At 37.6% G+C, this 63,310-nt stretch overlaps 6 protein-coding genes across 6 annotated transcripts; 2 read left to right on the forward strand and 4 right to left on the reverse strand.

The window, feature by feature from the left end:
* Positions 1-1,595: 1,595 nt before the first annotated feature.
* Positions 1,596-13,037, forward strand: acanb (aggrecan b). Its single transcript, XM_060885949.1, has 16 exons — positions 1,596-1,725; positions 4,207-4,286; positions 4,551-4,934; positions 5,050-5,224; positions 5,609-5,736; positions 5,828-6,121; positions 6,272-6,637; positions 6,816-6,996; positions 7,213-7,337; positions 8,314-8,607; positions 8,815-10,020; positions 10,187-10,345; positions 10,450-10,523; positions 10,644-10,788; positions 10,993-11,175; positions 11,651-13,037. Exons 2-16 carry the CDS (start codon positions 4,214-4,216, stop codon positions 11,707-11,709), a joined length of 3,846 nt encoding a protein of 1,281 aa, XP_060741932.1. The 5' UTR covers positions 1,596-1,725; positions 4,207-4,213; the 3' UTR covers positions 11,710-13,037.
* A 1,579-nt stretch (positions 13,038-14,616) lies between these two features.
* hapln3 (hyaluronan and proteoglycan link protein 3) lies at positions 14,617-19,952 on the reverse strand. The gene is made up of 5 exons (XM_060885929.1): positions 19,830-19,952; positions 19,145-19,304; positions 18,639-19,010; positions 17,421-17,726; positions 14,617-15,581 (listed from the first exon to the last, which is right to left on the reverse strand). The coding sequence occupies exons 1-5, from the start codon at positions 19,857-19,859 to the stop codon at positions 15,295-15,297; spliced, it is 1,155 nt and encodes a 384-aa protein (XP_060741912.1). The 5' UTR covers positions 19,860-19,952; the 3' UTR covers positions 14,617-15,294.
* A 4,403-nt stretch (positions 19,953-24,355) lies between these two features.
* On the reverse strand, positions 24,356-43,000 carry mfge8b (milk fat globule EGF and factor V/VIII domain containing b). The gene is made up of 10 exons (XM_060884568.1): positions 42,824-43,000; positions 36,012-36,137; positions 35,770-35,889; positions 30,810-30,923; positions 30,325-30,506; positions 28,927-29,082; positions 28,683-28,827; positions 27,137-27,321; positions 26,339-26,494; positions 24,356-26,055 (listed from the first exon to the last, which is right to left on the reverse strand). The coding sequence occupies exons 1-10, from the start codon at positions 42,894-42,896 to the stop codon at positions 25,912-25,914; spliced, it is 1,401 nt and encodes a 466-aa protein (XP_060740551.1). The 5' UTR covers positions 42,897-43,000; the 3' UTR covers positions 24,356-25,911.
* Positions 43,001-45,011: 2,011 nt separating this feature from the next.
* abhd2b (abhydrolase domain containing 2, acylglycerol lipase b) lies at positions 45,012-52,097 on the forward strand. The gene is made up of 11 exons (XM_060885205.1): positions 45,012-45,099; positions 45,595-45,661; positions 45,745-45,972; positions 46,225-46,400; positions 47,630-47,797; positions 48,124-48,307; positions 48,422-48,514; positions 49,179-49,280; positions 49,620-49,689; positions 49,802-49,886; positions 51,053-52,097. Exons 3-11 carry the CDS (start codon positions 45,761-45,763, stop codon positions 51,253-51,255), a joined length of 1,293 nt encoding a protein of 430 aa, XP_060741188.1. The 5' UTR covers positions 45,012-45,099; positions 45,595-45,661; positions 45,745-45,760; the 3' UTR covers positions 51,256-52,097.
* Positions 52,098-52,285: 188 nt separating this feature from the next.
* rlbp1b (retinaldehyde binding protein 1b) lies at positions 52,286-56,098 on the reverse strand. Its single transcript, XM_060885204.1, has 8 exons — positions 56,056-56,098; positions 55,604-55,695; positions 54,727-54,855; positions 54,388-54,592; positions 54,078-54,256; positions 53,788-53,946; positions 52,769-52,879; positions 52,286-52,671 (listed from the first exon to the last, which is right to left on the reverse strand). Exons 2-8 carry the CDS (start codon positions 55,613-55,615, stop codon positions 52,543-52,545), a joined length of 924 nt encoding a protein of 307 aa, XP_060741187.1. The 5' UTR covers positions 55,616-55,695; positions 56,056-56,098; the 3' UTR covers positions 52,286-52,542.
* Positions 56,099-58,048: 1,950 nt separating this feature from the next.
* Positions 58,049-61,028, reverse strand: isg20 (interferon stimulated exonuclease gene). Its single transcript, XM_060884985.1, has 4 exons — positions 60,923-61,028; positions 59,837-60,438; positions 59,459-59,656; positions 58,049-58,740 (listed from the first exon to the last, which is right to left on the reverse strand). Exons 1-4 carry the CDS (start codon positions 60,975-60,977, stop codon positions 58,552-58,554), a joined length of 1,044 nt encoding a protein of 347 aa, XP_060740968.1. The 5' UTR covers positions 60,978-61,028; the 3' UTR covers positions 58,049-58,551.
* Positions 61,029-63,310: the final 2,282 nt, after the last annotated feature.

Here is a 63,310-nt window from a genome sequence, read left to right on the forward strand (position 1 = left end):
TTTAGAATATCAATTGTATTTAAAGTGTTTCACAATACTAATCCCAGTGTTTCTGCTGCTTCCTCAGGCCTGATTGAAGTTGTTGGCTAATTAACAAAGCCTTCTTCAGACACATTTAGTGTTAGAACAGGGAAAAACTGACATAAATTTCCATGACTGGAGTTCCCAGAGTTCCCAAAATGCATAATAGGAAAGACTTTTTGGGCTTTGCAAGTTGGGAGGGTGACAAGGGATGATTGTAGTCTTAGTGTGAAAAATTCCTGTCCCATAAGAAGTAGACTGATGTTTAGTTGAGAAGTCTTCTCAGGTGTGTTTTATGTGCCTATCCAGCACTTTCTTATATTTCATCTATACACCATGTGCAGTTTAGAAAGTTCTAATGTTCTAACTTTGGTGTTTAATGAGTTATAAATGAATTGGAAGGTCAATTTTATGCTATGATGCATGTCCATTACACTGCAGTAGTAATACATTACAGTAATGTCATGTGGTATTACACTAAATGCAAAGACAAGCACCTTAACATTATATGATATTTTACAGACATGTTGATGATTTCCTGTTACAGGAAATCTATACAACATCTTGTAAGTGTGAGTAAAGTACTTGTACATGTGCTCCTGTGTGGGTGTATGTGACACAGCAAACCTAGAAAGGTAGTGTCAGTATGACCTTTCACACTAGTGGTATCCTTCAGTTTTACTGTCAGTCTGGAGCTTAAAAAGTGTGAAACTAATACAAGATATAAAGTAAACTGTACATACTGTACATACTGTATATAATACAGCTTCAGTAACTAAAACTTGTATAGATTATATAAAAAGTAGAGAATATATATGTTTATGCTGTCACTGAACATGATATTTCATGATATTTTGTTATGCCTTTTGAAAGATATCATCTTCAAATTAGGAAATCTAACTAAGAAATAAAAATGTCACATTTGTCTTTAGTGGAAGACATTTATATGTTATTAGAAAAGGCTTAGATCTTTGATTGATCTATGGAAGCACCTATAAAAACATACATTAGTCTTTCAGTTGATCTTTAATCAATACACTTAACTGGTTTATCCAGCAAATCCACCTGCCTTCAATAAAACAGTCACATGATTAGATAAAGTGCCAGTTATAAAATCCTTAAATACTTTAAAAACATTTGCTTAGTATTTCTTCTTATTTTATTGCCATTCTGTTCTCTTGTTTTTGTCTGTGGCACTAACATGTAACATACAATTGTAAAGTATAAACTGTAAGAAACTCCATACAGTATGTACATGTATGGTTTAGATCATTTATTTTTTTATCCCAATTGGTTGTATTTAAATCTAAACTGTGCTAACAGTAAACCAGTCTTCATTTTGAATCTCATCGTTCTGAAGCCTTGAAAAGTGAAAAAAGTTACAGTTAATGGTAACCGTTCAGGGACAGTTAACAGTACCCCCTCTTTTTTATTCTCTCTCTCTCTCTCTCTCTCTCTCTCTCTCTCTCTCTCTCTCTCTCTCTCTCTCCACCCTCTCTCTCCCTGTCTTTCTCTCTGCCTGGCACTTTGCTAAACTTGTGCCCAATTTGAATAAGACCTCTTTTCTGCTCTCAGCACACACAGGGAAGGCGAGCAGTCCAAAAGACCAGCAAACTAACAACTGCTTCTACGCCTGGGTCACTGTTCGAAGCAAAGCCACTGCAATAAGAGAATCTGTTAGGAGAGAAGGACAGAAGTAATTTGGTGAGTTTCTGTGATATGATCTGCACATTAATTAAAATTAGATTTTTATTATTTCCCATTTGCCTATTAATCACTATGAAGATTGATTTATATAAAGATTGATTGTTTAGATGTAAAATATAAGTATATAAAATATTATTTCCTTTTGTAATTTAATTAACCTATCTATCTATCTATCTATCTATCTATCTATCTATCTATCTATCTATCTATCTATCTGTCTGTCTGTCTAGTATCAGAACCATATATTTATTTATAGATCAAAACCTTATTTATATTTATATTTATATTTAGTTACCTGCAGTAATAAAGTTTCATGTACATTTTATTATTGTATGGATGAATTGATGTCATTTGATGACATCAATTCAACCATACAATAATAAAATGTTTAATTTTAATTGTTTAATTAATAAAATTCAATTTCCACCAGATTTGGCAAATTAAGTATACAAAAATTTATATATATATATATATATATATATATATATATATATATATATATATATATATATATATATATATATATACAGATGTATACAGTATACAGATATGTATACTGTATATGTATACAGTATATGTATACAGATTACAGACATGTTAAAAACTATATTAAAAATAACAAACATGTTAAAAACTATATTAAATATTAAAAAATATTTTATTCACATTCTTTATTCAAGTAACTTTTGGATAGAGGGAAATCACTTTTACAAGAGTACAAAACTACAAATATTTATACAGTATGTGTGAATTTTTAAATGTAATATGAACAGACATAGCAATTGCTGATTTTTTAATTTGCATAGATCTATATTTATTAATGTATCTTGCCACTGTAAGTGGTCCTGAAGCTGGCTGGTCTATTCTAGTGTGTGTGTGTGTGTGTGTGTGTGTGTGTGTGTGTGTGTGTGTGTGTGTATACACATGAATGTTGACAGTGTTCTGAGCATGTGGGTCTCTTGGGCATTTTTTTGGGTGAAGGCCTCCTCTGGAACACAGCGAGGTGTTTACTTTGGCCATCACACAATCCTCAGCCCATGGTCGAACAGACCTCTGCTTATTGGCCTTTACCTGATGTGAAAGGAACACACCACACCATGTGAATGAAGACACTGTAGAGTAGCTCAACCCCTTGCTCCTCCCAAAAACCGATGAGCTCCGTATACAAGCCTAGACATGAAGTAGCATTTTTTGAACTGAGTGGGACTGTTCATTAGAAGTGGTGTGATTTGACAAAGTCAGCATGTATCAAATAGGTGGCCATAGTATTTGCTGACTAGACGTTAATAAGGGCTTGTAGCCTGAAACCAAGTCCAGCAGTCCAGTCAAAGTCCAATCTAATTAAGTAAAAAAGATGCATGTCATCACAAGGATGCACAGTCTAACAACGAATTTCATAGGAATAAAAAGGAAAAATTGTTTTTATGCAGCTGTTGTTTTCATTCTCTGATAAATTCCCTTCTAAAAACTTATCCATCTGTTGCTTGGCCCCAGTTTTGACTGAAATAAGTAGCCTAATGGATGCTGTTGTCTTTTTAAAGGACACATATTAATTTCTATTGATGACAGTAAAATAGCAACTTCTCACATCTTCAAGTTGAACCTGTTAGCCAGTCAGGACGGAAGCTGACTGGCCTACTGAAGTTTATCACGAATGATCTCTGACGGTGGTGGAAAAGTGAGCTTTAATGTCCCAAAGGATGTGGAACTCAGAGAATGTGTTTCCTCTAAAAGCCAGGTATTAGGCGTTGACCTGGATTTCTATATTAGTTTGAACATTTAGCAAGAGCTCATGAAAATAAATTAGCTGTAAATTCCCTTTTGGCTCCAGTTAACCTGTCAAAAATCCAGAATAACCTGCGTTAAATTAGTCTCTAAATAATGTTCTTTTATTTGAACATCTGAATAATGAGCTGGAATGTGTTAAGTGTAGCGTTACATTTATTTTTAAGCAGAATGTAGTTTGTGGTTAGAGTAAACTGAATGGCTTTTTAAAGACATTAAACATCCATTAAAGAAAAAGTGATAAAACTAAGAAAATTTCGATAGAGCTCTGGCATCAGAGTGTGATAGTTGATTTAGATTCTGTTGATCCTTTGCCAGGAAACACCAGCCTCTTCCGGTACCATTAGGAGTCTTAGACAGAAAGCTCCGTGAGGATCCTGCCAAAGGAAAGCTGCTCACTGCATTTAAAAGAGTTTTATTCAGGCAAACTGAGCTATAGCCAGGCGGTCAGTTTTGAACAGAGAAGCCATTATCACTAAACAGATTATGTTTTCTAACGTACATGGGAAGCAATAATGAAAAGCATGATTAAAAATCAATCTTTCATACTGACATCCTTTCTTCTCTGAGATGGTCATGTGCTTTTCATTTCATTTCAAATTTACTTACATTGATATATTTAACATGCATAATTGTGCATGATAATTAAGTCTTCTTTTCTAACTTTTCTATGTATTTTTTTTTTACCATCAGGTAAATCATGACTTTCTTTCTTCTACTATGTGCCTGCCTCAGTGTCTCCTCTGCAACAGTAATGTTTGAACCAATAAACGGTGAGTTGTGTGTTTTTTATTAACTTTGATTATGCTATGCTATTGATCTTGGTTATTTTTTGCGCATACAGCTCTGTTATTGTATGCTCTTGTGGACATTTATACATCTAAAGTAACTGTGACAACAAATTTCACATTCATCTGATTTATTGTACCACGTAGAAAAGAGTTATTGGGTTCAGAGTTATTACAAGGATCTGTGAATTATGTTGTGCTTCACTGTAGTTGCATGTGTAACAGTGGTCAGTCAACCTGTCTTGCCAGATGAGGACAGTACCCTTAGTGTTAGCATCCCTGTGGAGCAGCCGCTGCGCCCCCTGCTCGGTGGAAAGGCGGTTATCCCCTGTTATTTCCGGGACAACACCGTCCATGACCCTGGAGCCCCTACTATTGCTCCTCGTTCACAACGCATCAAGTGGAGCTACATTTACAAAGGCAAAATAAGCCTCATCCTGGTGGCAATTGAGGGATTAATACACACTGATCCAAATTATTTGGACCGGGTGACCATGGTGAACTATCCATCAGTTCCCACAGATGCCACCATAGAGATCTCAGAGCTACGCTCCAGCGATTCAGGGACATACCTATGTGAGGTCATACAAGGCATTGATGGCAAGTATGGCTCAGTAGAGATGCATGTTCAAGGTAATACTCCAGACATCTTACAGAAGTTTAAATGTTTAATAAATGGCTATTTTGTCTTGTTTCATATGGAATATGGAGTCTGTGGAATATTAAGTTAAGTCATTCATTTCCACAGGCATCGTGTTCCACTACAGGGCCATAACCAGCCGCTACACCCTGACATTCGACATGGCAAAAGCAGCCTGCATCATGAACGATGCCGTTATTGCGACTCCTGAACAGCTGCAAGCTGCTTATGATGACGGATTTCACCAGTGTGATGCAGGCTGGCTCTCAGATCAGACTGTCAGGTAGTAAATGTCTGCAGTTTTACCGTAAAGGGGACAAATTTAAATAATATAGTACTATTACAATAATAAACATTTATACAAATAAATAAATAAATAAATAAACAAATTAACATTATATCATTAAGCATGTGTCATAAAATAACCATTTTTTTGGTTCCTAAACCTAATTTTGGTTTATTTATTAATTTATTATTTTGACTATTTCTGTCGTCCCCAAGAGAACAAGAAAAATCACCTGAATATGTTAGCATTATACAGACAGATCTTTGTTTTTCAGTTAATTTGATGAAATACTGTGAACCAAATGGTTCTTTGCCCTCTCTTGAAAGGAGCGTTTTTTAGACACTTCTATTCTTAAGAGTACACTGTTCATATGTTCCTCAGGTATCCCATTCATGAGCCCAGGGAGCCTTGCTTTGGAGACAAGGAAGGTTATCCAGGTGTACGAACATATGGAATCAGAGATAATAATGAGACCTACGATGTATACTGCTTTTCAGAGAAGATGTCTGGTAATAATAGATATATATTAGATATTCCTTTAAAGCGCTTCATTCATTACTCCTGTTTTCACTTCATCAACTTCAACCATGTGATCCCTAGGCAGAGTATTCTACTCCATGTCCATGAAAAAGTTTACATTTTCGGAGGCATCTGAACAGTGTGGGAAACTTGGAGCCCAACTAGCCACCACAGGGCAATTGTACTTGGCCTGGAAAGCTGGAATGGATGTGTGCAATGCTGGGTGGTTAGCAGATGGGAGTGTGAGATATCCTATTAACATTGCCCGCCCTCAGTGTGGTGGGGGTCTCCTGGGTGTACGGACTGTGTACCGTTTTCCGAACCAGACAGGATACCCCGACCCAGACTCCTACTATGATGCCATCTGCTATGAGGGTATGTACACTGGACACATCAAACAAATCATTTTGTAATAACATGTTTATAAATATACACATATATTTGTGTGTACATATGATAACTACACATACTATGGTGCCTAAAAAGGTACGCCACTGTAAATAATGCATGTCTCTCACTGCTCAGAAGAGGAAAAAGTACCCACTCCTTACCCTCCAGGACCTGCTGTACATGTGACCACAGACTCCTACACCCCAGTACCTATGATTCACATAACCACAGACATCCATACCCCAGGGCCTGAGATTCACATGACCACAGACACTGACTTTAGTGTGGGCACCTTCAGCTCCAGTCCAGTCGCCTATCCTGAGAGTGACACCACTGAGGGGGAAGCTCGAGGGGAGTTTGTCAGCGAGCCCTGGGTTACCACTATGGTGCCACCCCCTTCCTTCTTTACTACTGAAATAGAGAATGTCACGGAGGATGTGCTCGTTGTAGCTGTAGCTCCGCCTGTTGTACACGAGGTACCTCGAGAAGATGCCAAAATTGGTAAGTGACTGCAAGTTTGTGGAATGTAAAAGTACTTAAACGCAAGAATCTAGACCTGTTCCATAAATTATTATTCTAATCTGATGAGCTATGTACAAATTATAATATTATAATATATTAAATTTATTTTTAAATTTGACACTAAAATAACACTATCTTTTTTCCTTCTAATTTTCAGAATTTAAAGGAGTGGTTTTCTACTACCAATCAGGTTCCGCACACAATTTCACTTTTAGTGAGGCTCAGTTGATCTGTCGTGGACAAGGAGCGGAAATAGCCACACCAGAACAGTTGCAGGCAGCCTATGAGGCTGGGCTGCATCAGTGCAGATCTGGCTGGCTTAAGGACCAGTCTGTCAGGTCCTTATTTTTTGTACACCATAATACAGAAGCACCAAACCTTGAGTAAACAACATGCAGGTTGATTATACGTTTAGCAATAAAACCAATATGTGAAAAAAATTAAATATGTAAATGATTTTATCTTATTTTATGTATTGTGTACATTGTACAGTATAATGATCATAATGTTCTATGGTAAGTTACTCCTGTTTTTCCCCCTTGTGTTCTTGGCAGGTACCCTAACGCCGATCCTGAGGAGTGCTCAAGAGATCAAAACAATGCTTCTGGGGTGATCTCTTTTGGAATTAGGCCTGCAGATGAACGCTATGATGTCTATTGCTACATCGACCCAATAGAAGGTGTGAGAATCATGCCTAACATCTTCACTATGTATACAAAATACATTTTCAATACCAAGTAATGTAATGGTAAATTGGGGATGCTTGTATGCCAAGTGGCTTTTTTAAAGGTCTCCCAAGTGGCACAACAGCAAAGCACTTGCACTCTTCTCAGAATATTTAGACATTGCAACATTCTCTCCTCTGTCAATCAGAGCAACACAAACCACTCATGGACATTTGTTACCCTGCCCTGAGACATGCAATGAGCAACAGTTATGTCACATTGAAAAATGGGAAAAATAGGTAAACATTTAATTACTTTATGTAGGATTGGATTGATTGTGCCAAATGCATAAATGTTGGGTATTTTTGACTGGAAATATTTTACAATACAGTTACATAGTTTAAAGGTAACTATGGAGAACTAAACAGGTACAGGGGAATTGTTCTTCATTAACAGTTATCCTACTTACTAAAAACTAGCAGTTAGTTACTCAGTAAGAAGACTTCACTCTTAAACTTTATAGTAATTATGTCTTAAGCAGTAATTAAGATGTACATACGATTTCTCCTGTCATGCTACTAGCTATCTATAACCCTTTTATAACAACTACTAATATAATTTCTACGTTTCACATTGGCATTAATTCCCAACAGCAAAGCTTTAAACTCTTTGAAATGCAGTAAACTCTTCCAATACCTTCAGTGTCTAAAATGTAAATGTCTTTATGAGTTTGTATGGTCCACATACAGTAAATAAGCCTCCTCAGAGGAGCACATGGTTGGGGTGTTGCTTTATTTGGCAAGTAAAAGCCTAAATAAAGAAACAGATAGCAATGATCTACAAATGTACAATGTAGTTATGTACCAATGAGTAGTAAAAATGCTTAACCTAAACAGATAAACAAACAGCTTACAAATGTACAGGTTTGTAAAGTGCCACCTATAAATGTATAAATGATAAATATGTGTTGCATTTGTCCCTGTTTCTTAGTGGATGCCTTCCATATCAGTTCCCTGGGAAACCTTACCTTCCAAGAGGCAGAGGATTACTGCCATAGCCAGAATGCCACCCTGGCCTCCACAGGGGAGCTGTATGCAGCCTGGAGTCAGGGCCTCCATAACTGCAACCCAGGCTGGTTGTCCGATGGCAGTGTCCGCTACCCAGTTCAAACTCCAAATCTCAGCTGTGGTGTAAATAAAACAGGAATTTACACCATTTATTCTAACCCTGACCAAACTGGATTCCCAGATCCTTTCTCCAGATATGATGCTTATTGTATTAGAGGTATTAAATTCAGGTCACATCAGTACAAAAATGTAAGACAAGAAAATAAATCAACACTGAACACTCTTTAATGTCTATTTAATCCTAGCACAGTAAAACTGATGTATTATCAGGTTACTAAATTTGAATGTTATGTTTTTCATCTCCTCTTGTCCTTCTCTTGTATTGTCAGCTCTTGTCCTCTTGTCTCTCCAAAATCTATTTCAGAAAGTGGTTATGAATTTGCTAGTGGGTTACCGAGTGGAAGTGTACCTGAGAGTGGCCTTCCCAGTGCTGAAGGTTCCAGCACTGACTTCCCCAGTCGAGTTGCATCTGGAAGTGGCTTTCCCAGTGCTGAAGGGTCCAGCAGTGGTTTCCCCAGTGGATATCCATCTGGAAGTGGCTTTCCCAGTGCTGAAGGTTCCAGCAGTGGCTTCCACAGTGGATATCCATCTGGAAGTGGCTTTCCCAGTGCTGAAGATTTCAGCAGTGGCTTCCCCAGTGGAGATTCATCTGGAAGTGGCTTTCCCAGTGCTGAAGATTTCAGCAGTGGCTTCCCCAGTGGAGATTCATCTGGAAGTGGCTTTCCCAGTGCTGAAGGATCCAGCAGTGGCTTCCAAACTGGATATGCATCTGGCAGTGGCCTTGGTTCTGGTAGCGGAACCAGTGGTGATGTGTTGGGCAGTACAACAGGGGGGGTGTCTGGGTCTGGTTATGCCTCAGACATCTCTGTCATCTTCAAGGAGAGAGTTCATTTTCAAGGAGAGAGCTCTACTGTTGGAGGCTTTCATGAGGCAGCAAAAGGGAGTGTAGAGTTTTATGCCTCAGGAATGGAATCTGGAGACATCAGTGGGGATGACTCAGGATCAGATTATGTGTCTGAATCTGGACAGGATAGTAACGGGTCTGGTGGTCTAGCATCTGGATCTGGCAGTGGAGATATAATCATCTTGGTTGATGGAGCAATAACCAATATGCCCTTTCCACAGCCTAAGTCAGAGCTAGAAGCTGTTGGAGGACAGCCAGAGGTTAGCGGATTTAGTGGCATCCATAGTGGTGACATCATAAGCGGTTCTGCATTCAGTGGAATGCCAATTGGTGATGTCATAAATAGCTCTGGATTCAGTAGTATTCTCAGAGGTGATAGCATAAGTGGCTCTGTAGTGAGTGGCATGCCAATTGATGACATAATTAGTGGCTCAGGAGTTAGAGGATTGCCCAGTGGCAATGCCATAAGTGGCTATGAGGTCAGTGGAGTGTCCAGTGGTGATGCCATGAGAGTTCCACCTTCATCAGATTTGGTTATTGAAGATGTTAATGAAACCAATGTGCCACCTATCAACAGCACCAATACCACCACATTATCTTTTACAACCAGTCCCTTGACATTGCACTTGACACCAGCTACCATGGAGCAGCCCACTGTTACTGAGGGTAAAACTAGTCACTTTTTAATTAATATTAAAACTCATAGGACATGCTAACTATAACCATACCATTAGCCATGATACAAGATTTAATTTTGCTTGTATGCTTATTTCCATAATCAATGAATATACATTAATTTGATACACTTTGCCCAAATCTGGTCATATTTTAGCAATACATGGATGTGCAGAAGACTGGGTGGAATTTGAGAGCAGCTGCTATATCTTTTTTAATGTCAGAAAGAATTGGACGAGTGCAGAGCAGCACTGCCGAGAAATAAACTCTAATCTGCTGAGCATCACTTCTAAGAAAGAGCAAATATTTGTCAACAGTAAGTATGGAATTGGATTAGTTGAGAAAATTGTTTGTTTTATTCGGATTTGCTAATTGGATTGTTGCAGTTTTCACTATTAATGCAATTTAAAACCAACCTAGATCACATTTGGGACTACCAGTGGATTGGACTAACTGAGCGAGATCATCTACGATGGACAGACGGAAGCCCTTTGGTGATGTCTAAATCTTTAATTCAGTTATAACTTATGCATGACTTTACTGATGCAGAGCAAAATGTAAATGCTCTACACAAGTCCAGGGCTTAGCCTAACTGATTTTCATCTTTTCTACAGGAAGATAAAAACTGGATACTGAACCGTCCGCATAGGGATTTTAATCCTGAAGAAGACTGTATAGCAATGGTTTGGAATGAGTCTAGCCAATGGACTAATATGCCTTGTAACTCTCAGCTGCCCTACACATGCAAAAGTAGATCTGGTAAGTACTTAATGAAGACTTATTAATTTGACACCACCTTTCAGTCTTACTGTATGTATACAAACATATTAAAATCATGAGGAGAACTTGCTACCTATGCCTGTTATCCATATCAAGACTGATTGTAAAGTGCAACGTGTACTGTAATGTGCAGAGGCAGTCAAGCAGCATTTGAGCTTTAATCCTTCTATTTTCCCCATCCAGTCAAATGCTCTACACCACCTGAGGTCGAAAATGCCAGAATGTTAGGAAACAGGATGGAGTACTATTCAGTCAACTCCATCATCCGCTACCAGTGCGACCTTGGATTCACACAGCGGCATCATTCGGTGATACGCTGCATGCCAGATGGCCAGTGGGAAAAGCCTAAAGTGGAATGTGTAGAAAGTAAGTTTCCAGACACAATCACTGAATTTAAGTACTACATTTTAAACTGTCAGGAAATAAGCTGTACATCCCTGTTTCTATGATATGTTTGTATGTAAGAAAGGTTAATACAATTTTACTGCTTGATGTACTAGCAGCGCAAAATCCCACCAAATAGTTCTAATGTGTCACAGTCCCAGCTTTTGGTTTTCTTTTTCTAGTTCTCGGTGACAACTAGTCTGCTTAGTCTACTTGTACTTTTGGCAACAAAAAACTAATAGCCTGTTTAACCAGGTTCTTGTCCCAGGTGCCAAGGCTACTGCTTTTTCGGCCCTTTTCTCACAAATATAATTAAGTACAAGTATACTATATATACAAATTGACTTTATTATTACAAATGATATTGCATTTGTTTGAGCTGGGAACGAAGACAGATTAAATATAACATTTGACCATATCATTTTTTACTTTCTATACCATTTTTCTGCATTAATAGGCACTTCAAGAAAACGTTTCCTAATGAGGTTAAACGAAGGAACCTACAGTCAAACATGAAGAAAAGTCCTCTAAACAGGACACAAGGCACACACTTCAAATCATCTAGAGGACTGTTGTTAGTAAAAAGCATCTCTGCACAAGTCTTATTTGCCCAGAAGAAATCCAGTAGCCTAGGTAACAGGGTCCACTTATTACAATGATGCACATTAGTTTCTGTTCTGTAGTTCGCCTGGCTGATTTATTTTTGAGTGTTACTCGGTGCCTTGGTGTTGGGGAAAAATAAGAAGGAACAAGTTTTCTGAGTGAAAGTTCAAGGACAGAACATCTTCCCACCAATTTATTTCTTGTTTCGTATACAACCCAATTTTTAACCCAAGGTTAACCCCCTAAAGTCGAAGCTTTTTTTTTTTTTAGTTATTCAAGATTGACTATATTATTCAGTGACTACTTGGATTTATTCCGTAACTAAAGAGAAACTAATTTGAAAGCAATTACAAGAGTGAAGAAAGTGAGTAGACCAAACAGTGGGTAGGAGAATAAAAACTAAATTTGATTATTTAAACCTAAAAGACCTTATAAAGTATAAAAACTAAATCATCATTTTAGATTTTTAATCAGTAATAGGCTGAAAATTTTGTGGACATGGTGAAAAAAAATGAAGCCCTGGAAAAAAACTTGCGACACTCTTGGTCACTTTATTCTTCCTGCTTTGCATCATTTTCTCTGCTTTTTCATGCGAATGAGTTAAAAAAAAAAAAGAAAGAAAGAGTGAGTGAGTGATTGTAGGGTTGGCAATATAGAGTAACACATATAAAAAGACAAAAGGCTTCAGTGACTACAGCTGGATATAATGAACTCAAAAGTATTTCAAATTAATTCTGAAGACACTTTATTTGTTTTGTTTGTTTTTGCTGTTTGTCCTTTGTTTGTATGCCTAGCTTCATGACAGAAAGCAAGTGAGACTGTGAAAGATAAAAACATCCATTGCATTTCTGTTTCTATTCACTGGAAAGTTTTAAATTCATGATATGTTTTAACAACTGAAATGAAAACATTATTTATTAAGGACTAGAGGCTTGAAGCATATTTAAAGTTCTTTTAACTTAGGAACGCTAGTTCCCAAATGAAGCAATGTTTATATTACAGAGATTGCTAGAGCCACCGAGAAAATGTTCACAAGCCAAATTTTAGCTGAGTAACCCAGAGCCATCTCTGTAAGTTAAGCAGTGATCATTGCACTGGTTTGTTATTTAGTCATGCAGAATAATAGCCAACACTTTTATATGCCGTTGTCTTGCTGTCAACTGTTACACTGAGCTCATAGCTATCCGAGTGCCATACCTGTGTCCACTGAATAAACCAAGACTAAATATGTGTGTTTCCAAGCCTCAGTTGTTGTTGTTTGTCTGTTTTGAATTTTAGTTTTGATTTTTTATAATCATATAATTCTTTTATTTAACTGCACTTAATTGATATAATAATGCAACTTTATAAACAAGTGTAAAATCAGTTTTAAATAACTATCGTTAACTATTAAGAAATACCATACAACTCACTTGCACGCAGTCATCTCTGTACAGTTTCTGCATAAACAGCCTATTTAGTTAAACAGATCTATCTCCAGGAATCTTGGAGAGGAAAAAAACAGACAGTCCCATGAATATGTCTTTCATAGACAACAGTATTTACTTTCATGCAGAGCATAGGAGAGAGAAAAATGAGTAGCTTAGCAACACTGCTGTCTTTTCATTCTAATATCGCCATGTTTGTGAAAGCAGGTGTAAAATAGAATTGTTTATTCGTTATATTTGCCTAAATGCATTACAGTAGCCCACAGGTTTCTTGAAGCCCACACGCATTACAGTAGCCCAGCAGCTTTTTCCAGCTCAGACAAGGTGGCATATGGATTGTGTACAAGTCCAGCAGAGGCTCTCTGTGTGTCCCCAGCTATATCTCCCTCAAGATTTTTCACACACTTGGTGTGAATACACACAGTAGTGTGCCCTCTACTGATCACTCTGTAAAGTAGACTACATGTGCTGAAAATTACAGATTAATACAACAAACCTATGATTAAACTTTGCTGAAGGTTCATTATCATCATCATCATCATCATCATCATTACAATGATTGTGGTGTACTGTTTGTGGCAGCAGACCAAAGCAGAACACCAAAAACACACATTCACACTTAAGAGCAATTTAAAGTCCATTTACCATCTACATCCAATGTTTTTGGAAGGTGGAGGAAAACTGAAGGCCTCACACATTGAAACACACATACAGTAGAATGTTGACCCTGTCTTGTCCATACTGCAGACATAGTAATTTTTGAATAAATTAAATAAATAAATCCTTGATTCTTAATGATGTTTTGGCCTTGAGATGACTGCTGATTTATTTTCAATAATAAAATTGTCCATAATTGCTTCCATATGTTAACAGATAAGTAGTTAAACATAGACTGAAGAGCAAATTAAGGTTAAAGTCATTTAATAGCTCTGTGTCGACTGCATATAGATAAAAAAATGCCAAAGTCATTAATGAATCAGAGTGGAAGCATATATCTTGTACGATAAAAAGCATAGAAGCAAGAAAGGGAGACGCAGCAGTGCTTGAAATTGAATATCTAGTGTAGCATATTTAAATAAAATCTATCACATTGCCATAGATGCCAAGAGACCTAAGAAGAAATTTATGATCAGCTGTATAAAAAGCATCACTAAACCAGTATAGGTGAACTATAACTTGTTTCTATTAATTCTTTGAGCAGTGACATGTTTGCTCTGTTTGCTTAAGAAAATGAATTGAGATATTACATTTAGGCTAATTGGCCAGGATCTTATGTATTTTGTCCAGAACAGGCGGAATAGAAATATCAGCTGATAGCAAGTCTTTTTTTTTTTTTTATTTCATCATACGTACAGTAAACACACACACACAGGAATCCTGGAGCTGTTTGGGAGAAACACTACACTCCACACCACCATGCCATACCATATTTGACAAGTAAATGCATAAAATATGATTAGTTCAATCAGCACTATACAAGTGGTTTAAAAAAAACACATTTATTATCTAAAATGATAGTTAACAAGACATCTGAAAATAGACTGTAAAAATGCATGGACTACAGCCTACTGTAAGTATAATTAGTAAAATTTAACAAGTGACTATATGTAGGATACTACATATGCTAAGCTTTTTGTCATTTAAGGCAAAAATATGTTTGCTGCATTTATATGTATGTGACATTTAATACATGTGACATATAGTACAAAGCTGTAGTACATGTGATGGAAGAACAAATTGTATGTATTTTACAGTGAAGGTCCATTGGTTTAGTTGATATGAGAGAATTTACCAAGGGCAGTTTTGCAGACCTATTCCCTGAGTGACACTTGGTTTAATGCTCAATTTTACACATATAAAAATCAGAAAATGGAATAGTTTTAGACAAATCAGTCCATTTAAATCACAACTATACGACTTGCAGATTCACAGAAAAAAACACCCTCTGACACCCTTTCGTTATATTAAAAGAATTAGAAGGTGACTCATCAAAGCATAACCTATATCATCTGCCAAAATTCACATTTGTTTTGAATGATTTTAAACTGATGACCTACGCTGTGTCAAAATCTTACCATCTGACTTTGTGACAGTAAACTCCATATTTTAAATGCTGGGGCAGGAAGCCGAAGCTCCGCACACCAGGTTCAGGTGGACCGCAGTTGGCTCTGGGTTTGGTGATGGGGTACCGCACGCTGCCATCAGCCACCCACCCAGCATCACACTGATCCAACCCTGCAAACCTCCATGCTGCGTACAACTGACCCACTTTAACAATCTTAGCTCCATCCTGCAAACACTCTTCTACTGCCTCAGAGAAGTTCAGCTTCATCTTGTGCTGCAGGAAGTAAACTTCACCTGGAGGAAACAGGAACAGAACAATCAAACCCGTATTTCTCAGATGAAATTAGGTATATAAAAGTTAGGTATGTATTTAGATAAGAAGCATTAAGCGTTTGTTAACTTAATCTGTTAATTAATACAAGAACTATCAGTTACATTATGAAGAGTGAGTAGGTTTATCAAATTATAGTTTTATAGCCTATAGTAAATATTCATCTGTGTTATGAAACAAAAATGTAATTATACATATATAATTTTATATATATATATATATATATATATATATATATATATATATATATATATATACTATAATTATAATTTTATAATTATATATACACACACACACACACACACACACACGTAGTGTATAATTCATGTAGCGTTCTTACATCAAATTCACACAATTTCATTGCGGACATATGCCAAGTATAGTAAAGCATAGTGTATATATGTTTATTGTGTACTTGAATGACTTTAATGAGCCTCTAGTGAGATTGTAAGCGCATCCATTTTATAACACCATACTAATCATTCGGTTTAAAAGGGATCAGGCCACCTTTAGTGGTGCTGCCATGAAATTAGGAATTTCCTCGATTAAATGATTTTTTTAATTATACTGCATGTCAAAGTACCCATTGATTATAGCCATTATTATGGGTACTCATATACCGTATGTTTTAGTTGTGCCTGTGCATCATTATTTCCATTGTATAGCTTAGAGCATGTATTATTTCAGCATTTTGACAGCATTAGTTAAGTATAAAGATACGCTTATTTGTGTACCTTACATGACAAAAATGTGCAGCTGAAGACTATCAAAGGCTCATCATTTGTAATAAAGTGCAAATAAATTCTATTCTTAACTATGTCCAAAACACACAACTCCTGAGACTTAAAAACAGATTACTTGTCAAAGTTCTAATGATGTGTTAAAGTTAAACTAATTAGTTCAGGAAAAGATGTAAGCCAGAGAACGGATTCCTTAGAGGTGACTATCTCAGAAGGCCATCTGAAAATGGTTTGCTCTTTGAAGACTAGGACACATGAGAATTTAATAGATGAAAGCCAAGGCCAGTATTATTTTTCATTATTGAAGTCCAGGGTGATCTGCACGATCTGCTGGCTTCATCAGAGGTGCAAATGGTTCTGCAGCTCAGCCCGTATAGCAGGGTGGAGACATGTAATTTTGCTGCAAGCTGAAATGAGTCCCTTGGAATTCTGGAACACCTGTTGGTGTTTTTACAATGTAGAAATCCTCCTAATATTTTCTTTTCAAGCGTTATTAGAATCCTCTTCCAGAATTAAACTCAGTTCAAGCTAAATAGTATGCGTTTGGGGGAAAAACAGCATTTCCCCTATCAAACAATGATCCAAGTAGAAACTAACTTTAATTATTGAAAGAATCCTTAAGAAACCTTTGATGCATTTCCCCACACAATAATCTCAGGTGGTCAGATTACTTTGAGGTGACAGGAGGGATACTTATTTATATATGCTCTTTACTACTATGATGAGCAGAAAACACACATAATTTTGAACCTTGCAGTGAATTTGCTACAATAGCAGAAGTTCACATTTTTTTACTCAAGTCAGTCAAGAACGGGAAGCTGAGGCTACAACTCATCAGATACACCTCATCTCATACAGGCTCATCAGAACTGAGCAGGCTTTCGTGAACATGTGCACAGTGTAGGGTCCGATTCTTGTTCTTGGCTCACAGGAGTGGATCCCATATTAAAACCATAATGGCTAAACGAATAATTGCATGGGTAGGTGTTTCTAATAAAGTGAATGATGTGTAATATAATGCCATTTGCAAAGTTGTAAAAGTGAGAAAAACAAAGTGATCACCTCTGATTGAAGAAGTGAAACAGAATGCATCAAAACGGTCCATGGTTTTGTGGCGAACACCGTAGCTCCTGACGCCCGGTGCCATGTCTGTTCCACCGCAGGCATCCCGACTCACGGCTACAGGGTACTGTGCCGTACCATCAGCCAGCCAACCAGCATTGCACCAGTCAAGCTTTTCTTCATCCCAGGCTGTAAACAACTGTTCAAAGGTGGCTAGGCAAGCACCCTGCTGCTCACATGCGTCTTTAGCTTCCTTGAAGTTAAACTGGTAGCGACCCATGGGAGAGTAATATGGGAACACTATGCCTGTGGGAGGCAACCAAACTGTAAATTCAAGTCATGTCAAAACATTACAGTTACACCCAATGCTAAACTTGTTGATACAAAATGGCAGCTACATTTACATCACAGTTATTCATTTAGCAGAACCTTTATCCAAAGTAACTTACAAAGGAGCTCAGAATTTTCCAATATTGTAGCTGCAGTAAATGCAAGCCAACTGTCCTAAACAGTCTTTCGCACAAATCTACAGCCAGCATTATCTGTGAAATCTAAAATATAAGCACTTGAATTTGTGACAAAATGGTATTACTATAAACTCTCAGTGGACACACCATTAAATACACCACATTACCTTGGAGCAAACCTGTGGCCATTTTTTTTTTTGGATAAACATACCATTAGGTTCCACTGTAGGTATAGAATTATCGATTGTAGTCCATGTCTTCCTATACACACTCTGTCATCCTCCCTCTTCTTCGTACATCAACGGAAAAGGACCACCATTTCTATCATCGACCACCACAGATATTATTTCACTGGTGGATCATTCTCAACAGAGCAGTGATACTGGTATGAAGGTGACCTGCTAATGTGTGTGATGCTGCTATGAGCATATCAGCTATGCTGAGGTTTTACAAACACTGGACAATTACTGAACACCATGTAGGTTTATCTTGTTGGTGGACAATTACACCATAGCTTTTCCATGCACTAATGTGTGAGTTGCCCTCAAGCTAGTATATATACCTCCACTGTGTTTCACTGTGTTTAAGCAGAACACAAATGGTTTAGTGAGTTACTGTCTAGTGAGCTAAATGGTTGGTGAACAGACGTAATAAAGCGGTCAGTAAGTGCAGATGCAGGAGGTGTACTAGTTCCTAGAAAAATGGCCACTTAGTTTATGTTTCAAATGTGTTTTACAGAGTAAAACGTCACCCCGAAACTGAAGCTCCACAGTGACGCTCTCGTCCTCCAGGCCATCTATAATCTCACAACGGTATCGCCCCGTGTCATCACTCTGCAGCGGGTTGATGACTAGAGACACGTCTCCTGGAGTGCTCCGGCGGAGACGAACGCGACCCTGAAAGTCGCCATAACTCCTGTGGCGGGACCCCAAAGCCACCATGACGTGCAGCTCTTTGGTTTCGCCTGTGTTCGGCTGCCAGAGCCACTTCACCCTTGTCCTGCGAGGTGAACTGACCTCCGGCTCGTAGCGGTACACACACGGAAGAGTCACGTTGCCTCCTTGTACAGCAGACACCAAAGTTTGTGGAGATTCCACGTGCAGACGCACACCACTGAAGTATACTAGAAAAGATTGAAGAGTGTTAATTACTGTACTGTAAGTCCAAAAAGCAAATATATAAGGCAGAGTAGGAATTTTGGGTTGAAATATTAACAGATGCAACTTTCATAATGTGAAATAACACGAGCAGTCCTACTCTCTCCGTTTCCGTTGCCATCAGATGATAAGTCCTGATAATAATAATTGTTGGAGTATCCAAACGCCTGAGTCTCGAGCACAAGCTGCAGAAGCAACAGCACCAGCAGAGGGCGCTTCATCATCACGTTCACCAAATCTCTTCTTTCCAAAACAATATCCTACAAAAGAGCACGTAGAATAAGTCTTATTGGGAATATTTTACAGTTTGGTCAGTGCTGTCAGACCTTGCACCAGCAATGCGCTCGTGTCCTTACAAATGTCATCTTTACATTCTGATATTTTGCACAGATTTCCTTTTTAACATACATCTGCTGCCATTTCTGACTATACAATTTGCACCGTGTCCTTCTTTTAGAATGCAATAATAACAATAGCATGTACTTGACCTGAACTTATACTAAGACAGAGACTATACATCATCCCCTAGTCAGACATAATACTTTAACCATCATGGCATATAAAGTGTTTTTCTTTGCTTTATTGCAAGCTGTCATTATTCATTGCAATCATTCTTGCATTCGTCTCCTACTGTGAAGGCATAATATAAAATATTAAAGTAGTCCAAAATATAAAACAAACAAACAAAAAAACAAACAAAACCTTCAGTTTTATTTCTAAACGAATCCAGGATTAAATGCATATCATATAAATTGTCACAACCTGCAACAAACCTGCTTACTTACCGACTGAAGGCGATGCTGTGCTCGTTGCATTCTCTAAACACTACTCGTGTTCACGCGCTCACATTCTGCCCGGGTTTAATACACTCGCTCCCCCTCTGCGCGTGGCTGTATAGTACGATGACGTCACGGAGCGCAAAATGGCTTTGAGCTTTCACTGTAAGATCAGCACGCGCGCATTCGCATTACTAATCTCACAAACAAACAAAAAAAACAAGAAGTTATCCACAATACCTTACATTTTATTCATGCACAAGTCAGTAGAACACAGCCCTAAAATGTCTATGGTTATGGTCATGCTGGATCCGACATCTAGCCTAAGAACACTGATGCGTAATGCAGGAATACAATGTGGATGGAACACCAGAAGACTGCAAGACTTTATTTTTTGGAGATGGTAAAACCCAGAGAACTTTGAGGAAACACATATGGATGGATAAAGAACATGCACTAAACAGACAGACTTTAACCCAAGCTCAGATTTAAATCAGGGACCCTGGAGCTGGAGGCAGCTATGCATCAGCTGCACCACTGTGCCACACTTTTTTGTCATTTATATTTTGCTTTTCACATGTAAAAATCCTGTTCATTGTTAGAAATCTGCTGCATTACTATAAGGGTATTTAAAGAATTTAAAGCAATTTTAAAGAAGCTTCTATAGAGAGCAATATATATAGTGTTTCCTTATCAGAATTCCTCTTAAAAAAAACATTTTTATTCTAAGAATATATCATTAATCTTTTCTTTAAATGCAAATAGGAATTATATAAGTAAACTCCGTTTAATTTGGTGTCTTGCATACTTTAAATAAACAAAGGACCCTTTACCAAAAAGAAAAATAAAGAAATTTGATCTGAAGCTAGAGGCCTGTCCCCAATCACCCTGAACTCTGACAAAAGTACAGCGGGTTATGGAAAAAGCTGAAACCAGAATTCCACTTTTCCCCAAAGGCCGGTAAAGCTGTTTCGTTTTCCAGAGTCAATAGAGGATGGCATAGGTATCCTCAAAGAGATGGGATTTTTTCCACACTCTCTCACATGCTCAGTCTCTGAAGATTTGAGGGAACGTCCTTTCATGCCACTCCATCACTTGGATTCAGTAACCTTCGCCATCTCTTCTTCCGAAATGTAGACTTGCCTGCTTGATGAAGGTATTGTTTTAGAATCAGCAATGACTATTTCTGTTCACCAGTAGCTGGGGAAAGGAAAGGGCTGCTCAGCGGCCTTTGGTGACAGCAGGATGTTGGGCTGACTCCTTCACTCAGCATCATGACACTGAGCAAAACACAACTTAGTTCCTCCTCTGCTTATGATCTCATGCTTTTTATCCTTGTACATAACAAGAGAGGGGAGAGACAGGTTTACCTTTCACAGATACCAAGACCCATTATTGATGTGTTTGAAGATCCCAGACAGTTTATTCCTAAAGCTAAGATGAAAGCTCTTGCCTGGGGCAAGGAATGCCAAGACACCTCTGAATAGCAGGGGACAGAACACAAGGCAAATTTTGTCTGCTGAGACCGAGTCATGATAGCACTGTGTGCTAATAGTTGGATAAAATGAAAAGATCCACAGCACTTTTTGGGTTTTCCATATAAACTCGTCACCATTGCAAATCAAAAAGGTGACAGAGCACAATATGCCTATTTCAGCTTTTTCACTATGGGACAAATAGACAAATCTATGGGACATTTCAACACCAGTACTTAAAATTCACACATAATAGTACTCTGAAACAGGATTTTAAGAAACCCAGTTAAATTCAAATACCTGTAAAAAAAATTTCCCTTTAAAAAAAAATGTTAAATTTCTTAGAATACCTTAAATGAGACGTTAATGCTTTTTAGTAAATGCATCATAAAAGATTTAAATACAGTTAAATCGCTCATAGAACTTTAGTGCATATTGCACACTTGTCCAATAAAAAACTTCTAATCCATTTTGCAGGAAAGTGATATGAAGAGAATAAAGGTCATTTATTCTCACAATAATTATACTTCTGTCAGGGAGCTGTTTCCTGACTGGGATAAACTTCAGTGCTTGATGACAAGGTCAGACCTGCTTTCCCTACTGCAATCTTTCATTTACTGGAAAACATTTTCTTCTAAGCCTTGTTTGATTGCAGGTGGTAAAATTGCAGATTCCTGTTGCCAAAACGTTTGCTGGTGCTTATTACAGATTTTTCTCTAGTTTGGGAAGACAATGTGGTGTGTACAGTACGTGGTGTCTGTAGGATTCTCCATGTATGATCTACATTTGTGTTTTAGACATTGTGGCTACTTTGACAGGGACACCAGTACACCTTCATGCAGCTATTCAGTCAAGAAATGAAGTGGCAGTAGCACAATGAATAAAATTATGCAAACATGAGACTTCAGTTAATGTTCACATAAAACAGAGAACAGGGAAAAGTGTGATCTCCTTGATAAATGCTGCACTTCTAGGTGTTTTGTCTAGAGACACAAGAGTCTCTAGAGTTTAAACTGTATGGTAGCAAAAACACATTCAGTGAGTGCCAGTTCTATTGGCGAAAAAACTTTGCCAAAAGGTCAGAGAAAAATGGCCAGAACTGACCAAGCCAACAGAAAGGCTACAGCAACAGTTAACCGCTCATTATAACCGTGGTGAGTGGAACACGCATGTTGAACCTCAAGGTGGAGATACAACAACAGAAAACCACATCGGGTTCAACTTCTGTCAGCCAAGAACAAGAATGTAAGAATGCTGTGATCTGTTGAACAGTGGAAAAAATTGTTCATCAACTGGATATTCTCTTCTTGGTATGTTTTTGTTTTTTTACACCATTCTGTGTAAACTCTAGAAACTGTTCAATCTATCAATCTATCATTTTGTAATGCTTATTCTACTTGGGGCTACAGGGAACCTGGAGTCTAGCCCAGGGCAGACAGGGCACCCTGCAGAGGACCACTAGAAACTTAAGGCACAATTGCGCATACATTTACACACTGTGGACAATATAGAGATGCCAATCTGACCACAACACATATCTTTGGACTGGGGAAGGAAACCTGAATACACAAATAAGACCTTCATGCACAACAAATGGAGGCAGGAATCAAACCACCAACCCCAGAAGTTTACATTTATGTTATTTGGTAGATACCCTTATACAGAGCAATGTACAAAAGTGCTTTTAAGTCTCTATCAATGAATACTGCACATTAACACTGGTTCACTAGGTTACAGACTTAAGATACCACCGCTCTGTTCTGTTCTGTTAAAAAAAGTGCTAATTTGAGCAGTGCTGGTAGATCTGAGGGATCGAGGTGCAGTGTGAGGAGTGATAAGGGCTTTGAGGTAAGAGGAAGATGGTCTGTTTTTGGCTTTTTAGGCAAGCAGCAGTGTTTTGAAGCCAGTGGAGGGAACGCAGCAGTGGGGTGGTATCTGAGAATTTAGGCAGGAGGAAAACAAGTCATAGCTGCATTTTGGATCATTTGCAAAGGATGAATTGTGTTTGTAGGTAGACCTGCCAGCAGTGAGTCCAAAATGCAGTAGTCCAGCCTTGGAATAACAAGAGACTGAACAAGTACCTGGGCAGCCTGTGGGGACAATAAATGTGTTCTGATGTTGTAGAGAAGAAACAGACATGGGCGTTTCACATTAGCAACAAAAAAAGCAGTGTGAAGCAAACACACTAAACACTTTTCATGCCCCTAAATCATGCCCCTCTCTAGAGACTGTTGATTGTATAAATGCATGAAATTGACGGTATCCTACTAATACTAATAGTACCAAGCATAAAAATTTATATTGCTCTCTGCTTGATAACGCTTCGATTGTATTTCATTGTTTGAAATTATAGTTGGGAAAAAGTGCCTGATGAATGGATCATTGTAATGTGAACATACTGGTGCTCCCAATAAAGTGGTTATTATGCATATATTGCATTGGTTATATATTAAATAAAAAAGCATTTATTATTGAAAGCCTGAAAAATGGTCAGGGTCAGAAAGTAGATCAACATGTATCCAAGTTATTTATGGCCCCAAAATCTGAGCTGGTTTAGGGTTGCTTAAAAATACAGAATGGAGTGTGTGTTTCTCCATGTATTGTATAAACAATGGATGACTTCCTCTATAGACCTCTATTCCTCTATAGTTTAGTGGTTTTCCAGATAAAATATAGTTCAGCATAACTTTGTTATTCCAGGAATGAGCCCTTCCTGGAGGTGCCATGCTCAAACTGACATTTTCCTGCCATTCTTTGGACCTCCATTCTTCCTGCTTCCAGCTTTTGGACAAGGCTTCTATGTACTGCACCTACCTAAGCAACATATGACAGACAACAGAACACTGATTCTCTTGGACATCACACCACACAGAAAGAGCTTTGTATCCTGTTTGGTTCAGGCTTCTCTATAACAAGCTAAAGCAATGATCGCACAGACAGTGACTTGAGGGGGGAAAAAAAAGAAATGAAAAATGACATTCACAACATGGGACCAATTCAGCCCGGTCAACTATGTGCCAAGGTCAATGTATGGTAATTGAGGACTCAACGACTAGCAAGATCTTTTTTTTAGCTCTTTATTCTTTTTAGTAATTAAGAACATGATATATTTTAGCATACACTGAAAAATGTAATCAAATCTTAGTATGTTACTCAATATGTGACAAAAACACATAAGATGAAAACAAGACATACTGAATAGGGTTTAAAAAGTTTTTGAAGTAAAAAACACTGATAAAACCTTAAGCTAACATTACTGATGAAATACTTCCCACATCCTAAACACACAACCATGTCATAATATTGTTCATTTTTTTCCCTACCATCTGCTAGTATGTTTAAATCATCATCTAAAAAAATAGAAAAAAAATATTATTTCTTGGCATTTCCCATTAATATTAATGCTCACATCATATTGCACAAACCCATAATTTATAATTCATAGGGGTTGTTGGGGAGGAGGGTCACATCACAACACCATGAGAGCATTATGTAGATTGGGGAGGGCAGGGTTTCAGTGCAAACCATAGAAATCATGCAAAATTAGATTTCTACCCCTTTACCGGGCCCCTTTTTTAATAAGCTGTTTTTTTTCCTTCTGCCGTGCCACTACAATTTAAAATATTTTTGATGCTTGACTGAATATATTAGATATATTTAATTAATCAGACTGAATGTATAAAGCAGCATGAGGACACACTTTCATTAAATTAAAATAAAAAATTTCAAATCACTTTGGTATTATGCATTTATAATATTCAGAGGTGGTAGTTTATTTAAGAAATGATATTATTGATTTTTTTTTAAAACACAAATCAGTAGCACATTGAAATTGATTCAACTCTACCTGAGAAATATCCGTGGCAGTGTTGGGCCAAAGCATTAATGTACAATAATACGGAGTTACACCTTTTCTTTGTTTCACACGATACTGATGTAGTCATATTTTGATAACAGTTTATTTTGCCAGAAAAATTCTCAAGAAATAAATCATCCTTTCAGAGAAAAGTTTTACAGCCTTTAATAAAATAAAATAAAAAAAAAAATAATAAAAAATTGATCTCATGCCCACAATCAAAGATCTTGTTATGGACTATTCACAAACTTACAAAAATAAAGAACTACAACTGGCAATTTATTATTAACTAAATAACTAACACACACACACACACACACACACACTGCTGAAACTATTTAATGTGTGACCCATTTATAATGTACAATAACACTTTAAACCATATATATTTCATATATATATTTCAACCGACTTCAAAATGGCCCACTATACATCAGACATGATAAAGGAGCATGAATATGTCATTTTTTATACTACAAATGTATTACTATGGAGATGACTTTTTACACAATCTTTTGTATTTATCATGCCAGAACAACTCACTGCTTTGTGAATTGATCAGAACTTACATTGCATTGTTTATCTTTATAAGCTGGACCTCCCTGAAGTGTTGGTAAGCTCAATTACCTGCTGTTGTTATTAGGGTTTTGTTTCTTGACGTGGTCTTAGCGCCCTCTGATGCTGGTAGTGAGGCAGTGCATTAAGTGGCTCAGGAAGAAGGGATGCAGGGATGTAAAGCAAAGAGCAGGGAGGTGGAGATTTAATCCTCACAGCCCAGCAGCTCCATTCGCAGCGTGATGCGCTCATGCCACTCCCACGGGATCACGCGGACAAATCGTGCATAGAAAGGCGGGTCGAACACGTTCTTTTTGTGCACATTGTTATCACTGTTGCCAGGGAAGATCTGCAGGTAGAAAGAAGAAAAAAAGGAATTAAACACAAAGGAAAATTAGAAACAGAGAAACTTTGCATGAAAATTCTGTGTGCAAAACAAGTGGTTACTTAAAACAGCCAGTTGGCGCAGGCACCAAACATAACGCTTTAGTTTTATCTTTTTCCTCCATGCATACTTTCACATGTATGGAAAAAAACAGCAATTTTTTTAGGACTCATTTCGTTTCATTTAAGATTAGCAGCATATCTTGAAAATGAGGAGGCCTAATGTGTAATAGAGATGAGAGTGTAACCTTGTCAGTGTTTTTTTTGTCGTCTTGTACCACAGTCCAGGTCTTGCCGTCGTTACTGTAAGCCACTTTGTAGGCTGAAACAAAATGCACGCTTCCAAAGTCTTTAGCTCCCTGAGTGATGATTGCTGTGATCCTTTTAGGGGATAGCAAGTCCACCTATTCAAAATACAAACCAGTTTAACAGGACAGCTACAGGAAAATACTCACTAATGCACCATTAAAAAAGAGAAAGGGCATCCAAATTACACAGACTATATAATACACACTGTGCCTGATTAAAACTCATACACATCATTTACTGTGAGATTTTAACACACTGCTGTAATGCAGGCAAGGGAAAATCTGAAACATTTCTTTCCCAATGCAAAAAGGCAGCTTGCGCTTCTCTACAGAGTTGTGGTAAAGAAATTAGGCCTGTATCTCTCTCATTTTACAGGATGAATGAGGAGAAACAGTTTTGCAGGAGAACAGCTGTAAACTAGGAGTTTCTTCATCATATCTCACATGCATGACAATCCACCAGTCTCATGTTATAGCGGGTCTTCATTATAAACTGTATTGTGACAATTATGAACACTATGATAAGTGAAATCACTGTAAAGCATTTATGTTTGCATACTTCCATGGAATATATTTCTGGCCTTAGTGTAGTGTTATACAACAAATTATTATTTTATCAATAGTATATGTAAATTAGAGCATATTTTAAGCTATTGTGTCTTTATTCTTCCAGTCAAACTAAGCATTTTCTCCACTGAACATGTCTCAAGTTATGCATGTACAAAGTGCCATGGTCACCTGTAGCCACTCAGATCTGCTGTTGCTGGCTGCAGTCCAGGCGTTGGTCTTGCCCTGCTTGTCCAGGCGGGCATAGTGCGGATGCCAGGTGAAGGCCTCAATGCCCCATGTGCGGAAGGAACTGGAGCTTGAGAGCTGCGCATCTCCAATCAGCCGTGACTTGAAACCCAGTGGCTCTGAGCAACCTGTGGAGTTAAAATAGATTTGCCATATATATATATATATATATTAGTATACAAGCAAAGATTTTCACCAAACTGAATGAATTCCTTCTGATTGCGGACAGAAAATATACTGTTTATATGAATCCTAAACTGTCTGTATAACATTTTTGTTGGTATAAATGCTATGTGTCACCAGAAGTTATGGGGATGCAAGCAATAAGGTTGTCAAATGTCAAGGTTACCATAACAACCACGTCCACATGAGGCCAGTCTACATTCACTGTTCTGTTCCTGCTGAACGTACTAAAAGAATTTGACTCTGAGCCAAATTTTACAGAGGTCGGTCTGTACCCTGCGTCACCTTTAAAATATCAGTTTGATGCCAGTCCAACCGTGCAATTATTTTAATACTGAACTGCTTTAAGGCTGCACATTGTGAATGCAGGTACAGATTCCAAAAGTGAAAATCAGACATAAAGGATTACAAAAATATCACTATTCTATTTTAACGGATTTTAAAAAGACTACAAGACTACATTCTATTGGACTGATATTGCCTTTAATTGCATTACTCTATTCCAAAGGGGCACAAACATGCACATTTTTGTTTGATTGAGTTATCAGTAAGCTGTGTAAACATAACTGGCAAGGATAAAGAACGATAGATAGAAGATGAGGCAGAAAACTGATGTGAAGCATATCAGCCCTGGAAAGACTAATAAGAAAGACCTGATGTCTGCCTGAAGAAAAGGAAATGTTTAAAGACTTTATACAAGTCTGCAGCATGGGTGAGGTACTGTGGATAAATCGCATGTATACGACAGCATGGAGCGTATGATGTGACGATAATAAGACAAAACCGACAAACTAATAAAAACACGTTTTATCAAATAACAATAATAACAACCTTAATGACCATGTAGTGTTTGTGACCAGACATTATTAAATGAGAAGCTCTTAATAACCAGAACAGAATGTGCTTCACGTTGCTGGACGTGATTTATTATACCCCGAGGATATCTCTGTTCCGATATTTTAGCCATGCTGTCTTAATAAATGTAATGCCTGACCATTTTTTTCCCATAGAAATATCAGCTGGATGGAGTCCTGAGCTGGGCAGAGTCTCAGCTTTTGAACCGTCTCCTCAGGCCAAAGAACCTCTTAACTTTAATCACACACTCATGATTGCAAATATGGAAGAAGCCTTTCATGTCAATTTGGATTTTATAACATACAATTTTGTATTGGAAGACTAGACCTCTCAGTAGATGAGGTCACGTTCCACATGTATTAAACAACTTACTTACATTTTCTTTGGATATTTACATGTTTTCATGTTTATATGTAACTGTGCATGGATACTGTGTAGTATGTTTGTGTACCACTTAGTTCGCAGCCAACTAGCTCCATTCTCAGCGTGCAGGCTTTACGGCACACAACGGGCAGAACGCGGATGTACTGAGCAATTATTGGTGGATCAAACAGATTGGTTTTTGTGCTGTCGTTGTCCATGTTTCCCACAAAAATCTGCCAGGAGAAAGCAAATTCAGGTTAGAGATCTTCATTTGTGGTTGATCCTCAGAGCACATCAATGAGTAGAGAACTGGGTATGAATGTTTAGCTCACCACATCCTCCTTCTGACCGTTGCCTCTGTACATGGTGAACATCTTCCTATCTAAACTGTAAGCTACCTTAAACTGTTTGATGTACTCATAGGTGCCAACACGACTAGCACCCTGAGTGATGATGCCAGTGAAGCGCATCAAGCGCTGCATGTTGATCTACCAAAAAAAAAAAAAAAAAAAAAAAATTATAAATAAATAAATAAACCACACACACAACTAAGGATAGAAGTCATTCAGCAGCCCGATCAACCCAATGGGCCTCATTTATCAAATTAGATATGAATCAATATATGTAGAAATCATTCACATGATCATGTAGACAAGAAATAATAAACTTTTCAAAGAAGTTATTTCAGAAAAATTGGTAGCGATGCACTGTGAAGGTTGGTGTGCTATACTGAAATGAGGTGCTCCTTCAAGGGTTAGTTATTTTTAGATATTCCTTGCTGCAAAATAAAACGTCCAGGGGATGGATCTGATTCAACCCCTATTCGCCTAACTCTAACTCCCAATCCCTAATCATACTTATCTACCCTGAAACACCGTGGAGTTGTCTCTAAGCCTGGACATTTGGTTTGACTTCACCTAAATAGGAGAAACTGCAAAAAGGCTAAATAGGTATTTTTCAACATACTAACGTGAGAAAGAAAGAAAAAAAAAAATCAGGGTAGAAAAATCTACACACACATGTTGAAGAATAATAATAATTATAACTAGATTTGTAAAGTTCGTCGCGACAAACTTTGATGTTGACAAACTTTGATGCTTTTTGGAAGCAAGTGAACATAAGGATTAGTGTTACTTTTGGAGGCAAGTGGACAGAAAGCTAGGGTGCCAAAACATTTGGAGGCAAGTGGAGACAAGCATGTGACATCATCCAAATACTCCTGAGGAAGTTCCCCTCATTGTTCTGAGTGTTTTGATATGTCACATGTCCATGTTGTAAAACGTTTTTTGATTTTGCATATTTTGGGGGTGGGGCTGCGGGACAACCCGAAAGGCCAGTCGGTACACTAGTTTAAAACTTTGTTCAGAGTATCACCCTAAAGGAGCTGGCCGGGTTTGGTGTAGATAGTTCAAAAGCTTGCCAAGTTATAAACCTCCAAAGTTTATATGGGAAACTCTATGGGAAAAAAGGCCATTTTGACACCCGGTACCCGAAGTACCGGTACTCGGGTCGCTTAGAAAAGTAAAAGCAACAAACTTCAGAACAGGATCTACAACATAATCGAATTTGGTGCATGTGGCTCGAAAGCCCTAGGAGGAGTTACTCTTGATAAATTTTTGTCTAAGCTTAAATAGGAAAACAGAATGTTGGCTTCTACAAAGCCAATATAATAATGGCCTAGAGTACTGTTTACATAACCCAGTCTCATGTTCAAATCCAGACTTCTGCACCTCAATCCAAGGGTTCCTGTCATACGTCGCAGAGGTCCATGCATTCGCCAGTCCTTTGTTGTTGAGACGGGCCAGCTCAGGGCCCCAGCGCTGTAATCCCAAAATGCCGTAATACACAGAGGAGGCAGCGATCTGAGACTGAGCAATGCCGCCACCCTCCAACCCCAACAGAGAGATACAGCCTACAAAACAAAATGACACGTTAACAACCTGTCCACACACGTAAGAGACAGACAGTGAAGCAGCCAGATGGACTAACAGTGTGAGGGTCATGCTCATGGGGAGACACGATCACATACACTCACATGGATGGATGATGAGCTAATTAAAAACTCGTATACATTCTTAATAGGAATTGCTGTAATATTAAAAAATATTGAAAAACAAGAAAAAAAAAAAAAAGAGATTCATTTATGGCTTAACATTCCATTCAAGTGTCTTACTGTGACAGATAATCAACTAAAGAAGTGCAGATATCCACTCACGCAGGTGGCAGTGCTTTCCAACGTAAGGGGATGGGCATTTGCAGTAGAAATCTCCATTAAGATCTTGACATGAACCCCCATTTTGGCATGGCTGAGCCTCGCAGTCATTCACATCTGTAAAGATATACTCAATATTCATTAATATTCCTGACATTTCATTAAGTGCAGTATTCCATTTGAGCTACAGATGGCACTCTTGTCATCAGTAACACGAGCGTGAGCCTTTCCAAGGAATCAAATATCCAATTAATATTTAAAAAAAAAAAAAAAAAAAAAAAAAAAAAAAAATCAATACCGTTTGAGCATTTATCATAGCAAATGATGCTGTGCATACATCAGGACAATGCACTTCTATATGGATTGTGAACGATAATTATGGAAATTCAAACCATCAAGGAACTTGGACACAGTCCTATAAACCCAGCCTCCAGTTGTCCCACTGTGGAACATCCAAAATGTGGCCTTTTTAATCCACTTGTGGTGTCATCCAGAAGAGGAGGAGTTTCCCTCTGAGTCACCTCTATTGCCTGGCTTGTTCAGGAACAGTAACTAAAGCTACATCTGGATTTCTGTAAAGCTGCTTTTTGACCATGTCTATTATTATAACCCATAAAAATAAAATAGAAATAAGCTGAAATTGCCTGACCCTGGATCTACCAGTGGTGCTGATAGCTATACCTCAGCCCAGATCTCACGGTGAGGAAGAAACTCGATAAGAGCTGACATGTTGCCATGATGCACATTAACCATGCAGAATGTTTTATCTTAGCACCAAGAAAACTGATTTGTTGTCAAAAAGTAAACATTATTACTATGGCTACCAGTGGTAGGAATGTCAACCGGCAATATCATAGTAACGTGACTGGAGCCTTGCAGCGATAAAGTTACTGAATGGGTGAACACAGGTTTAGCTTTTAGCTAGTTTAATCACATTTCATTGGCTATCAGCTGCTATGTTTGAGAAAACAGATTAACCAACCAGGATCATATGTTTTCCCCCTTTTGGTTTGAAAGCTACTAACCAGCTAGCTACACTGAATGAAAAAAAAAACAACGACATGAGGCATACGACAAGAAGTTTTTTCAGGAACTGGAAGAAGTAAGAACAAACTATTTTAATTATAGAGCATTATTTTATTTAGAAAATTATTTATTAACACGAGCAGCTACTGTAAAAAAATTCACACACTAATTACAGCCTCATTACACTACTGTGTGTCCAGCAAAAATCTGCATTGATGAAAATCAAAGGATTTTGTGAACAAGTGTACAGATGGAGTGCGTGACTGGTCACACATTACTGGAGCCAAGACACGACAAGCTGAAAGACGCTCAAAGACTGAGGTCAAAACTGAGAATGTTAGTTTCGAAAGGCTCCAATAATCCACTGAGAACATGAATTGAATCCAAACTTGCATGTCCTGCCTGTAAAACCAAACTTAGCACAACACACACACACACACACACACACACACGATCCTTAGTTCACAAACCCACCCACTGTATTTTTGAATAGGTCATAAAAATGTGAAATATTCCAGATTAAACAAATAAAATCCTGGATGGTAGTTGGTTCTATTTTCAAGTTTTCTAAGTTTCAATGACCTCTAGGTTTCCCATTTTCATGCTTATCTGGTTTTAACCTCTGCCTGTTTTTGGATTATAGATTTATCTCTGCTCAACCTGACCCTCTTGTATTTTAACCCCAGTAATGGACTTGGATTCTGCTGATTCTGGTTCCTGTTTGTTTATTGCTTGACCGAGAACACTGCAGTGTGTTTACATTTATCTACTAAATTGTGGCAGAGCTTGTGCTTGGAAATTCATTGACTTGAGAGACTGCACTGATTATTCAGCATGATTCTCCTTACATGGGTTTTGCAGAACAGGAACAAGAATTTACATGATTATATAGAGATAAAGTGATCGCACATGTGCCATTCTTAGAGCTCAGATATAAAGCTCACAATCAGGGTGCAGATGCAAAGCAGGTAATCTAACACACTGGCCTGTAAAGACATTTAAGTGAACAACATTAGGAAATGCTGGCTGATACAATGAAAGCCGATCCTGAGCTCATAATGCACCTTGACCTCAATCGATATGAGACAAAGCCAGCAGGCTTTTACACGTGGCAAGGAAGAGCAGCGTCTGTGCAAACAGTCCATCTGAACAGACATCTACTGTATTTACTGGTGACAGGGAAATGGGACAATCATACACTGGCTTTCTATACTACAGATGTCCCTCTGCAATGTGCGTTACATTGAACAATAGGATAACAAAACCTTGGAATGCTGCATTTCCAAAACTGTCAACCGATTAAAAAAGAAAACAAATGCAAATGAGGTAAATCATCACACAGATGTTTCTGTTCACCTATAAAAATCTAAGGCTGGCTCTTGTTTTGGCTTGGCAGATACAGAAGATCTTGGCAGATATAGAAGAGAAGAGGCACAGAGAGAAGAAGGAAAAGACAGCGCAAAGACAAAGCAAACATTCCAAGAGAAACTGAGAGACCAAGTTTCTCAAACAGACACTGAGCAGCAGAGCACAATACTAGCTCTGCCATGGAGTCTAGTCACACAGCCATACAACATTCCTGGTAAAGAACTCATAAATGACAAATTATAGATTCCTATTTGCAAACCAAAAAAAAAAAAAATTAAAAATCCTCTCATCATCCACCTTCCTCATGAACACACACTGCTTCCAAAACCGTTTGCTTGCTCAAACTCTACAACAGGTTCCTGATTTAATGTGGATAATACTTTACCATATAAAAGCTTCTGACATGGATTTCATGGTCTCTGACCAAGCTTTCAGGGTAATTTCACACCAGCAATATAACAATCCCATCAGCCAAGAGGAAAGACTGTGACAGTGTCAGAGTTGACTTAATTCACTCTTCCGCCTCCAACTCCATTTTACCCAGGCAACAAGGCGAGTGTGTGATGGCGTGGGTGTGATACGCAGTAGGCCTTTCCCTGTTGGCTGGACAACCGTGTGTGTTTTTACAGTGCGAGTGTGTGTGGCACAGACATGTATTGGCTTTGTGCTGGTGTGTGTGTGTGTGTGTGTGTGTGTGTGTGTGTGTGTGCACGCACACACTCAGACATATTCCTTTTTATTCGGCAAAAAAAGCATGCCATCAAAACTGAGCTAAATGTGATAATAAGAATATAATTCCCTAGTTCAGGGAATCAATATAAACAAGCTTGTCGCTCAAAATTCCAGCTGACCATCAGGCAGGGATGGTGTTGTTTTAAGAGTCACTCACATGTCAAAGTTAGAAGTAATAAAAATGATTTCAATTTAATTGCTAGTATGTACATCCTATTGCTTATATTAAGTTTCTTTTACTTAACCTAGCTTTATGAATTCTGACGTAAAATTTACCCCACATTGAGCATATCATTTTCCATTAATCATCTAATAGAATTTAATTATCACTATATTACTGCCTGTATTATTAAAGGATCTGAATCAACAAAAATATTAATATTAATAATGCTAATAATAATGCTAATTAAAGTGTCTCACAATGCTAAGTTTAATGGTGGTTATATAAAACCTCAATTTATATCAAGTCATCTATGGTACCTTCATCCAGCCATGCAGTATGAACATTATTTCTGAATAATGAGCTGGTGTGTTTCTTCAAGGCTGAACCTGATCATCAACTATGCTTTGTATTCTGTCAGACAACTTGTCATCCTTGTCTTATCTTGAGCACAAAGAAAGCAGCTTTTTTTCTGTTGCTTCTAAATATTCTCCATGAAAATCCACAGCCTTCTTGATCATAAACTACAGACGGTAATTACAGTACAGTCGAAAGATGAAACTTGTTCTTTACACCCACACACACACTTAACCAAGTTCAATCAAATCATTATAATTGACACCACCAGCTGGCAACTGGAAACAAATAGACATGCAAGGTCATTGCTTTATCATCAGTGCTGGAGACGTTAGCAAGCTTATGCTGTTAACTTAATCATCTCGAGTGCTAACTATAAAAGTGTAAGTAACACGTTTAATTAGGAGAGTCGTTCTAGCTTCTACACAAATCGTTTCTTCTCCAGGGGAAGGCTTATAATATGAAACATTGCTACTTTTATGTGAATACATGCAATATATAAGAAATAAAACTAGACAGGACGTGTTATTATAGGACAATAATCAACTGAATTACTGTAACTGATTAGATCCTAATGCTGATTATTTTCCTAGATCAGCTTGTCCCAATATGATTATTACTCTTAGATCCCAATACCATATAGAAATGATTGCATTTTTTTTAAATACTTAAACATTTCGTGCTTTTTGTCTATTTTGTTACATTAGATGTTGAGAAATGTCCAAGTTTCTGTTATAAATTTGAACAAAATTGGTCAATGAAGTCAATGAGACAAAAACGATGCACTTAACTTGTACTAAATATTTTCTACCATAACAAATTCAGCGTTTTTTTAAATAGTCAATTAAAAAATGCATTTTTATATTATGTCCCTTTACATGTATCTGTAAGCTTTTTAGGAGTGTGTTTGAGGCCAAATGTTTGAGGCTGTGATTATTCCTGCTGATGATAACAGCTTAGTTTGCCCGGTCCTGCCCCTACACCAGCAATAAAAACCAACAGAACAGTATAAAGGGAGGACAGGGATTCACTACTACTACTGCTGAGGACCACCAGAATATTCTGAGGCCCACTGGCACAAACACACTCAGTATTTTACTGTTAATCTGTCAAAATACCAAGACGAGAACAGCTGAATCGGAGTCTAGATCCTTGTTATTCTACAAATATTCGCTTATCATTCACTGATAAGAAGAATGTGCTGGTTGAATCATAGCCATCATGCCTCTTGTTATCAGTGCTGAACGTCAGACTGCATTACTATGTTATGGTTTTCCTTTATGGCATGTAAAGATGTTTAGGCTGGAAAAGGATTCTTACTGTTTTCGCAGTGGGTGCCTTCAAAGCCTTTTATACACTTGCATGTATATCCGCCGAAGACATCTCCTCTTTGCAGCTCACAGATCCCATCATTTTTGCAGGGGTTGGGATGACAAGGCCCTGTAAACGAAGGTCAAGACATGTGGAAGAACAAATAATCGGACATCAGGTGATAAAGCGAACACACCACTCTGTTGATCTAGACCTAGCACTATTCACAGCATAGGTCTTAAATACATTACCAGGCTCGGTCTCATTGCAGGTGTCTCCTTTAAAACCATCTGAGCAGATACAGATAAAGGAATCTTTCTCTGCTGTAGTCACACACGTCCCGCCATTGTGACACACGTTCACCTTACAGGAATCACCTGTGAAAGAGGAAAAAAAGACTCTTTCAGTTCTTTTCATTTTCTTAGTAATCTAGGTGAATATTTTCACTGACTGCAGTGGTGTGTGATGTGTGTAGTGGTCTGGGAAAAGCCTTTACATGATCAGTTCTAAAGAAAAAAGATTTTCGTGTGTGTTTTTTATTTTTTATATATGAGAGGACATAGTGACAGGGATTCAGAATGAAGTGACTTCTAATCCCACCCATGGCCATGTTACTGAATAGAGACTGAACAGACAGCAAAACTTGACAGCACCGCAAATTATTTTCTGGAATACTGGTCTGTTGTTGGGGGGCACGGTGGCTTAGTGGTTAGCATGTTTGCCTCACACCTCCAGGGTTGGGGGTTCGATTCCCGCCTCCATCTATTGCTGGTGTGAGTTTGCATGTTCTCCCCGTGCCTCCGGGGTTTCCTCCGGGTACTCCGGTTTCCTCCCCCGGTCCAAAGACATGCATGGTAGGTTGACTGGCATCTCTGGAAAATTGTCCGTAGTGTGTGAGTGCGTGAGTGAATGAGAGTGTGTGTGCCCTGTGATGGGTTGGCACTCCAGGGTGTATCCTGCCTTGATGCCCGATGACACCTGAGATAGGCACAGGCTCCCCGTCACCCGAAAATATTTGGGATAAGCGGTAGAAGATGAATGAATGAATGGTCTGTTGATTTAAAGATCTATTTCAACTGGCCTTGATATCTTTCCCCAATGTTTGTTCGTATGATAAATGTGTTTTATTGAAGTTATTTGGTGCTGAATAGAAGGGCTTTGTATCTACTGTCCACGCACTGGCTCCAAGTCTCTACTGTACAGAGGCCCACGTTGACCCGAAGTACACTGGGAGTGAATGCACGAATACACGAATGCACACTGGGAGTGAACTATTTCATTCTGTCTACTTGTAAAACAGACACTGATCTCAACCACTACAGCTTATAACATATGGAAGAGTTCTTGCATTTTAAATTCTACTTAACATCAAAAGTAAAATGTGGGAAAAATCACATTTAACAATTTCATTGAAATTCCATTGATAGATGCCCCGCATATCACCATGTTAGTGGAAAAACAACAAATCAGCCCATTTTTAAAGAAATCCAAGTTAACAATGAAATTATTTATCACTTTAATAATCAGCAATAATCATCCACATCTGTCTCCGTGTCAAAGTCACTCTTGGCATCTAAACCTGAGCGTCATCATTGTCTCTTCACACTTCTTCCTGTTCAAGCTAACAAAATAACTGATGATAAATATATTTAACAAAGTTAAATGTATTAATGTTTTCTTAAACTACATCACTTGAAGGAAATCCAATTTTGTACAAAAGCTGATTTTTCACCTGCTATTCTGCCACAGTAAATTACACACACATACACACACACACACACACACACAGAGAGAGAGAGAGAGACTGTGTGGTGGTGAGCAATGGTTTATAATGTTATTTAACAAAAACCCAATTATGAGCACTTTCTGGTTACCAGGAAAAGAGAAGTATAATCAACACTAGTCATCACAATGTACTCCAATGGTTGGAAAAAGCCGATTATATTGTGTGTGTGGTTGCCGTGAATGCTGAGTGCTGACCGAGTGCTAGATGCTTCCACACAGATCATGGCATTGTGGCCACTGGTCAGTCGATTAGTCAAAGTCTAGGCATGTTTATTAGAGACACACACAATATTGTTCACAAAAATAAGTTTTTCTGCCAACAGAAAAGAAGTTTTATTTTACATTTCTTGCACACTTTATGCTTTGAGAAAATCCAGACGTGTATCGGGTGTTCTTATTCTCATCAATTAGGTGAAAACTGATCCAGAAAATGCTTCATTTTTCTCCAGTCAGGCCGGCCGGGTATATTTAGACACGTTAGTGCAGAACCTACATTCCCACAAATCCACCATGAAACATCTGTGAAGAACTTCCTGTCCTCTCTTCACACACTCCCAAAATACCAGCACTTTAGATACAGCTTCTTCTCAAGGTAAGATCTATCCTCATTTGCCATAATCTGTAAATAATTGGAGGCTTAATTACAGTTGGTGTTTACAGTTGATTCAATTTCTTACTGCATTGCAGGCTCGCAACATTCACCAGAGGTTATTCTCTCAGGAAGGATGACATGGTCTTGGATATAATCATCATGTTTTTATCACATCATAAATGTTTTGCTTATTTTTCTGAATCATTGAATGCGTTGCAACACCCACACTCTCGGGATGTGTTCCTGCCCCTGACTCTATGTATGTAAAACAGTTCATTCTTCTGAGGAAGGATTTAAAAATTATTGTGTAAAATATTCACATTCATGGCATTTGGCTGATACCATTATACAGAGCAACTTATATTTTCTCTCATTTTTTAAACAACTGAGCAGTTGAGGGTTAAAGGCCTTGCTCAGGGGTCCAGAAGTGGCAGCTTTGTGGTCCTGTTATTTGAACTCAAAATCTGATTGGTAGTCTACCTTAATCAATCACTGAGCCACCACTCAGTAGTAGATCACAGAAATCATATATGAATGGGAATAGAAATCTCATCTAACTCTCAAACAGAACTGAATAATCTGTTAATAATAAACTGAATCTGTTTACACTGTGGAGCTCCTGTACTAGAACAGATTCCTCGTACATACTTGGCAAGAGTTCTGATTCTGATAATAAAAGAAAAATAATGGCCAGCAAACTAAAGACCTCACTAAAGTCTCTTTGGGGAAGCAGAAGATGAAGTGGAATGTTGGCTGTAATTCACAATTTAAGTTAATCTGCTAAAGACCACCAATAATTAACAGTTTTAAAGTTCACAACACACCTATAGGATCTGGGGAAATAAATAAAACGTCTGGATAAAAGTGTAAAATAATACAACATTTTAATTAAATAGTTTTACACATAGCTTCTTCATGTTAAGAACAGTTCTCCCTATTCATTCATTTTTTTCCCCTAATAAAAGTGAAACCCGTTTAAAACCACAAGCACCAGCAACATGTTACACCAAATGGAACAGCTGCTTTGATTGGCTGGAACATTTGGTCATCAGCTGCCCTGATCAGTCAAAAGAGAAACATCCTCATTAATTCCCTTTTACCTGAAGCACAATACATGGCAAACTTCACACTATAGCTGTGTGATTCAAGTTAAAGCATGCTCACGTATGAATTCAACAGGTGTGTACATTTCTTTTTTAGATACAGAATAGAACAAAAAGGGCTTTGGTAGAGATCGGTGACACAAGACCAGATGAGTAATATGTCCTCACTGTGCTGAGAAACAATTATGGTATCAAACCCTCTCATGCTACATGACTCATAATATCACTTCACCAGATGGAAAACCATGAAATATACAAGCAATAAATCAAGGTAAACAAAGAGCTACATAATAATACACAATATACTCTGTTAAAGCAATATTAAAAATATTACACTATCCACTTCTGTATTTTGCCAGATATTTAGAACAGTAAGATAATCCTAGCATAAATGACAGGATTTGTATTTTTCATGCTGCAACATACAGAAGTGACTAATATACATTTGTGTGTCAGTCGATAAACAAAAATGTGGCGTTTTTTTTCCAGCTATACAAAAAAGGTGAATATAATTTCTCTTATATAATATAAGGACACAGGGCACTTATAGAATATGTAGGAGAGTGTGAGTGAGTGAGTGTGGGAGTGAGTGTATGTGCTGAATCTGGACGGAGCCTTGAGTCCAAGTGTTCCTCAGATTCATCAAGACACTGACCAGGAAAAAAAACAATCACTGTAAAAGAATGAATACATAGAATACTAGAGTTTGTTGTAAAGCTTTTCACTAGAATAAGAATGAGAAAGTTGTACTCTTTCTAGCTGTGGACGTTACACTTGCATTGCCCAACAGAGAACCTTTCACTGGCACATTAAGTACAAACAGAATACACAAACAGATTGTGCAGAATAAACATTAAACATTGAGAATGAAAGAGCACGCCCTTCCAAACACACTGCCAACATGCCAAGAGTAGAGACAGGAAATAGAAAGCCATGCTACGGTAAAGTCTGCAGTGAAGCAACAAGTTACCATGTAATAACTGGGGGAAGGGGGATGTTGTTCATCCAAAGCAACTTCTCAGACTTCAAGGACCCTTAAAATGGTTGCATGGTGATTGGTGTCCTTGTTTTCATCCACAAACCTTGAATTTGTTCCAAAATTGTTGTCCCATTAGACATTATGATGAAAAGGAAACAGATCAGAAATCACAGTGTTTCAGTAGCAAAAACAGTTCAAGATGCTACATTTGGCTTAAAGGTTTTTTGTCAAACTTTATGCTTATTTCAAAACATTTTGTTGAATTCTAAATGATCAGCTTTGATGTTGAATGAACTGTGTGCTGAACAGTGTAGTAGCTTAGCTGCACATGCACACCACTCGACATCCCGAAATGCCCCTTATCTCACAGAACTTAACTTAAAGCACCAGAGTAGGAGGAAACTGTAGTTAATATTCACCACCACAACTCCATAATGGCTTGTCTAAAACTAATGGACTTCATCCAACACAATAGAAGCATAATGTGTCTATGTAGAAAAAAGTAAACAAAGCATGAATGCAATTGAGATCATGGCTGCAGAACCTCATCTTAAACTAGAACTTCTGAACAGCACATTTCCTCCTCTGGTATACAAACCACTGCGGCTGAAATCTTTGACAGTTACAGACTCTTTTTGATGTAGCATGTGTATCGGAGTTAACGCAACCTCATTTTCATATGCCAGCTTATCTAGACCAAAAATAACAAACAAGAGACGTTAGTACAGGATCAAAATAAGAACAAAGTAAAAGTTTGCAAGGCGTCTGGATCTTGGGGAAAAATCATTTTAAAAAATTCAGTACAGCAGATTGGAAAGTGGGCCAAGAGACAGAGACAGAGGGGGCTCAAAAGAGAAACATCATGTTGCTGAAGCTAAATATGGAACATTGATTAGGCACTATAGAAAATTAATCAGGAAGGAAAAGGTCTGATTGGGCTGAGGTTGGAAGTGAATTCATCAGAACAAATGAGGTCATCCCCTGAGGACAGGACCTCTGTGCCAGACGGTAAAGGCCATACAAGAGTTATGAAATGGGTAGTGTATGATCATTAAGTTTATATTTAGACTCTTAACTGATTGAGAGGTTTGCATTTGTCTCACCTGCCTCAACTATAAGCACAAAAAAGAGACAGGAAAACACGCAGCCTGCCATGACATGCATAGGATAGTGGCACTTCTTTCAGCACAAGTGTGAAGAGTGGGCAGTGGAAGTAGCTCAGTGCTTAAGCCACTGGACTTCTACTTAGAAGATTACAAGCTCAAATTCTAGCACGGCCATGTTGCCAGAGTTGGGCCCTTGACCGGTGCCCTTAACCCTCACTTGTATAAGTGAAATAAAGTCACACTAGATAAGGGTTTCTCTTAAAGGCCATAAATGAAACAACCGGAAAAAACAGTTGCAAGACGGAAGAAATAAAACCAAAATAAAAAAAAGGTTTATGTACAAGGAACCTATTGTGAAGACATCTTTTTATTCAAGACCCAGAAGCGGCAGTAGAGGCAGCCACAAAACTCCAAATCTGCAAGGAGTCAGCCCACGCGACTAGAAATGACACAAACATACAAAGTACACTGGTAAGCTCTGCTGCACTGGTCATTAGTGGTAGGAAGTGTCTAGGCTTTGCCGAGCTCCACTACGTGTTTTGAAGGCCAGTGCCACTGTTAATGACTCAGTGTTTTGCTCTCTGAGCCACACCTACAAATTTAAGCCAAGCCATGGCCTCAGGCAAAACGGCATTTCCACAAGAAACAAGACTCCTTCCAAGTGGATGATCTCAATCGTTGCTGATAAAAAAAAAAACAAAAAAAAAAAAACGAATTCACGTAAAAAATTCACGTAAACCTTACAAAGCGATCCTAATGGGAAGCGAGAAATCATTTATTTAAAAAATAAATAAATAATGCATCTGCTTTAATCAAATCATGTTTACTCATTGGCTTCTCCCATATAATAAATAATGAAATGGTATCACCATCGAGACTAGAACCAACAAACAAACATGTCTTATGATGGTCCTCCATGCCTCCAGGTCATTCTACTCCAATGGAAATCAGCACAGTGGATTCCTTAGTCCAAACATTCAAGACTACTTAAAACGTCACACACACACACACACACACACACACTCACACACACACACACAAAGCCCTGGGTCGAGCTCACACAATAGAAAATACATTTATGATTGATAGTCAGCTACTGTACATGTACAGATACAGAAGATCCATAAAAGGCAGAATCCTTTCTTAAGTACATAGTGCACTGTTTTCCAGAGACAAGATTTAAAGTATTTCTAATTGAACAGAAGAGCAAAGAATTTGTCCAACTTAAGTGATACTTCAATGAGTTGCCTGTAGCTCTTAAGATATTTCTGACAATGTGTGCAGTGAAGAACACAACCCTTGTTGATAAATACACGCTTCCACGTGCTGGCTGAGTCCCAGTCACATCATGTTCTGGCAGTGGAACAGGACAGAATGCGGGCTTTTCTCAACATGCCCATGGACCACTGACACCATGCTGTTGTGTTTCCATGCTGTTTACACTCTACACTTCTACTACACCTCACCCATTCTCTCTAATTCCAGACGGAACACTTACCTCTCACCGCAGAGAAAGAAACAAAAAGAAAGCAGGCGGCACAAAGTGGTAGAGAAAGTGGGTAAGTTTTCATGGTTCTGCTTGGAGCCAATCTCAACTCTGTTGTATGTTGTCGACGTGAAGCTGAGTACTGTTACGCCTGCGCTCCAGATTAAACAGCGCGAAGGGGGCAGGGCCGCGGTACTTGCGCTCCACACGTGTGCTTGTCCTTTTAACCAATCACGCCCTGTTCAAAAATTGTGGGTGTGGTCAGTCAAAAAATAGCTCTGCGGCGCTACAGCAGCAATAGAGCAGTTAGAAGGATATGATACTGTATACAAGAGGCTCAAGCTGAAATCTGTAGTAGTAATAATAACAATAATAATAAAAATAATAATAATAATAAAAATAAGTATTAATATTATTGTTGTTATTATTATTATTATTATTATTACTATTATTATTATTATTATTAATAACAACAACAACAACAATAATAATAATAAATATAATAATAAAATATAATATTTATTATTATTATTGTTATTATTGATAATAAAAATAATAATAATAATAAATAGTACAATAATAATAATAATTAATATTATTATTATTTATAATAAGTAAGAATTATTAAACAATAATTAATAAAATAATGATAATACTACTACTACTACTACTACTAATAATAATAATAATAATAATAATAACAATAATAATTGTTATTATTATTATTATTTATGAGTAAGAATTATTAAACAATAACTAATAAAATAATAATAATAATAATAATAATAATAATAATAATTATTATTATTATTATTATTATTATTATTATTATTACTAGGAATCACGTAATTCACCATATACATTATGTTATTATGAATTTTATTGGTGTTTGATCCCAACTCGCAACATCGAACACACTATTAAAAACAGTCAACATACACATTTACATACTCATACACAACATAATAAATAATTAGTAGCTATATGGTAACTATACACTTTGCAGTTGTTCATGTCTTCCCTGATGAACAAGAATGAACCAGAACCTGAACAGGACCATGATAACAGCAGGGCTGATCATTTGTACTCATTATTTTATGCAATAGATTAGCTAAATCAGAAAGGCAGAATTTTTTTTATTTAACTGACATTAAAATACATCTATAACTAGTTATAAAGGGCTGTGGGTAAAATCACAGCTGGGTGGGAAAAATCCTGTGGGAAATGATGAATATGTAAATATTAGAAATTAGATAAGCTAAATAGTCATTGTGAAAATATATTTTTATATTTTAATAGTTTTGTGTTAAAAAAAAAAAAAAAACATATATATATATATATATATATATGTATATATATATATATATATATACACACACACACACACACAAACTCTATAAGTCTATTAGACAGGGAGAGACATTATGTGTATGCATGCCTGGACCTCAATTTAGTGCATAATGAAAGTCGGTCCATAAAAAATGGTCATTAATGTCACTCCATGCTCTCTGTCTGAGAGTCTTTTTAATGTCCTCATTCCATTTAGCCAATCTCACCTGATTTGATTGAATATAAAGTGAGTCAGATTGTCCTGTAATCATATAATGGATACTGGCTAGGCAAAAAACCTGGGGCTGGATCTTGTCTTTAACCATCTAGGATTGTATTGACAAGACTCAAGAAAATAGTAATGATACATATGAAGTTGGGTTGATTTTACAGATTAGCTCAATTACATGCACTGATGTATTTCAATAGGTGGTCAGTGAGCCAATTTCTTACAGACGTTTGTAGACATTAGCTGTGGGGCAATTTCAGCTCCTTGTCTCCACCTTGTGATATCTATGCGTTAATGCATCATCATGGTTGTCCCTATTCATTTATAGCGATAGAAAATACTGTGCATTGCAGTAAATGGGTTACAGTCAGTAACTATAACCCCCCAAAGTGCATCTATATGATGGGGTTTGAATGTGAGTATAAAATAGACGCATGCATCTTCAACTTTTAAACTACCCAGTTAGTGTATAGTGACCTTTCTGAAATTCACCACCTACCACCTGTAACCTGTAAATACTTTACCTGGTTAAACACGTGGTAGATTCTGCGCTCCAATCAGAGGCGTCTAGGCGTTTCCTAGGCAACTGAACCGGTGTTTATCTGCGCTCGAGCTGTGTGTTCGTATTAAGTCTGAATAGGTCTGTGATGGCTTAACACTGTCCTATTAGAGTTCATGCCTGGGTATTTCATCTAATACTACAAACACGAGCCTCCGAGATCTTTAAACGGTGCGTACTGACTTTATTTCACTGAATTCATCCATGCTGTCTTTGAAGGTTTAAATTAGTCTAGTACTCAAAATATCTGGAGTTGGACCAGTGTGGACTGTGTAACTGCTAGTGTACTAGCTATTAATTCTTCTTTAGCATCAGATATACAAGCCATGTATTAATATATGCATTTCTACATATCTCAATTTTAACCAGAACACTTGATTCACTAAGAAAAAGTGGACCTGCAACTATCAGGCACATTTCTAAACTTTTTAAAGGCAAAACATATGTAATAAATGTGCTTTCTTTAACACTTGTCAGATCTAACAAAGAAAAGGTTGCAATGATAATTTGACAGGTTGGATAGGTATAATAATTTTAGCTGGAGACAAATAAGCTATATAGTATGAGGGCTTAAGATAAATAATTAACACAAGCAAGCAACTGATATTTCCTTACAAATGTTACAGGATATGTATCACCATCAATACAGTCTTCTTTTTTTTTCAGAACTAGCACCAATTAAGATATTAAGAAGTATAGCTGAGGACCTGCAGCATATTTGCATATTTATCAGGTACATTTCAAAAGTTTCCAAAAAACAAGTTCTTTAATGGCAAATGTCAGCTATAACACAAAAAAAATGACTATGATTGACAGGGTTAGAGGTTTCATTATGGATGTCCATGTGGAACGAAATGTCCAGACCCTCAGACCAGAGATGCCAGCTGTCTTTGATGGCATGAAGCTGGCTGCAGTAGCCACTGTGCTGTACATCATAGTGCGCTGCCTCAACCTAACAAGTCCTTCAGCAGCCCCTAAAATCACCTGTCGAAATACACCTCTTAATCAGTACCTGCTCAAGTCCTGCTCTATCCTAACAAAAGAGTGAGTCTTCACATGTATTGCATATATTGTTCCAATGCGTAGTTGATCTTTGATGTTTAGTTGATGCTTTGGAGCGACTTAATCATTAAGCTACTGTAATTTCCTTAATGTTAGAAACTAGGGCTTCTTAGGGGTTAAGTTAAATTAAGTAAAGTGTATGAGATAAAAAGAAACCCATAACCTTTAGCCAAACCTTTATCAATTGGCCTAGAATCTGATACAATCAAAAATAATATATTTTTGTGTTTGAAGGTATGTTCCACCATTACTTTGGGGTAAGAGTGGACATTTTCAAACTGTGCTCTATGGAAGGATGGGTCGATTGTCCTCTCCTCAGCCCTGTGGCATGCGCTTGTTTCTTCCAATGCATGATGGAGCTACAGCCACGTTTGACCTTTTTGAGCGAATTGGTGATCATGTAACAGGTGGTAAGTTTATTTATTTAAACCATATCAAATGAATACCATACAAATATTCTGGAAGATGACCAGGTCTAAGTGATCCAAAAATCCAAACAGTATGTGAAAATATGAGCATGATGCTTAGAATTTATCACACTGGTTAGTACACATTACAGCTTGCATTGCCCTCATTTCAGACAATAAGAGCTTATGCATACATTACTAATATACTAACAAAGTTTAGTAGGTATTGCAACTGAGTAGGATGTCAAACCTCCTTTGTCCTTCAGAATTGCATGAAACCAGCAGGAAAGGATTTGCAGATCTAGCTGTGAATAGACCTTTCTACCTCATTCCAAAAATGCATGATAAACTAGAGATCCAACAATTCATCCCTTGTGACATGGTGTATTATTATACTGGAGTGTCCAGAGAAGTGCAAGTGAAGCTTTAGAACTCACTTTCAGAGTAGGATGTAGTCACTGGTCTAAAATGTAGAAAAGTCTTCAAAAGTGATTGAATGAAGAAGTTGAGTAAACAAGATTTACATTTAAATGATTTGTGTGATTGCTGAGGGGCTACATAAAAAGGTCTGTGGTGGGCAATCTACGATGTTAGTCAAGTTACCTCCTAGAGGTCTGGCTTGTAAGACAATGGTTAAACCCAGCAATTTTCAGATATGTTGTGATGTCAGGTTCTTCATAGGTAACATGTCTGCTTATATATACAATCTCTACACCATCACACTGCCACCAGTGGTCTCAACCCCAAACAGAGAAACTCTGATTTCTGATCCTTCCATAAGTATGTTTCAAAAGGAACCTGGATTCACCTGACCAGGCATTCCTTGGTGGTCCAATTCCATTTGATATTGCACTATAATTTTACACAGTTTTGCACATGTTCCACAAGTATGAAAAGACCACAAGCACAGCAGAACTGCTAGAACTGGCTTTCCAAGCACACATGATTGCAATGCTTAAAACTGAGGTCACACAAGACTCAGTTAAACATGTAACATATTAAAGAAAATAAAACAATGTATGCCTGCCGTATACCACACAACACAGTTGCATGATCAATATGTTTGTACAGTTTAAATAAAGGTAACACTAAATGTCAAAACGTTCAATTCATACTTTTAAGGGCTGTAGACTGCCAGTTCTGAAGTTCCGGTGTGTTAAGAGGGTCTTTGAGGATCATAATGGAGATCTGTGCAGCACATGGCTAAATGCTTGTGTGGTGTATGCTCGCAGATGACATAACCATGGTGATCTGCCCAGGGATCGGTAACCACAGTGAGACGCATTATATCCGTACCTTTGTGGATTACTCCCAGAAGCAGGGCTACAGATGCGCTGTACTTAACCACCTGGGAGCTTTGCCAAACATTGAACTCACCTCCCCACGGATGTTCACCTATGGTAAGAGCACTGTTGGTGTAATAAAATACCTTCATGGGAAACAACTGTTTGGCAAGCTTTTATACCTATGTCATCATTACGTTGGTGGACAGGCATTCTATTTTGTCTGGGTGTCTGGCTATTTGATAAATGCAATTCTACAGTCTGAAATATTTGGAGAGGTAATGATGTAACACTCTAGTAATAGGTCTAGCAGTCTTTATTTATTTAACCATATATAGCTATCACACAGGGAAGAAAACTCTAGCTATTATGAACATTCCTTTTTTTATACACAGCTAAGACATTCCCATTTTTGGATACATCTGTGTATTTCTGTGCTACAGGCTGTACCTGGGAGTTTTCAGCCATGGTTAGCTACATCAAACGTACATTGCCCCAGACTTGGCTCATCGTGGTGGGCTTCAGTCTAGGTGGGAACCTTGTGTGTAAGTTTCTGGGAGAAAACCAAGCCAATCAGGACAGGGTTCTGTGCTGTGTCAGTGTCTGTCAGGGCTACTGTGCTCAGAGGTCAGTTTTTAATTCTTAGTGCATAGTGCATCTGTTTAAGGAATGAATATGACTTTTGTTTTTCATCAGCGATAATTTTAAATGCAATTCATATTCTCTTTCTTTTTTTTTCAGGGCCCATGAAACATTTCTACAGTGGGGCCAGTGCAGGAGGATTTATAACTTCTTCATGGCTGACAATATGAAAAAGATCATCCTGTCCCACAAGTAAGCTTTGATAAATAAAGGAATAAAACAAAAGAAGGCATGTGGACTAGGCTTTTATAAAAAAAAATAATCAGGGGGTAGTATGAGATACTGTCATCATACTAGAGTTGATTATTTTTCTGTGACAGAATTTTCTGTCTTTCATTCCTCCAATCCCAGAGCAAATTCATACAGTTTACAAATTTATATTAGAAAGACTGATATTTGATATCACTTAGTCACTATCAGATATAAACAGTCATTCCCTCATGACTTACATGTATTATATACAAGAAAATCTACACACACTGACATTACAGAGAAGCTGTAAACAACAGATTTGCCAGAGTGACCATTATACATTTTTCTTTGTTAAATAACAGCAGATTTTTTAAATTTGTTTTTTATTTTTTATTATAATTTTTGTTAACAGATGCTTTACAAGTCCTTGTGAATTAGTTATTCTATAATTACAATATAGGAACCATCACATGTATGAACAAGTATATTAATTTACACCGTAATTTACTTCTTCTGCTGCCACTACTATTTCGATCCATGTTGTTATAGAAAATATTCAACAATCGTTTGGTGGAAAGTATAAAAACGTCTATGTGTAACTGTTTGAGACACTGAATGTGATTATAATCATGCCTAGAAGTAACATTAGTGTGTTCACTTGAAGAAAAAGCTTGTTTGGACCACAGTCCTGCAAACTGGACGTTGGAGATTTAAGATGTCTCTACATGGCCACATCTCTTACGCAGATTGATGACCGCATTATGAGGTACAATCTGATTAAAGCCTTTCCAGTTTAATTACAGATCTTTTTTAATCAGCATGTGCTTTGGGTGCATTGGTGTCTTTTAGTATTTTGTGTGTTTGTGTCTGTTTTAGCTGTACAGAATATTTGAAGTTAGTCTTTTTCAAGAACAGCTTTACAACAAGGGGATGATTTACTAAAGCATTTGGAACAAGGAAAACTCCTTTGCTGACAATCAGCGTATTCATGATCCATTCATGCTCATGTCATGGCAAGAATATCTGCTAAAGCTTTAAAGCTTTGATAGTGTATCCTCTTTAGTTTGTGTATGTTACTGCCTGTCTCTCACTTATTTTTCCTCAGAAAGTTTCATGATCATAATTCTTTAAAAGAATTCTATGAGAAGGAAAGCTGTGTCCATTACATTCACAATGTAAGTAAAGTGTATTATTAAAAAGAGATCAGAATAGTTATACTCAATGTTATTGCAAGTAATTTACTTGGGACAACAATAACGGTTATGTCATTTATCTTGCACTTGTCAGGTTAACGTCCCACTTCTCGTGATTAATTCATCAGATGACCCGCTTGTCCATGAGTCTCTTCTGACTATACCTCACACCCTAGCAGGTAATATTTCCAAAAATTTAATAATTAATAAGAAAATGTGTCTCATATAACATTTGTATTTAAAAAATAACAAACAAACAAACAAAAAAAGCATTACGTATATTCCAAAGACTAAATCTATCAATAAAAATGCATAGAATATTTATTTCAGTCAGCATTGTACCAATAGTAAAAATGCAAAGCGTATAAGAGCCATTTTCCCCCAACACTCCGTTAGACAATCAGTTTCCAAACTCAGTCTCTAAACTGTGTGTGTTGCATAAGATCTGCTCAGATGCTCGTGTTGAATTTTTCAGGGCCATGCGATCCATTTGCCCCTGTGTGATTATTTATTAGATGCTATGCACGGTCTGTGCTTCCGTTCTCCCGACAGATCTTATCAGTCAATGCGACTGAGATCAGATTATGTCCTGTCTGCGTGTCCCACAGGAATTTGCACTGTGACCTAAAGTATTTACAGACACCAAAGCCATTTTATCCATTTCAATGGATATCACGTACTTTCTATTTTCTGAGTATAGGCAGATCATTTGCAGACAGACCTCCTTATCTGTATGATAAAGTTCCAAATAAATGTCATATATAAATATACAGCTCTGATTACTTTTTTTTTTTTTTTTTTAGGTTTATTTACTTTAACCTAATTATTGAGCAGCAGGTGTTGGTGCTGATTCCCTCTAAGGATTCACTTGAGTACCTTTTCTCCAGAGTGCAGCTTTTCAGATCTAATGCACTCCGTGGTACAGAACGAGTGCAGTGAGATGACAGGAAGCTTCAGAGTGTGTGTTTTTTAACCGCTGGGCCAATTGTCATGTTACAGCTCTCATCTCTCATTCAGCATGCCTTTTGTCAGGGGCTGCATATGGCTCTGTAATCACATGTCCATTTACTTCCATCCTGCACAGAGGATAGCTGTGACACTCAGGGCTAGAAAGAGATAGCTGCACCCCAGTACATGTGACTTGACTTGAGTGTTGATGGGTTTCTTTCAGCAAACTGAAAGACAGGAAGCACTTTGGGATCTAGGATAAACTGTAAAGCCACGGCCTGTGAATAGATACCCTCTTTAATCAAACCTTATGCGGTATTGCATTATTATATGTAGTATTTGGCAGGTACATACAGTACTAATACCAAATTTACTAAACCAATCTTGATCCCCATAGAACAAAAGGAGAATGTAATCTTTGTGCTGACGCAGCACGGCGGGCACATGGGCTTCTTTGAGGGTGCCATGCTTTTCCCTCAGCCTCTTACCTGGATGGACAAAGTCATCATCAAGTATGCCAATGCCATCTGCCAGAGGAAGAAGGAAAACCCGCATTACCACCAAGCTTTGGACTGTACAGAGCTCAAAGGCAAAGCTTAGCAAAGGCAAAATTCCACGGCAAGCATGCTCCTCTTTTCACTCATAAGTGTAACTAAAATGCATTCAATGTCTGACTCACTTTTCTAAGTGTATACTGAACACAAAGTGCATTTAAAAAATTAATTGTAACCTTCTTTTCTTTTAATAAGATGGAAACATTAATACAATGACTTGTTGTCTAAAAATGCACACTCAGTGGTAGGAGGATCTGTGGCTCTGAGATTGCTGCTGCTACTCTATGCAGGCTGGTAATGAGAAACTGATTCTTAGAAGATGGATCTGATGAGATTGAAATTCAGTTGGGTTTTTTTTTTGCTTTCTGCTTTCCTTTGACGGTGTCACCCTCTGGTGGCTGTGTGGCAGAATGTAAAGGATTTCACTTTGAAATGCCACCAAGCTGTTGAATTTTTGCTGTAATGCAGTTTAAAGAGAAGCAAACTTAGTTTATGGATTTTTCACAACATTAAATGTAACTATAAATGGATAAAAAAAGACAAAACAATTAGCTTGATTATTGTAACTCTGTTCCATTATACTGGTCCAGCGCTGATTATTTTACTATAACAGCATTCCCTGTCGTGTATTATTCTTTACACGGGATCAGATTTAAACTAAAATAGATCAATTTTTTGACTCAGATTCCTAAGTGGACATAGAATAGGTCAATATTTTGTGCCCATTTGTGTCCATTTTGTTACTTACAGTGGAGTTAAACTCCAGAAAAGACAAGTCAAAAAGTATATCACAATAGAGTTTTTTTTTTCTTTTTTTTTTTTATTATGATTACAATCTACATCATTCAGTGACTAAGTGGACAGTTAAATGCATCAAGCATCTTTGACCATCCCAAGTCCTTTACATTTGTACATAGATCTTTATGTAAATACAGCTACATGTTCTTGTGGTTCAAACTGTTAAAATCTTATTGTGCTGTGGAACAAGCTTAATAATGTAGTGTACACCAGGTACACAAATAAATTGTTAAAATATTCATGAAAAGTAAACTATTTTATATGACTTTTTTTTGTCTTTGCTTTTAACTGATGTAATTCCACTAAACAGATATTGCATAATTACCTCATTCCATCAGGCCAATTATATCAACAGTCAAGAACCTAGGACATTTTATGTAATCTGATTATTTATCTCATTTCACACTGCTTAGTTCACTTTGGATATCACTAACAAACACACTTATTTTCACGCACTGATTCTGTATGCTGTAAATCATAAAAACAATAAATCATACACAGTGCCTACAGAAGGATGTCCTGAAAGCTGTCTATTTCAGTCAAATAGTTTCGCTGCTGTTGCCTTGCCGTCGTAGTTGGGACCCTTCCCTTCAAACTCTGCAGGCAGGGTTTCAGCATCAAACTCCTTGTAATAGCTCTCCAGTTCTTCTCCATGGACAAATACCTTCAGACACATAAAACAGACAAATGCTCAGTCAGACCTTTACAATGCAACAGTGTTATTATACTAAGAGGAGTTTTAGAGATTCTCAGATGCTCACCCTCTCTAGGAGTTTGCTCTTCAACAACGGCTTGACCACGTTATAAGTGGTAGTGAAATACCAGGGCTGGTGGATGAAGTGCACTGCTTTAAAGCGAGCAGGAAAAGAGTCCTTGTCCAGGGAAGAAAGAGAGATACATTCAGAACATTGGAGTTCTGAAATTTTGTTGATAATTCTTATCATTCAAATATAATTTCTGTCCTGATTTAATTCAAAACTCCACCCTGAAACACTTAAATATATTTAGATTGAAATATTTGAGATGGATTTAGTGTTTAAGGTGCTAATTTTTCAGTATGTGCTCAATTCTATTTATTCCCAGGAAAAGATTATCTGCAGTTATCTGCAGTGTTGTCATCACAAGGGGACATTTCTAGTCAGGTTTGCTCCTAAAAAAAGAGAACAAGACCTTCTTTTTTTCACCCACTATTTTCTATTGATGATCCTACATCATATTAGTGAGAAATCCAAAACAGAACTAAATAATGTAGACAGCAAAAATTGGACTCAACATCCCAGAATGCAGTGCAGCTGTATGACAGAAGAGATCCAGCTAATGAAAGTTGTTTCATTTGGAACCTGATTGTGCAGATGACGGGGTAAGAGGTGGTCAGAAATAAAGTGATAAAGACTAAAAGCACCAATGCAACAGTCTCTTTAGATGGAAAAGAAGCAAAGGCTAAATTCCACTGGCAAAATTTTTAGCAGGTATTTGAACAGCATTGTGGGTAATGCAGAAAACTATTTACCTAATTGAAAGCACACCAACATGCCGATTAATGAAATTCTAAATATGTAAACTTGGACAGCATTACAAATTAAGTATTGGATGCTTTTGAAGACCAATATGAAGGTTCTTCAGGGTGAATTTTTCCTTCAGGAGAAAACGGTAGAGCAATAAGGTACTGTATGTGCAAATGTTTTAGAAAACTGATCTAGAATATTTAAAGTGCCTGATTTCTGAAGTTGTGTAAATACAGTTTAAATACAATACACATGCCACATGTTCTGGAAATTACCTGAAGCATGTCTACCATTTTTTTCAGTTCTGTGGGCTTCATACCAGATGCCTGTTGCATAGTGAAGCCTTTAAAGTTCTCAATAATGCAGAATCCGTTGATCTGAGTCTCCTCATTCTCCAGCAACTTTTCAAGGATCACACAGTAAGCTCGGATGATCTACAGCAAAAAAGCTACAGTTTTTCTCTTGAATTTCACTTGAAGTCAGCAAATACACAACATTTAAGAGGAATCATTTTAATACTCACCCCACTTTCCTGAAAGTGAGAAACTTACAAAATATTTCTTACCTCATCAAAGGTGATTTCTTCATAATCCCAGTTTTCAATGTTGAAAAGCAGTACTACACGGCCATATTTGTCTCTACTAGAGAGGATCCCTGGGTAACCGGCTTCAATGGTGCTGCGTACAGCCTCCGGGCTTAAGTTCTCAAAGAGCTCAGGGTAATCTCGTCTGAAGCGCACGTAACCTAAAGCAAGTAACAGTTCTATCGATCATGTTTTGCTCCACCGTTCTTGACTCCAGACACTGTACATTGCTAATTACAGAGGACTATGAATGCCATATGACCTTTACTATTAGGATTGTTAGGATTCTCACCCTTCATTAGCTCAAAAGCTCTGTTCACATCATACTTTCTGGCCCGAATGAACCTAATATACATGGAATCAGGGTTCTCACTGAACATGTCATGGACTGCTTTGGCCAGATCATCTCCACTGTCCGCCTTCTCTTTAATGATGTCCTTCAGTTCCTTCACCGCTGACACTTTTTTCTCCTCTGTCTCATTCAGCTCATCTTTAGCCTACAATGACCAGTAAACATCACAGCTGTATATAAAACAGTGGTTGCAATGGAAATAGATGGAAATAATAAAATAGATGTTGAAACTAATATCTCATGAAGATAACAAGCACTGTTGTGAGTCTGTAAACATACCTTCTGCACAGTGTGGTCAGGGAGCTTGGCACAAGGTCCAAACACTGGCCCGTGGTCTTTGACCGTGAGGCGCTCCAATTTGGCCCTAAGTGTCTGCTCTTCCTCTGACACCATGCGGAACGTTCCACCCTGCACAAAGACACCAGCTCGGAAAAACACACTAATCCAAAGCCGTTGTTCTCCTCCTTGAGCAGGCCCAAATAATGACCATAAGTATGAAGAAACACTAAGCTGGCTCACATGAATTCAGTAAAGCCTGGGTAAAAAAAAAAGGGAACTATTCTCGGAGATCACAGCTAGCAGCTTCTACTGTGCATTCAGAGTGGGAAATTCTGCATTACTTTAGAATACTATACTATACTATACTATACTATACTATACTATACTATACTATACTATACTATACTATACATGTTGTTCTGTTAAAAATGAAAATAGCTCAGCTTTTTTTTTTTATTTTTTTTATTACATGTAAAAGTGAAATTCCAAGGATTTCATATAGGTGGGATTAGATTACGAATACTATTTGCACCAAGCTCATGATTAGTCTTTTATATCAATAATACTGTATACATCATGATAGGATAAACTAATCCTGATTCTCAGCACAATTATTTTCAATTATTAAATATATATTAAATATTCATAATTTTAACAATTATTAGTTTCTTCAACCACTCCGTCCAGGGTGTATCCTGCCTTGATGCCCAATGACGCCTGAGATAGGCACAGCCTCCCCGTGACCCGAGGTAGTTCGGATAAGCGGTAGAAGATGAATGAATGAATGAGTTTCTTCAACCTTTCACTGTCTCTAATCATGTATTGTTTAGTATATTATATAAAGAGAGTGAGGAACAATAAAGAAAAATGTACTTACAACAATAGCCATTGATCTAGAAGAAAAGAATAGTCTTGAGAAAACTGGAAGTAGTACCAGGATAGTGCCTTTATAGAGCGTTCTTATTGCACCTAATAACAAAATATTAATTAGTATTGATTAAAAAAATTCAGGTATTAATCAGATAAAAATCAAACCTATATAGTAGGTCACTCAGAACAAATCTCTGGTACATATCCACCATGATGTGTCTCCAGTATAAACCTCTTTTCAATGCAAGTATCAATGCCTTCAAAATATTTACAATGCTTAATAATTCATTATAAAATCTTACAATCAAACTGACCTTACATTCACAACCTGTTGGACTATTTACATATATTTCTACTCTCCTCTAATACAACTTTTTATTCATGCCATTAGAAGAAATCCCAATGCAATGTGTCAGTAAAATCTAGCACACAAAACTGCTAAGCTTTCTCATGACTTACCTCACACGTCAACAACACTGTAGTGAGGAGAGATTTTGCCGTCTTTGTCCATTTGTAGTGGTACCACCTCCCTCTGGATTAACACCATCGCACAAGATTACGAGGAGCAAAGTTTATGTTAATAAGAACAAAAATAATTGGAGGAAAGTGAAACGAGTGACCAATAGTAATCAGTTTAAAGATGTGCACAATTACATTGAACCAAGGATGGCTTCATTTACCCAAATCCTAATGTGAACTACCAAAACCCGAATCCTTGAGGTCGTTAATCATTCATCTTCAGAAAACGTTCTAAGCTGGTCAGGGTCACAATGGATCACATGCTCAGTTGCCACTACAAGTGCACATTTATATCTGCCAAACCATCAATAATATGATATATATATATATATATATTTATTTACATATATATATATATATATATATATATATATATAGATAGATAGATAGATAGATAGATATACACATATACATACATATATATCATATTACTGATGAAAAATAAATAATTAAACTGGGTTTACTATAGTCTAAACTCTAAAATTCCATTCTTTCCCATGTTATGTCATTACATTTTTCCTCCTGAAGCAAGAAGGAACAGAGCTGTAATCCTGTAAATCAGGATTTAGCCTATCAAAGAGGGGGACTGTGTGTCTAAGGCCACGGTATTGGCAGGACAATGCTGTTCTCTGTGCTGCCCACAACTCTGGAAGACACGTGTAGGACACTCCGTCACCAGGGAAGCTGGACTTGGTGTACAATAGCTAGAAAAGTGAGCTGACACAAAGCATTTAACCCTGAAAACTAAGCTGCTTCACTGAAACCCTTTCAGTGAAGCAGCTTAGATTCGAAGCGAAGAGCGAAGATTCTTTGCCTATTTATTGCTTTGTCATGTTGTTCAGGATGCAGCACAGGATGGGTAAGAATTTCCAGCTTTAAATTAAGCTGCTATAGCATAGTTGCAATCTGTAGCCCTTACAGTGGAGGCGTCAGAAGGATTTCATACAATCAGGTGTTGTTTGTAATTCCATTCCAGCTGAGATCAAGACTGCTAAATATCCAGCTTGTGGCTCAAAGGTGAATGAGAACTAGCTTAGAACATTACAGTAGTGATTAAATCGGAGGTGAAGTTACTGTAACTTCTACATGTTTCTGATGTATACAGGTAATATGTATACACAATATATATCAATTTGTATATAACAATATATATGCATTTGATTTTTAAAAGATTTAAGATTCTATGCTAATTCCCATCTCCCATCTAGCACTGCTCGACTAGTCCCAAAATCTCTCAGGGTTAAAGATACATATACATCAAGACTCTTTTCTGTTCTGGAATAAACTTCCCTGAGATGTTGAAACAGCTGAGTCACAGGTGAAGACCCACCTCTTCCTGAAACAGTTAAACTAGAACTTATGTTTGTTTGATGTTGTTTATCCTTTGGCACAGGCCCTTTCTGGTGAAATCCTCCCGTTTTATTCAGGCTTGGAACTGGCAGCGATTTAGCTCTTCGGAGGCTCTGTTAGCTCCCTGCCTGGGAATCGAACCTGGGCTACAGCGAAAGAACAGGATCCTGCCCCCTGGACCACCAGGAGCCTTATCCATGTTTGTTTTATGTGTTTATTAAAAATAAACAAATAAATTGTGCTATAATTCAGAATTTTAGGCTGACAGTATCCAAAGTCTGTAACCTTGTGAACCAGTGCTAGTATATTCACTGATCAGACTCCAAAGCACTTCTGTACGTCACTCTGGATAAGGGAATCTGCCAAATGCCGTAAACGTAAATGTAATAGTGGACAGTGAGCATAGGTGTTGGGCTTAAAGGACAGTTGACAAATGTTTTATTTATAATACCTCTCAGACAGCAGAAAAATTATATTATATTACTTAAAGCAATCAACACCTAATAGTTTGACAATAAAGCAAAATGATTAAGACAAAAGACAATATCAAGTAGGATGTAACATTTAATAAATGTATATTTTATATAATTATAAATACTCTACAATCTTTATCAAATGTACACGAGTTACATCATGTCTTAAGATAAAAAAAAAAAAAAAAATCACAGTAACCTGACATTTCATATGAGATCAAGTGTACACAGTCTGTGTAATGTAGTTTGGAGGTCATTTTAAGAACATTTGTCATTACTAAAGCAATGCAGCTATTCCTTGTGCAAAAAAGGAACAGAAACAGCAAACTGGCTAATTTGACTGTAGCCATGAACTGCGACAACCATAAAGATGAACAAGGAATTTAAACAAATTGCTTGTTTTGAACATTTTAAAATGTCTTAAATTGTCTTAAAACTGACAGACTATAATGTTAGTAGGTTACCAGTAAGGTTGGCCAAAGTGCTACCACTCAGACATACCCACAATCTCCTATAGATTCATCACAAAAGGAAAGTCTGCCTCCAGCCCACACAGAAGACAGATGCAAGGTCAGTGTGGTTTCAGTCCAAGTTTCAATGCCATACAGGTCTCTCATTCATTGCAGTCAGTTAAACTATCAGGCCAGTATTCATCCTGCATGTAGTGCTCCAGAGATGTCGAGTCAGTGGCTGGATCTGAGTTTTGAGGCTGTAAAGATTTTTCCCACTCCTCCTCCACCAGCTTGTAGAGGTCCAGGGCAGCAAGAGCATCTTCCACAGAGCAATGGCCAGTGCTGTCATCCTAAATAAACAAAAAAATACCATAGACATATTTTATAAGAATAACCTTGTGCTTATACTTGCACATGGCTGTTTGCATTTGAGAGACATTTTTCTTTACTGAGCGGTCATGTATGTGTATTGTGTGGGTAGTATAAGGACCATGAAGTAACTAAAAAACCAAACCAAAAACAGCAAATCAAAATTTCAAACAAAAACGATATCACTACAAGTAAATGTGAAAATGCAAGACGAAATTGGAAAGAGAAATGGAAAAGGGCACGCACGTAAGAGATCAAGGAAAACAGAGTACTAAAAGGATATCTACAGTACAGTGAGAAATATGGAGCCTAAAATTAAACTTCTGATGATTTTAATTGTTAAGTATCTAAAGGGGTGTATAGAGAACAAATTCAATAAAGTGCAATTATGTTTCCTTGTGATGTTATACACAGTGCCATCAACAGGCGTGTGAAGCTTAATAAATTACCCACCCTTTTCTGCTTTTATTTATTTTATTAATTTCATGTTGAAATTTTCACAGTTATGGTGGGCTTTTTGATTTTGCTACTGTGTTTTTAGATTGTTAACATGTTTTGAATGTTCACGCCAACAAACAAAAGTCATATATTTAAACATTAAGGCTACTCATTGTATCCATCATATTATTTACCACTAGTGTGGATTTATTTTCCATGGCATTTGTATTTGTCTTAGTAAAGAAGACGAATAATTTGTACCTGTATGCTCCTGTTGAGAAGACCCCTGGTCAGTTTCTTTAGAGATATGCATCCCGAAGAAGCACCATACAACTTTCGCAGCAGATGAGAAGTAGAAGTGTCCCTAACTACGTGATCCGGTAAGCTAATTTTCAGGACAGCAAAGTCGTGTAACAGAGCGTGACCGATTATTACTTTCCCTTTAATGATCTGCAAAATCTAAGACAGAGTTAATGTTAGTTAATACTACTAATTAATATTTACAATTTGAACAAAAAGCACCAATTAAACTTAAAGATTAAATATTACACATCACACAATAAATGTTATTACCAAAAACATCTGCAACACCTGCAGTGCAAACCATCTAATCATTTAAACGTACAATTAACTTTGTACCTCATTTCTAGCTTCTTCATAGGGCAAAGCATTTATCAAGTGCTCCTTTTTAATGCCGCTCCACCGTGTTCTGTAGTCTGTGACAGGCCGAATAGGAAGGACATACTTGTCATAGATCACAGTTCCAGAATAATTTAACAGACTACACCGGGCCAGTTCACTGAACTGTCCATTTAGACCTGTCCCCACCATCTCACAGTCCATGGCCAGCAGCATGGAGGGCTGGACATCAAAGCATGGAGAACTCCGGCCACTGGTGGAAGGACTGATTTCTGATGAGAAACCACTGTCCACATCACAGCTGTCACTCAGTGAACCTGTACATTCTGGTTCATTCATATTAACAAGGGTTTTGATCCTTTTTTCCCTCATAGGCTGTGTGCCTTCCAGTGAAGAGTATGAGGACCCAAGCTCCAGCTTTCGTTTGAGTCCCTGGCAGATATTCTGACGTCCCATGATACGCTTCTTGTTTTTTTTACTGGCTTTTCCTCTGGATGTTTTTGTGAATACTGAGCAGAGAGCAGAATCAGTGTTGAGACCACATGTAGTCTGGGCAGCCATGCTGTTACTGAGAGCTCCTAATGCTGACATGACTAATTGGGCTACAAAAAAACAGAAAAAAACAACAGGACAATGACACGTTGGAATATCTTCATACGTAATTTGATCATTTAATTATTAAATAATACTTTAAAATAACTAGTAACATTATAGCTAGAATGTTATCTACCAGTGAGCTCCATAGTCTAAAGATCCATCAGATGACAGTTTAAAGGTGTGCAATATAATCAGAAATATCTTAGCATCGTGGCAAAAATAAGAAAGACGAGATAGGTCATTTATTCTTGTTTTGGACTCCAGATAAATCAAAGGATTTGTTTTTATACCTTTTTTTAGACCACGATGACGACAGCAGCAATCAATTACACGCACATAGGTTGCTTAGTTATATGATATAAGATATATGTAGACACTTATGTGAACCAGTGATGTGTTGTAAATAAAGTACATGTTACTGTTTCAAAGTAAAGTACATGTTACTGTTAATGTAAGTGTGTATTTTGGGAATATAAGGTGAAAACGTACCTCTACAGTAGACACGTGTATTCGGCAACGAGTTGAGGAAACCACGCAGCAGCATCGGCTAACGTGATTGGTCGTTTTTTTACGAGCTCTGATTGGATGGTTACACTTGAACCAATCACATCCAAAAGCAGCGTGTAAATTTATTTTATACTAATGATATGAAAAATAACAGTTATTATTATTATTATTGTTGTTGTTGTTGTTGTTGTTGATGTTGTTGTGGTTATTGTTATTAATATCATTATCATTAGGCGTCAAGCCCCGAAGGGGCGTAGACACCTATTGTTATCGTTAGTTTTCTTCTTCTTATTATTATTCATTCATTCATTTTCTACCGCTTATCCGAACTGCCTCGGGTCACCTCGGTATCTCAGGCGTCTATTATTATTATTATTATTATTATTATTATTATTATTATTATTATTATTATTATTATTATTATTATCCCTCTTCCGCCAATTTGGCACACGTAGAGGCCAGTCTTAGAAGTTACCATAGCAACTTTGGTGTGTCTAGCTCAAACCCTCTAGCGCCACCAACAGTCCAAAATCCAATTATGTTCATGTTCATAACTGCTGACTCGTAAGGCCTAGAGACTAAATTCTTGCATATTTTGGATCCTTTGCTCATCAGAATCAGAATCAGGATCAGGATCAGAAAGGCCTTTATTGCCAAATATGTTTTCACATACGAGGAACACACACATACACAAACACTTACACACACTCTCACACTTACACACACACCCACTCACTCACACACACACACACACACACTCACACTTACACACACACTCACTCAAACTCACACACTTACTCACACTCGCACACTTACTCACACTCGCACACTTACACATACACACACACACACACACTTACAGCCACACACACTTACACTCACACACACTTACACACACTTACACACACACTTACACAAACACTTACACACACACTCACATTTACACTCACACTTACACTCAAACTTACACACACACTCACACTTACACACACACTCACTCACACACACTTACACACACACACTTACACACACTTACACTCACACACACTTACACACTCACACTTACTCACACTTACACTCACACTTACACACACACACTCACACTTACACACACTCACACTTACACACACACTCACTCACTCACACACACACTCACACACACACACACACTTACACACACACATAATATAAATGACAGACAAACAGCTTAATACACTGAGCTTGTAAAGTAAACTAATAATAACGATGAATAATCGAACAATTATGAACTTAAATGTCGGTGATGTTAAATTTTATTCTTCTGTGATTCCAGAAAGAAATAAAAAATATAGCTGCAAGCAGCGATACCGGGGTCAAGCCGATCAGATGTGCTCAGAACATGTCGCTGATGAACCATACCAAGTGTGTGAGTGTGAGTAAGTGTGCAAACACTTACACACACTTACACTTACACACACTCACTCTTACACACACACTCACACTTACACACACACACACTCACACTTACACACACACTCAGACTTATCACACACACTTAGGGGCGTAGACACCTATTGTTATCGTTAGTTTTCTTATTATTAGCATGCAACGTTTCGTGACATTTTAAAAACAGCTATTTTAACTTATAACTACTGCAAACTAGTCTAAAATCATGAAGGAGGTGTTAGAGTCAAATGATACCAAACAGTTTTCGGACGACCATTTTGTGTGTCGGCCATTTTGAATTTTCACGTCAAGTTCAGTATTTTACGAATGCAATGCCATATCGCTATGAAACTTGGTATGGTTCATCAGCGACATGTTCTGAGCGCATCTGATCGGCTTGACCCCGGTATCGCTGCTTGCAGCTATATTTAGGGGTCAAGCCCCGAAGGGGCGTAGACACCTATTGTTATCGTTAGTTTTCTTCTTCTTCTTCTTCTTCTTCTTCTTCTTCTTCTTCTTATTATTATTATTATTATTATTAATATTATTATATTATTATTATTATTATTATACACACACTCACACATGCACACACACACACACTCACACACACACACACACACACACGGGGTCAAGCCGATCAGATGCGCTCAGAACATGTCGTTGATGAAGCATACCAAGTTTCCACACTCGCACACTCACATACTCACACACATACTCACATACACACACATTTACACACACACACATAGACACACAGACACACACATACACACTCACACTCACACAGACACACTCACACACACACTTTATTGCCAATTATGTTTTCACATACGAGGAACACACACACACTTACACACACATTTACACACACACAAACACACACACAGACACACAGAGACACACTCGCACACTTACTCACACTCGCACACTCACATACACACT

The sequence above is a fragment of the Tachysurus vachellii genome, chromosome 13, assembly GCF_030014155.1.
Source record: "Tachysurus vachellii isolate PV-2020 chromosome 13, HZAU_Pvac_v1, whole genome shotgun sequence".
Taxonomy (NCBI): Eukaryota; Metazoa; Chordata; class Actinopteri; order Siluriformes; family Bagridae; genus Tachysurus; species Tachysurus vachellii.

What these genes read in the sequence shown, in the direction of transcription:
- acanb (XM_060885949.1), top strand. Translation starts at nt 4,214, where the DNA reads ATGACTTTCTTTCTTCTACTATGTGCCTGCCTCAGTGTCTCCTCTGCA. An exon ending in TGATGCCATCTGCTATGAGG is followed by an intron (nt 6,122 to 6,271) that starts GTATGTACACTG and finishes CTCACTGCTCAG; the next exon opens with AAGAGGAAAAAGTACCCACT. An exon ending in TGATGCTTATTGTATTAGAG is followed by an intron (nt 8,608 to 8,814) that starts GTATTAAATTCA and finishes AATCTATTTCAG; the next exon opens with AAAGTGGTTATGAATTTGCT.
- hapln3 (XM_060885929.1), bottom strand. Translation starts at nt 19,859, where the DNA reads ATGCAACGAGCACAGCATCGCCTTCAGTCG. An exon ending in CACAGCATCGCCTTCAGTCG is followed by an intron (nt 19,305 to 19,829) that starts GTAAGTAAGCAG and finishes GCTCTTTTGTAG; the next exon opens with GATATTGTTTTGGAAAGAAG. An exon ending in TGGCAACGGAAACGGAGAGA is followed by an intron (nt 19,011 to 19,144) that starts GTAGGACTGCTC and finishes AATCTTTTCTAG; the next exon opens with TATACTTCAGTGGTGTGCGT.
- mfge8b (XM_060884568.1), bottom strand. Translation starts at nt 42,896, where the DNA reads ATGAAAACTTACCCACTTTCTCTACCACTTTGTGCCGCCTGCTTTCTT. An exon ending in ACGGTCAGAAGGAGGATGTG is followed by an intron (nt 28,828 to 28,926) that starts GTGAGCTAAACA and finishes TTCTCCTGGCAG; the next exon opens with ATTTTTGTGGGAAACATGGA. An exon ending in AGTTGGCTGCGAACTAAGTG is followed by an intron (nt 27,322 to 28,682) that starts GTACACAAACAT and finishes TTAACTCCACAG; the next exon opens with GTTGCTCAGAGCCACTGGGT.
- abhd2b (XM_060885205.1), top strand. Translation starts at nt 45,761, where the DNA reads ATGGATGTCCATGTGGAACGAAATGTCCAGACCCTCAGACCAGAGATG. An exon ending in TGGTGATCATGTAACAGGTG is followed by an intron (nt 46,401 to 47,629) that starts GTAAGTTTATTT and finishes GTATGCTCGCAG; the next exon opens with ATGACATAACCATGGTGATC. An exon ending in ATTGATGACCGCATTATGAG is followed by an intron (nt 49,281 to 49,619) that starts GTACAATCTGAT and finishes ATTTTTCCTCAG; the next exon opens with AAAGTTTCATGATCATAATT.
- rlbp1b (XM_060885204.1), bottom strand. An exon ending in AGCTTTTGAGCTAATGAAGG is followed by an intron (nt 54,257 to 54,387) that starts GTGAGAATCCTA and finishes TACTTGCTTTAG; the next exon opens with GTTACGTGCGCTTCAGACGA. An exon ending in AGAGCAAACTCCTAGAGAGG is followed by an intron (nt 52,672 to 52,768) that starts GTGAGCATCTGA and finishes ATGTGTCTGAAG; the next exon opens with GTATTTGTCCATGGAGAAGA.
- isg20 (XM_060884985.1), bottom strand. Translation starts at nt 60,977, where the DNA reads ATGCTGCTGCGTGGTTTCCTCAACTCGTTGCCGAATACACGTGTCTAC. An exon ending in ATGAAGAAGCTAGAAATGAG is followed by an intron (nt 59,657 to 59,836) that starts GTACAAAGTTAA and finishes ACTCTGTCTTAG; the next exon opens with ATTTTGCAGATCATTAAAGG. An exon ending in TTCTCAACAGGAGCATACAG is followed by an intron (nt 58,741 to 59,458) that starts GTACAAATTATT and finishes TTGTTTATTTAG; the next exon opens with GATGACAGCACTGGCCATTG.